Below are 60948 nucleotides of genomic sequence, written 5' to 3' on the forward strand. Positions count from 1 at the left end.
CAGACAAAGGGCACAAATGTATACACAGATACATAGATATTTAGATCATAGATACATAGATGCATACATTGACACATATATGGATACAGTGTATGTATATGTATATATTATATATGTATACATGTATGTATATATATATATATATATATATATATATATATATATATATATATATATATATATATATATATATATATATATATATATATATATATATATATATATATAGGTGTCGTTTCAGCTGGCTAAAACGTTGCGCTGTAAAAATATGGAATTGCTTCAAATACAAAGTGTTTTTTTCCCCGTACAACTTGTTGTATGCATAATAACGATCTTCTTGTCTCGCGTGCATGTTCTTTCAACCTTCTCCAAACATCAAATATATCAAATCATGGAAAATGAATAAAAAGAATGCCTGACGCCATTTTGACAATGCTATGCACACGAAGTTTAACGTTAACAGTATCACTTTCATCTTGAAAGAATCCCTGATAAAAAAGACGAGTATAGCAATGGAATATCCTCTGCAAACGTCATCAAACTGTGCGATGGCCAATTTTTCACTTTGTAACTCAATTGCGTCATGAAACGGAACAAGGACCTTATTCTTATTTTTATTCGTGACTTATTTTGGCAATAGCATCATTAACTTTTTCTCTGGCCTCTGTCACGTGTAAATATTACGAAAGATGAAGAGTATATGTATAGTCACATTACTTTGCAGTGACTGCGAGTCAACTGTTTCAGTGTGTTTAGATGGGTTTTGAAATGCGGCTACAAAAGATATACTAGTAATTAGACTGGCTTTATGAAATAGTCTAGCTAGTGTGATTTGACATTGTGCATAAAACGCGGAAATGTGTGATATTGCTGGCAGAGAATTCCAGAATTGCGACACCTGACACGTCGTTACCGCAACCTTTGGCGCGACGAGAGTACACTAAGACAATATCTGACTGCTAATACGGACGACGTTACCAAACAAATATATCTTGAGATATGTTAATATCATTGTGAAGACACTGTCTTTGAAGACCCCCGTCTTTACATATATTATTCAAAATGGGCACTGAAAGCTACGAGGTATGGTTGCTGCATGCGTAATGAGTGTTGCTCAAATGGCAACTAGTATTGAGGTCAGACTTTGTGTACCCTGGATGTTGACTTTGAACTTCAACGTTTATTCGCGTCACTATTTTCTTTTCTCAGAGTTCTTTTAACTGATCAAATAACACGAATATCCTCATTTTACGATCAGAACGCTGTCCGCAAAATATGTAGTGTCATCTTCATTCAATCTTCTCACACCGACATATTTTATTTCGATTTCATTACTATTTTTGCTAGTTTTATCGCAGCTGGTCGTCAATGTAACATAAATAAATAAAATACACTATTGTTCTAAACGTATATGATAAAGCGTGCATATCTTTCAAAACGTAACTCAAGTTTCTTCGGAAAAAATTAAATGTCATTCAAAATAAGATGTATAAAAAGGACGATGAAAAGATAAGAATGCTAAATACAAAACCTCTTCTTATTTTAAATATTACTCCTTGATTTGATCCGCGCAAAATTTGGTCTGAGGTTTACAAACTTTTGCACAATACAGTTTCTATCTTTGAATGGAAAATGTTATGTGCTTTTCGGTAGCCCGACGTACAGGTCGAATTAGTCGACTTGAATCTTTCGTTCTTTACTATAAGGAAATCTAATGCGTTCAAAAGAAGTAAAAGAACAACTGCAATTCATGCAAAGTTCTCTCAGATTTCTGAAAACAGTAAAATTATGAAACCAACTTTTCTTTCTAAGCTTACCCTCCTCCCTAAAAGCGTTTTTACATCATTTGCAACTTTTAAGGCCAGGACACAAGTACGCAAACAGACCACAAACAGAAATCAGGCGCGCTGTCACAAGGCTCTACGCGAACTGTACATTGTATACTGTATGCAAGACATCATATTTTGTGGCATACACTGGCCGATTCCATGTCCCAAGTGTTTGTTCATTTTTGTTTGGAATAATTTTGCTCAGACAATAACCGCGATCAGCCTTGCTGGCATTTTATGCATACGTCCCTAGACTTGTGCTTGGTAAAAGAACAGCGTGTTTGAAAAAGGTCCGGAAAAAAATTGAAGGGGCCTATGTCTGACTCGACAAATCATGTAATTGATTTATTGGCAAATTCTTTGTTTGTCAGTCATCAAGATATCATCAGTGATGACTTGGAAAACAACAAATATTATAGGGCAAAAGCTTAATATACATATTGATGTTTCTTGTCAAATAGAGGATTTTGGAGGTAGAATAAGAAACCGCATTGTGCAAAACGGAACAGAAATTTTGGAAAATACACTTAAAAGTTACAGCTAATGGAGTTTTAAGCTATCTTCCAGCGACTGTTTAGTGTCAGATCACCCACACAAGTTGAACTTTGAGTATTAAGTAGAAAGAAACCCAATTATCTAGCTTGTTATTCCGAAAAGGCTGAAATCACATGCACTGGTTTAATTAAAAAATAGCGGAGTGCTTGATAATTAAGTCGGCACTCAGCGATGATGAGTAGTCGGTGCTCAGAAATAAAATAAAAATCAAAGTTGAACTTGAAGACGATAGTTTTGCCAATTTGAATATTAGGCTAGATGATACAATTTCATTAGCTGCAAAAGATGGCACGTGTGAGTCATTTCCGTTGACTGCCTTTGCCGTTTCAAGAACACCTTGTAGCTAAAGGTTGGAATATTTGTTTATATATACATCGCAGTCGATAAACATGCTTTGCGCGGTGTCGAATGTCGCCGTCTTCCGATCGCTGAATGGCTGCCCAATTGCGGTGAACGTAATCGGCCCACATCGGCTTTAAAGCGAGTCTGCCACTTTTACTCACCCGTCGTCTAGTCTTTTAGAAAACCTTCATCACTAATGTGGAACGTTTAGAAGGGTTAAAGAGTGGTGCGGCTTTTTGAATTTTCAAGAGCCGGTAGGAATCACAGGGCTAACCACCTGTCTCGTTCCCGTAACTATCACATGCGCACAGCGAGACCTCAAATTTTCCTTTCAAACTCTACCCTTTAAGTTCTGAAATGCGCCTCACTTCATCTTTGCTTCTGAGATGACGACAAAATATCAAACCAAATTTATTTTGCGCCTTGTCTTTACATACATGACACTTAAACACGCGGTCGGGGCGACTGGATACTGTTCCCGCCAGCGGCTTAGCACGTCGCGCTGAATTTTCAAAGTCGAGGCAAGCCCGTCTCTTTGTAATCCAACAGTGTGTTAAGCACGAGGCTGAAAAGAACTGGCCATCCGTTCATAATATGAACACCAAGCCGCCAGTCATTCTTAAAATATGCACCTCACCACCCAGCTATCGATACGTGTGTTAAACGTTTCGCTAACAAAAAAATCAAACCCACTTCCACGTTGCTATTTTAAGAATGGTCATAATTTAATTACTATAAATAACAATAAATAGTTTTTACATCTGTTTAAACCACTTTGACTAGAAAAAAATCCGGTAATTCTGCCGGTCGGTTATAGATTGTTCAGCCAGGTTCATGAACTCCAATCACATCGTCGCGAGCAAGTGGTATCGCCCATATCCACGTACACTCTACCAAACTTTTGGAAAAAGTTAATAAATCGAAATACAACAGAGTATGGAAACGGTTTTCACTATACAAAGTCTTTTCTTTCAGTTAAAAACAAAAATTACAGAAGCTGAGTGCAAGTTTCGCCGTTTCGTGCACTCTTTGTGGTATATTGTTCGCAGTCTGGTTGAGGTTGCCGGCCTTCGCTGTCACGGCGCAGTCTGATTTAACAATGAAGGCGAATACAGTAATAGCTTCTAATGAAACAAAAGCGGCGAGGCTCGTCGTCTTTGTCCCATAAACACACACATAAACGAATGTCATCACACAATCGGGTAAGGGTGTCCAACGCCATGGGCCATTGTTGTGGGTATTGTCGTCGTTGGTTTATAATAACAGGCACCGCAGAACGCCCCCGGGTAGGGGGATCCGAGGGGATAGGCGCTGCCCGGGGGTGCTAGCCCCATACACCTTCAGGGTAAAACAGAGAAAGAAAAACAGATTTAGATCGCGCATTATCGACGAGCGAGCTGAAATTTGTGAAGACAATGGACTTGTGTGCGCTTAACTCATTGACTGAAAAAAAAGTGAAGTGTCGGAAAATTCTGCACAATGGGATTAGCGGTGAAAGCTGTATTTAACTGAGAGATGAAAAAAAAGACAGATCGTACGGATGTTGTCAATCAGATCGAGGATGCAGGTATTAAACATGTTTAGCAGCATAAATTTTACTCAGGAGAGGTTATAACAACTTTTATTCTGCATTATAAACGACATACCAATGCGTTAACACTTGCGGCAAATGTCCATCACTTAATGCCGTATTTATCAAATTTGTTACAATTAACATAATGATCACCGTAAACATTGGAATTAGGCGTCACGATCGAGGGTCACATGACCACATGTAATATTTGCCGATGCGACGTCCCTGTTGATTGATGAACGGCATTTCGTAGAACACAGAACTCAATTCAGAAGGAATTCACCTTCGATTGAAACCGTCAATTTGGACCCGTTGATCGAATAATCTAAACTTGAATAAGTTCTAGTGTGTGTATTGTTCTTTGTTTTTACGGGAAAGTCCAAACGCTTCTACGAAAGAATCCGACCCAATTAACACTAATATCGGCTACAAACTATCGCTTGTCTTTTGTCTGGTGTTCAGGACAAAAAATCTCAACAGAAAATTGCCAGGCGCAAAAAAGAATAAGATATTTATCACACAGCACTTATTCACTGGGGCCTCTTAACGGAAAGAGTTCAGCTGCAGAACAAGATGGCTGACAATAGCTAGTTAACTTGAAACTCCAAGAGTGAGCGTGGGCGCTACAGAGCGACTTGTAATACAGGACGGTTAAAAGCTACAATTTTTTATTTTACGCAAAACTTACTTATTTAAAGGCGTCACGAAGCGATTGTCACATGGGACTTAGAAACTACCATTCAATTCTACGATAAATTCTTTTCCTCCATGAAATCAAAAGCAAAATAGAGTGTCAAAAAGACCGCAGACGATAACTGGTTTTGGCGGGAAATAAGCACCAGCAGACGGCATTTTGTATTTCAAAAAAAAAGTACGTAGAGGCAACAGAAGGATGAGGAGAGAGCACTTGAGAAAGAGTAATCATGTCTGACAAAGTTGACCTTTTTTCCAAAGGGTGGACGTTAAAGAACAACTACTTGGTTAAATTCTAGGTGATCAGTGTAGTACTTAACCTCTATTAACGATTTAGATTTTGTATCAAGGCTGAGTGGGGCAAGTAATGGAAGGTGGGGTCCACAGAAACTAAAGTTTGGGTGCTCAGACGCCAAAAGGTTCATCAGAGCAAATGAACTAATTTGATGATAGTGCGTGCTTCTGTGTCAAATTTTCAAGTGGTAATTATTCTCTCCGAACGCTGCGCCGTCGGCTGTTGCGCCATTCATCTGACAAAACAAGAGGGGTTTTTCTAAAGAGAAGGTCACCGTATCATGTACTTTTCACTGCGGGCAAATTCGTTCTCATGTCAGGGTAAATTTGGTGCGTACTCGGCTGAAATTATCCGGACAGGCAATCCACTTTGCGGAAGAGAGCGGCTAAGTTAAAATGGATATAGATTAGATTTCATTTGGGCAAATGTAAATATACAAACTTGTAAAGTATTGTGTGAACTGACCGGGCACGCCAGCTGAACTCTCTCCTTAGTAAAAAACAAAATTAATTCGGAATATTGAAGCGAAACGATCAATATTGATAACTGCAGATTACACCGTGGAATTAATGACCTTCACGACACCGTTCACAATCAATTAATGATTACGACTCGACATTACGGCGTTTCGGCTGATTTAAGTTAAACAATTTAAGTCAAACAATAAACTCATATACCTATAGTGCTGGTCCATTTGTGCCTTCTCAATTCTTTTGTCTTTCGCCCTCCTGTTTTGAAACCAGATTTTTATTTGGTTTTCCGTCAAGTCCAACATTTCTGCCAGTTCGAACCTTCGTGGCCTGGTGATGTATTCCGTGCGGTGGTATTCCATTTCCAACTTAAGGGTTTGTTCGCTGGTGAATGTTGTCCGTTGCCGGCGTGGTCGGTTTTCCTTCCTCCGTCTTCGTGCAACTGCAAAAAAAGTTCCAATTATCAAAAAAAGGAGACTTAATCACCATAATTATTATTTTTATCATGAGATCGAAGTGTGACCGAATCAGAAAATGTAAACAAACACACGTCGCGGGACTCACGACGATGCAGCTAGCGAGACGCTAAAAACGTCCAACCATAAATCTTTCTCGATTTTCATGCCAGGAGCTAACTAATATCATAAATTCTTGAACGCTGGGGTGATTTTCTTTCTCCATCCAGCTTGGCGTTTCTGCGAGCGGCCATCTATAGTTTTAGTAGGGCACTTGCCTGCTTTCAAGTTTGAATACACTATCACTTTCCAGGTTTTTAATGCAATTTCTCATGAATTTAGGGCCCCTCATAATGAGTTAGATCTTATCTCTCAGTCGATGCTTATCCAACCGTGTTTCCATATTGTTCAGACATGCCTCGGATTCAATTTTCATCAAGACGCGTTGTGTTTCTACAAAAACTGAAGTCGCACACGCATTTGATGTCACTTTTTTGCCCGCGCATTTTGGAATCGGCTGCAAAATTTTTGAAAGTTTACTTGTTTCAACGGGGAGTAGATATTTTGGTTACGTTTTCATGCGCGGTCAGGCGAATTGAGCACACTGACAATGGAGGGCTAATTGCCCCGTAAATCTTTCAAATTGAGTCGAAAATGCAGCCAACATAGCTGGGAGAAAACTCACATATTGTCGCCGCAGGGCCGAACGGTAGCCCCGAGGTTTGGTTTAGAGTTGGTATATTTCGTTGCATCTCAGTATACGGGAAAGGAGTTGAAGTTGCCGTTTTAAGCATGGTTTGGTACGCTTGGAAACTGCTCGCCTGCTCGTGAAGGGACCGCGTGACTGTAGTGAACGAACTGACTGTCGACGAGGCTGCTGACGAGGCGGTGAGATCTTTGCTTGTTCTGTTGCTGGCGTTTGTGATACTTGTAAATGCTGACAGACGCGGTTCATCGCTGGTCGGAGATTTGATTTTCGACAATGTCAGCGACGAAACCGGAGTGCTACATCTCGATTCGCTGGATGTTGTTCCGCTGTCCAACGTCGTCGACTTCGAAGTTTTGACGTCCAGGGCCATCTTTCCCTCAGTCGAATCTCGCTGGGTCACCGAAAAACTTCAACTACCACAAATTAATTTGCTTCCTATTTTATATTGCGGATTTTCTTCAATGCTTGAAATAGGGTTATGCCGTATCCCCTCCCCCGACAGTTATTAACTCGCTGATACAATTTGGGTTGGCCTAACAGAGCAAATCAGCCATTTTCCCTGCCGACTCCGGACTGACTGTTGACATGTTGCATTTGCATACGTGCTTTGATTGGCCTGGAGTGGATATGTGTAAATTATGCGCGTGAGCAGAACAATAGCGGACGACGGTGTCGCGTGGCCGCCGCCTGTCAGTCATTTAGCCATTCTTCGTCGAACTTTAACAGTATCATTAGCAAAATGTATATATGTTTCCATTGAGGGACGAGAATAGAGCCAGTCGGCTGTGGCCTAGACTAAGTGGTTTCAGTTAGACATGGAGCGTCGCCAGCCCTGGTCATTCTGGCCCTACCGAAAACTGGGGAAGTGCCGACTTGGCGGCGATGACGTGCCGTGGTGGAAAGCCCCGCATTCTGGCCAGCCTACAGGCAGTGCTTGTTAAAATATTTTTAACAAGTGCAATGCCTCGCTTTCGAGGCCACGGAAAGAGATTGATAGATAATGAAATTCACATGAGGAATTTCCACCAAACATTCACTACATATGCAGATTGAAGAACTAATGAAACTTTTGCGAAGATAATAAAACAATAAATATTCGCAAATTATCTTTCATTTATCCGTCTCTATTGGTTTTGAGAAATATCTCCAGACAAATCGTGCTCAATCTGCCTAGATTTGGTCTGGAAGAACTATTTGGCACTCAATATAAATTTTAACCATATATTTCTCGATGAGGTGAAATGTCAAAACAAAACTATAAGACTAAAATATTCGTCGTTCAGTAAAATGAAAACGTTTTTGAAAGTGTAAATGTGCTATCTAAAGGTGAAATATCTCAAAATACATTGGGACGATCAGTTTCGGTCTTTCAACGAGTAAAGTTTCATATCATGTCGGCCTACAAACTGTTCCTCTGTGTGATGCTCTACAGTCCCAAGTGTATTTCCTTTTTCACACAATTCACGAGTTTGAGAATCCTATAAGTTCTAATTCAATTGAACAGGACAATAAAGATCAAGGGAGTCATTAACGTTTGAGATAAAGTGTGGAACGAATCGATGAAATCCCAGAGTCATTAACAAAACGGTTTTCAATAAAGTTTGGAGCATAACGTAAACCCTCCGCTCTGCGCATGCGTGTGCGTCACCAGAATCGAGACAGATGTTCACTGCCAAATAACAAGTTCTGGATCAACGTTCACAAGAATATAGACATTTCTCGAAATTGTTCAGAATGACGGCTAGCCAACAATGAGTAAGCAGATGTTTACGACCGAAATTAAATTTGTCATTTGGCTAATTTTAAGTCAACAACAATTAGAAAAAACCTCATGGAAAAATCGATGACAAAACTGGCTCTAATTGTTAGTTTACGTTACGACCAATAAAATCAGAACACTATTAATAAAGAAAGATAATGCAAAAGTTATTTTCAATCGTGCTTTTATCACCGTCGTGATACTAATGATATAGCCGAACAGACTAAACCGTTATCGACCACGTTACTTTCATGCACTTTTGTGCCACACAGAATATAACACGGACCGCCTGACAACCACCTGAAGTTTCCCGCGCTTTTCAATTAGTGAATACCCTCGGAAAATACACATAATTGTCAGACGACAGAGGCCAAAAATTGATCAGTTGCAGAGCTCACCATTTCGAATGGGTTCCCATTGTTTGAACCTTGAAAGCGGTACTTGCGTCATGCCAACAACCTTAGTCTGAGAAAAGAGGGTTTTTATGTATTTTAATTGATTCCTGGGACTCCGTAACTAACAGCGCGACATGAAAAATTTCAATGAAATATTCTAGTTGTTTACAGGTACTGCCCAAGCTTCGAATTCACCGTCAGTGTCATCTGAGAGATTCACATGGTGACGTCATGAGCATCTCATCACCAAAGGTTACCAACTTACGGTAAGTTTCGTAACCACGAATCGCAAACTTATCTTTCCATGTTTGCTTTTTATGCACGACATATACATTTAAATCGTGTATCGTTATTGTATGTAAATAGACGCGACAGTGTTCTCTGGTTGCACATGGACAAATGGTTTCTCTCATTGCAACCTGCTACTGTGTGGTACGTCTCGCACTTCTACAAATTTGTTTGTTTGTTTGGTGTTTTCATGGACTATGTTTTGCATAATTTCATATATCCATAATAGTTCGGCGTGAATAAACTGTCGGCATCGTAGGGCGAAAAAGGTACACATTGCAGTGTGACACGTGATAGGAATCCCGTTGTCGAGAGTGCAGGTCACCGCTTGGTTGAATTGAATTGTTTGTGGTTTTTTTGTAAATCGAAATGGTGACATCATTGTTTGTTACAAAAAGTTTATTGGTGAAAACATTGATAATTCTAAACCGCTACTCACATGCACAAATACATTCACCCAGAAAAGCCGTTTAAAAAGAGCACGGATCGTAATTTAGGCGAACCACAAATGTCGGATGTTACGTGTTCAGACGGGCCTGTGATCGCTGACAAACATGCTATGATGTTTTGGACTATTTAGTATTTATAAGGTAACGAAATGTACTAGTTTATGTTCATTATAAAGACAGGCTATTTCAAAGATATCACAGAAAGCAAACTCGGAATAAACTTACCCATGAGATGTCATTCGATTTAAATTACAGTAAGTTCAAATCAGACGGACTGTGAGGCAGCGTGATAAAATACTTAGTTTTTAAGCCAGGTCAAGAAAGTCAAGGACAACTGTAAATTGTGCCGAGGTGCCTGAAATAAGACAGAAATTTATAATCCTGCGATGGCATTTCATCTTGCATTCAAAGCTAATCTGTCTTTCTGCTGGCAGATCAACAACATATGGAAACACGTTAAATGATTGACAAGCGGTGACCAATCGATGAGATTACTCGATAAAAACAACAGAAACGTTTTACAACTTCAATGAATTTAATTGCAGAGCAAGTATTTGAATAGCATACGGAACTCAGATTGTCTTCCTGAAATCAATACATCTATAGAACGCCTCATTAACCGGCAGAGCGACTGACTTTTACGCGTGCCATTGTCTATTCGCACGTGTGAAAATTGTATGTGCTTTTCCCGTTAATTGGAGTAATTCTTTTAAGGTTTCACACACAGAAACATCTTCACTTTTATGCGGCTGTGTTTCCATTGTTTTGTTGTTGTTTTTTTGAAATACAGAGTGGTGCCCTACGGTGTCATCAGTGAAAACCCTCATGTCTTGTTTTCACGTCGACGTCAATGGTGTGTTGAAAATTTTGACAGATTTCTGCTATCCTACTGTTTCTATTGCCAGAGCGATTTCATAATTACTTGATAGGTAAAGGATATATTGTTCGCCGTACTTTTTATGCTCCTGATAGTTAGTAATGAAATGATGATGATGATGATGATGATGATGATGATGATGATGATGATGATGATGATGACGACGAGACGACGACGGACGACGACGACGATGCTGATGCTGATGATGATGAAGATGATAGATTTTGCTTCAATGAGCATTCACTTTCACGAAAACTGACCATTAAAAAGGAATGACGTTCGTTTATTTATTTATTGATCTGTATATTTATTCATTTATTTATTGTAAATATTACATTTGAAATTTATAAGGGGACTTTACTGTTCTTTGTTGTTTTCACAAGTTTGTCATATCTTGTTTGTCGATACTGTCAATTGTCATTTGCCATAACGCCCACCTGTTTGATTTTAATTGGATGCCTTGAAAGGTAATTCTATTTTCGGATGATGTTCCACTGACGTCCTGTATGTTTGTATTATTTTGTGAAACACAGCGATATGTGGGTCATTTATCCCGAAACAGTATTTGAGTTGTCATATACACACTAGTTCAGGCCAAAGGAAAACAATTAATTTATTTCACATTACTTTCAACTCTTCGATATGTGTATTATATGGGTGTATATAGAAGACTGACACCGAAAATGGAAAAACAACAACAACAACAACAACAACAAACAACAACAACCAAGTGAATTGTCAAAGGCGAGAGCTGTGCTTTCAGAACAGTATCTTACACCGTTTTCCGTGCAGAGACGGTTTCAAAATTACAGGTATGTGGTCTTTAGCGAATGCTTGGCTGGAAAAACGTAATCGTCCCGCGGTGACAAAGAACGCGATTTTATATGGGGAATTGTTTGTGCTTCCATGGTATGGCGCTAATGTAATTGACACAGCAACATGAACAGATCACCACTGCGCAGTGTGAGGGAAACTGCCGATATTGCATGCTGTAAGGCAGTAAGGGAAAACAATGTGTGTAGAGATAATTCACTTCCATAAAAGTTAGAAATTTAACGTAATTTTTACACGGATAACACGGGGTTATACACGAGGAGGTGCCATATTCAAGATTTTGACTTGGTATTCTGTTGTTTGTTTGAAAATTCAAAAAAAAAACCCCGACCCCAGAATATCCTGCGTTCCAAGCTAATGTAATTTACTGAATGGGTCCGTGACTGTCACCCGGCCATTTCAGCAAAGAAGGTTAAATATATTGAAGAAATGAATGTGTAAGTCCAGTTTTGCTTTTAATTAGAAATTCGGCATTTTTTTGGTGATTCCTAATAATCAACATAACATCTATTACTATCTGTAAATAATAGGAACAAAAGTAGTCGATGGAACGTCGTTCCACTTTTAAACAAGTTTGCTATAAGTTAACGGCATTGGCTCGGCTCCCAATTTTCTTTGAGTATGCGCATGCGACAGCAAGGGTCAAAAAGTGACGTCAGAGAGTACAATTTAATAACCTTTTAAGCATAATGAAATCGTTGCGGTAGAGAATCAGCGGCAGTGATTTCCGCCAAGGTGTCGTGGACTGCCATTCATCGCTTCCTGAGTGTAAACTCAATCTTGACAAATGGTACAGCTCGGCAGGTGTTCGCCTGTTGAATGTTTTTTTTTTATTCCGGAAGTCTTGAAAAATCCAAAAAGTTCAAAAAGTAAGCTTATGTCTTTCTTATCCAAGATTCGTTGAAATTTCAGCGTTAAGTAGGAGACAAGATACACATTGCAGGCACGTTTGTTTACTTTTTTGTTGACGGTAAATTTTATAAATGGTCGTGCTATGCGTTTTTGTTGTATAGACTTCGAACAGTAGCATTTTTAAAGTTTGACATATAGTGCCCTGCTCCAACATTTGTCGTGCATTTCACTTGCTGCTTCGACTTTCTTAAAGGCCGTGTCCATTTCCCCTGTTCCCTTCGTTACCTTGGCGACATATCAAGTTCTCAGAAGTTAGTATTCATCTAAATGCGACTGAAAGCTCTCTTTGTTCCTTCGTTTAGCCACAACTATTCGTTTGTGTTCGTCGTCCAATTATTTCCAGATTGCCTTTTGTAGGATGCCATGTTCGTTTCATGGTGGTACATGGTAAAGAGCTCCTTAAAACATGTCAATTGCAGATCTAGACCACTCTTACGTTTAAAGGAAATGTCCACGGCACGCGACAAGAGAAGAAAGTGGCCCTAATTTGAGATAAATAGGCCACATTACAAAAGGACACACTGTTAGACGAAAGTACCTAAACAACCGCAATTAGATCGCGTGTCAAGAAATGCCTCAAGGAAAGAAATCACCTCTTGAAAACCGTGGGAGAGAATTAACCTACTCCCCAAAAAGGTAAACAACGCAAAAGAGATTTCTTCGAGTTGCAAGTTAATGAGTTTTCAGTTGTTCTTTCTCTTATTATCTTACTTTAATGTCAAAAGTGTTTCGAATTTGCGAAAGCACTACGCTGAGATTGGATGCTTGCCGAAAACATTACATCGCCTGTTGGTGTTACTGGTTTTGTGCGCGGCTCAGAGGAACAGATTGAACCAGCGGGCTGTGATAGAGGTATTGTGTCGATCTTAAGAAACCAACGTCGGAGTTAAGCTGAAAGTTGTCTAGGGAAGAGCCACCTTGCAATGTTTGTCGAGCTCGCATTTCCAGATGTCGGTTTGCGGACCAGTCTACGGAAGTGGGTCCCAAAGTCAATTGAAGTTTTCCAAAAAGTTTCCCATGATTACCAGCTCTTGAATAATTAATTAGTTGAGAGCCGTTGCCACATGAGCGACTCTCGTCTCCAGGTGCACATTTCAAGCAACCGCCTGGCCTAAGAAATTTCCTTTTAAATCACAAGTAATTTGTCATCTTAGAAATTAAGATTACCAATAAAATTCACTAATGGCACCAAGCTAAGATCTCCAATTCCGCCCAACCATGCCTTAGAGGCACCAGCTATTAAACAAAGGCAAGAAAAACATTCTTGTCGATCGAAAATGGTTTCACTTGTTGTGACTTTCTCGCTCTTGATAAATCTTGGAAGTAAACTTATATGAGGTTGGCCGGTTCTGAGAATTTTTTTCCGATGGTCTAAAGCTTGCATTTTCCATTGCCAATTTAAAGAGTGTTGCATTCCCGTTTTTTTGTCACAATTGCCGTTTCCACGATCTTTCCACGTCTTCGACTCCTGAATCATTAGTCTTGATTTTCTGGAAAGAAATCCAGCACTCTTATTACACATCCAATTTTTCCATGGCCTTTTCACACAACTCCAAGCGGGCAAATGATTTCACAACTTGAAAAGTAGGTGACTTGTTCTTACGTGTACACATAATGTCCCCTCGTAAAGACAAGGCCTGATATTGTCCTAGGTACGCGACACATGCGTCTGTGAAAGAATAGTATACAGGAAAGCAGCATAACGAATGAAGAGAATTCGAACATTTCGCAACTTGAAAGTAAGTGGCTTCTTCGTAATGTACATAATATCCCTTCTTTTCTATTCTCTCTTCAAACTTTCGTATCACGGTCAAGTTCTGAATTGTTGTACAGCATGGGGGACTTACAGAGAGGTATTTTCACAAAGTCAGCCCATACAAGATTGTTCTGTGTATTTGTATGACTATCGACTTTTATCTGTCGTTTTGCTTCATCGACAAGACAACTAGAACATGACGACTGTACAGTTTAGATGTATGACTGACAGTGTCTATATTTCTGTGTGTTTGTACCCTATACAAGAGGCAACTTTGCAAGGTCAGGTTAAAGCGAAGGACAACAAAACTTTTGACTTCTTGACACTAAGGTATGATGGTCATTGCCAAATGAATTATGATGGCTGTTAACTACACAAATTACCACTTAAAGTTTAACATGGCAGACTTCATTACTGGGGGTACAATTTAGCTGTGCAATTATTTCTGTTCTTACATTTTTTCTCACTTTGCGTTATGCACATGTATCAAAGTCTGATATAATCGACCACTCTCTCAATCGACGAGAAGAAAGTGAAGCATGTAAACATGCGAAAGCTCTTCTCAGATAGTTTTAATGTTCACAACTTCAAAGGCTTCGAAACTATTTCATGGGAATCGTGTCATTGAAGTTGATTTAAGCGGGTTTCATACTTGTGCTGTCATTCGTTTTTTATTGCGATATTTGATTGGTATACGGTACTCTACTGTGCTGTGCTGTACTACACTGCGCTGTGCTAAGCTATTCTGCACTTTGCTGTGCTTCGCTGTACTGTACTGTATAATGCAATACCGTATTATGCTATGCTAGTCTGTACTGTGCTGTGCTACGCTGCTCTGTACTGTATGTTCTGTACTGTACTGTACTGTACTGTACTGTACTGTACTGTACTGTACTGTACTGTGCTGTGCTATGCTGTGTCGTGCTGTACTGTACTGTACTGCACTGCACTGTACTGCACTGCACTGTACTGTACTGTACTGTACTGTACTGTACTGTACTGTACTGTACTGTACTGTACTGTACTATACTGTACTGTACTGTACTGTACTGTACTGTACTGTACTGTACTGTACTGTACTGTACTGTACTGACCGTACTGCACTGTGCTGCACTGTGCTGTGCTGTACTGTACTGTACTGTACTGTTCTGTACTGTACTGCACTGTACTGTACTGTACTGTACTGTAAGTAATGTAATGTAATGTAATGTAATGTGATGTAATGTAATATAATATAGTGTAATGTACTCTTCTGTTCTGCACTGCACTCTACTCTACTCTACTGTTGTAGTTTTGTCCGTCTACCGGTTCTCTTCCTTTCCTGTCCTTCCTCTAGATTACTCACCGTGACTTATAATGCTAACCCTTACAAAAACTATCCAAATAAGGGAATATTTGGCCATTGCCTTGCACAAGGACTCAATGGAAAATGGTCTCCCTCCTCGAGGGTAAATAGTCTTTTGTTTGGACTATAATGCCTTTATTACATACCTCTCTTACAAATTTTCACTCCAGGTCTTTTATTTATTTTGCAATTGTCAATCATATGCTTTACCTCAATGATAGATGAAAATCCTTTTAAAATAAATAAAACAATTTCCACATCAATCGGCGGTCTGATATATTTAAATAATGCTTATGCGGTTTGTGGATATTAACGTATAAATTTTCTAAAAACCGGATTCTTTATGTCAAAAATGTAATTTGTTCATTTTAAACCCAATTTTCAAATTTAAAATAGTTCCACAGTCAAATGATGAATGATCATTGCAAGCGTCACCTACATGTTGGTGCAAATTTAGTTCTAACATCTGACAATGGCCTGCGTAGATCGATAGAGAAGTGTGACAGGAAGATTTCTTTTGGATGATTTTGATATTTTGTTTTAGATACAGTGGTGCTTCAAATGCGGTGTCCGTGCAAAGCTATTTTGAGGATTCGACCGGAATCTTTATGGGCATGTCAGTATTGAGAGATCATAACACTTGAATTTATCTATCTATCTATCTGTCTATCTATCTATCTATCTATCTATCTATCTATCTATCTATCTATCTATCTATCTCTATCTATCTATCTATCTATCTATCTATCTATCTATCTATCTATCTATCTATCTATCAGTCCGTCCGCCCTACCGTCCATCCTTAAAACACTGAACAGTCTATAAATTTTCGTCTCAATCTATGTCTTTGTGCCCATCTACCTGTCTGGCAGCCAGTGTGCAGTTTGAGTGAGTTGACACCGTTGTGAATGTAAAGATAATATTCAGTTAAACTTGTGATGTAACTTTGGCATTTTAATTATATATTCGATGAGTTGATTGAAATCTCATAAAGAAAAAGCTTCTGTGAGCATATTGAGATAGGTTATCCTTTAAACACCACAAGTGTGTCCACGATGTCAACTAAAAAACACACCATCGTCATTGTAGTCGTCATCGGAGACACCCAGCAGCACCTACGTCCAACCATAATAATATGAATAAATAGTTTCCAATCCACACTGTCATATCAACTTCAATGTCGTTCAACAAACTTCTTGACATCCCCTCTAGAATTAATCATACGTCAATTAGAGCTTTTCTAGTACACTTGATACAAATTTTATTCGTTCTGTCCTCTAAAGTGACAAAAGTTGTCATATTCTCCCCGAGTGATGAGCAAAATTATCTTCGGCGGTCGATCATCGATACAAGTTGACTTTGTCAAGTTGTTCCACTTTACAGTTCACCCGCGAATTATTCAAATTTCATACCAGCGTATACCATCCATCCATCCATGTATTTTAAGTGAATTTATAACAAGAGTTGGAACACGGGGAGTTCTGACTACAATACGAAAGTATTCTGCGGAGACAGATATTAGGACCCTCAAACTTTTACAGTGTCGTTTTGGCCTACCAATTGTGGAGCTCATTTTGAAGTCTATGGAGTAAATAAAGGTATCACTGGCTTAGTTTTGTGAAAATCGAAAAATTGATTTTTCTCCATAGAGTTGCACAGGAATAGCGGCCATTAAGTGTTGATAAATATTTGGTAATACCAAACTTGGCGCTGTGAGCCCGGATTTGTATTCTTGATTTCGAAAGGAAATGGTTTAAAGTTTCTTTACGGAAAGTTTTGGCAAAAGTTTACGTCTGTCAATTTCGAGGTGCATACCGATTTAGATAATAAAAGTAAAGGATTTCGTGGAAAAAGAAAAAGCCACCCAGATGAGTGTTCCGCTGTAGACATCACACTTGGTCAATTTCCAAATTGACGTACATCCGGGCAAGTTTCACAAGAGCATGTTGTCAAAAAGTCTCCAATTAAACTGAATTTTTAAAGGCTTATACCCTTTTTAAATTATAAAATTGTAATGGTTTTTGTGATTGGAATAAATGTGTGCCAGCCGAACGATTACTCATTAACGGCAATTCTGTCTGTTTATATATACAAAAACGTGAGGGGCGAGATCGTCGGACGTTCAATAGTCTCGCCCTCCAAGATACCTCGTTGCGGCCGACTTTTCGGTATATATGCGCCACGCTTTCCTATACTTTTAAGGTAGAACGCGCCTCGCAGACAGATATTCGGACTCTCAAACTTTTACAATTTTTTTCTGATCTACCACTTGTGGGAGTTCATTTTAAAGCTCTTGGTGAAAGAAAACTTTTTCACTAGCGTAGTCTTTCGAAAATTCGAAAATTTCCATTGAGTTAACACAGGAATGACGGCCATTTTGAATTTCAAATATTAATTGTTTATTTCTCCAGGACCAAAATTTGCACTGTGACCCCGTTTTTATTCTTGATTTTGAAAGAGAATGGTTGAAAGATTCCCTGAGGAAAGTTTGAGCAAAATTTTAAGTCTCTCACTTTCGAGTCGCATACTACCTTAATGTTACTTGAAAGACACGTCACGACCAGGACTGTTCAGGCTTTTGGGCGATCGGACAATTCTTGCTAGTTTTAATATCAACTGTGCAGGTACCCGTGACCACTGATTCGAAGAAAAGTCTCAATCGATCCTATTCATCATTGTAATCAGAAAGTTCTGGTAATTGTCTTCTGTTTCTGTGGATAATATCCGATTTGTTCTCAGACTGTTTGCCAAACTAGACTACTTTTGATGGAATGAATGAAGTGCTCCGATACATGACATGAGAACTGGGATTAAATAAAGGAGTGCTCTGATAGTCGACTTAAGCTTACATTCTGCAAAGTTTGTTAGGAGAAAAAACAGAAACTCTTGCTCTCTGAAAAGAACCACGCAATAGTCTCTTTCAGCTACCAAGAAATCAGAGAGAGAGAGAGAGAGAGAGAGAGAGAGAGAGAGAGAGAGAGAGAGAGAGAGAGAGAGGGAGAGAGAGGAGAGAGAGAGAGAGAGAGAGAGAGAGAGAGAGAGAGAGAGAGAGAGAGAGAGAGAGAGAGAGAATATTTTCTTCAGTGAGAATGGCTTCTAGTACGATGTCGCTTAGGACCCAAGCCAATCAAGTTTTCACATCGTTTCCCTCTGACGAAATTCCCTAAATGGCCGACTTTTGCAAAACTCGATCTTTAAAACTGCTCGCCTCCCTTATCAGATATTTTGTCGTCTATGGGCGTACCTCAGCACTGTTATATTTCAGTGATTTGTGATCTAAATACACCTTGCTAGTCTGGCGTTGGTACATGAATCGCGGTGTCATTGCAAACACGGAAATTCTACATTTCTTTTTGTTCATTATCTTTACAGCCACAATCGCACACATATCTCAGAAACGACAATGGCAAGAATGAAGATTTTATTGATATGACTGATATATCACTAAAAGCGAGTGTTTAGCATAGTATGACTCCTTTTTTCCATTCAATTTATCGACAAACCATCATTGCTGGTATTCACTGCGCGCGATCGTCATTGTTATGCACGCTCAACAAAGGCAAAAACAACACAAAGTTAGCGGAAACATAAGTCGAAAATTCACATAGCGATCGAATCTGGATATACGCATCGAACACCTCTTTCCATTTCGCGCGATTTCGGGACAAAACCTCCCGTGGAAGTCTAGCGGTGGTCTCGCGGAACAAAACATGGCGGCTCTCAATTATTCATAATGTAACAGGTGATTGCCATGGACACCGCAGTGTGTCGTCTGATCAGAAATGGCGCTTTTTGTCCAGAGCCTTTGAAAGATTAAAAAACAAAACCACAAGGGAAAATAAAATTGATTTTCTTAAGGCAAAAGGTGTTATATACTCCTAGGGTACTTTAAAAGTACCGGTTGGAACTCTGCTATTATTATGTTTTTTTCAAACATGAAATGCAACACGGCGAAATGGGAAGATAGCGATTCGAGATAAGACTCACAACGCACTGCTATATGATTGAAATAAATTACGGCCAATTTAATTAACGTCGATGAATAAAATTAAGCTGAAAATGAGTCTGTCATGTTTTATCTTTTTAAACTTGCCAGTCTAGTTAATTACTTTACATTCATTGGCTAGATTTTCAAAGTAACACCGTATCAGATTATAGTGCTTGTTGTGTCGCGACGTCGGCTATAATATGGCCCAGAGTGTTAAACCCTCGATTACGCGTGCATTATTTGGGCAGAACTTCATTATAAGTTTAAAGCGTCGATTGCTCGTTTTCCTTTTTCTATATACGAAATATTTTGAAAAAGCATCCTATAGCTTTGATTCGTGTTGCGCAACGGGGGAATTTTCAAGCTATTACCTTGATTTGTCGGTTGCTTAACCTGAACCTGAACATCATTTCGGGTCCAGTTTAAAGAGCTAGCCTGCAGGTTTATGCTTCTATTAGGGAAAAAGAGTCACAGGCAAGTGCTAAAATCAAAGTAGATTGCGTAGATGATGTAGGCGATGCTACCAAGCAGTTGATCAGTATTTTAACACAGGTTTAAAAACAGCAACAAAACCAAGACCTTCGCAAAATGACTTTCGCTATCTCGGTCTTCAAAAGATGTGCGTTTCTGTCTTTTGTTTGTTTCCTTTTGTTTTGTTTTGTTTGCTTTTTTGCAAAAGACTTGAAGTTAACGTTGGTGCTATATACCAGAGCAGAGTCCCGGCACCAGCGAAGGGTTACCGACACGACGGCATTGCTGAGGAAGAGAGCCGTGCGTAATTGAGTGACTGAAATAGATTACTTGCAGGTGGTTGAGTTTCAACTCCTCATTTGCATATGAATAGCCGCGATAAGAGAGAGCTATAATGTATGGGAGCGCTATGTGAAACCAGTATAAACAGCAAATATTAATAAAGCGTCGTATTAGGGTTTAAATTAATCTCATTCTTTAAACCCCGTTCGCTTATCTAGGAGGGATTTCACCGTGGCCATTACTTGTTATGCGTGCCTGCTACGTTGATGATGTTGCACAAGCAATTTGATCTTGATACGGTTGTTTGCGAAACTGATACTGCGATGAAAATATCGAAGCCTAGGCAAAAAGAACGTCGAGCGTTTAACCCGTCTTCTCCAGCGACAAAAAAAACTGCGGATGCGACAATTTTGCAGGTTTTTAAAAATTCATCGTATTTTTTCTATACATTGATCTGCGTAAAAGGGGAAAAGAACACAAAAGTGGATGTACGTTGAATTCGATCAAGTTTGTTCTTTGTCCAATTTCAAAGCAAGGGAAATTATTTCATTAATTAGGACAATAAAAATGTAACAATGTCAATAAAGAATCTGATCAAGGCAATTACAACATAATGGCTCCTTCCAAGATGCAGAAATTTAGTTCTTTGTCGATCGCGGAAATGCCCTATTTCATATTTAGCTTGTTCGATTTCGTCGTTTCGTTTCCCCGTGATTATTTTCTTTGGCGGCACATCGTCACATTCCGCCGGCAAGGAAACGCGCGTTAATTGAAACTGGCGCTGTCGGCTTCAGACGCCACCGTAGCAGGAGATGGAGTTGAAACACGACGTGAAAGAGTGCTCGGCAATATTCCAGATTGTATGAATTTCTCGTTCTGTGCCCCATGTTTCTTATCTGTATGAATCGCACCCAGTTAACTGTAAGCAACAAATGTGTCATTTTGAACCAAATCGTCTGTATAATCACATTGTCAAACAGCATTTTAAATTCATGATCTTGTCTACGGTGACCGGGATGATGAATTTTCTCTGCAACAAGCCATGTCAAACATTTGGGCAATTGCTATGTCTGCTTCTCCTAAGCCGTCACGTTTAAGGATGGTAGCGTATGATGAAATGCCATTCTTCCTACAAAGTTGATATTGTTATAGGTATTTCATAGCCCTTCAGTCTCAAGTGGGCTGGTGTTGCCTTAACTTTTTTACTGGGTCACTCGAAAAGGTCAGGATGAGGATCGTAATGTGTGTGAATCGTTTCTCGTGGCGGAGGGACGGTGTCTCGACAAATGAAATTTTCAAATAAGGGTTCTTGGAACTGAATCTGTGTCATCAAAGACGGACGACCCACCGCCACAGGGCAGTTCGAGAGGAACTATGGGCGAACTTACATTTGATTAGGCCGCTCCGCAAAAAAGAAAAGTGTTTCCTGACCCACTTTGGGCTCTGTTTACATTGTAGCTAATACAACTACTTGTGGTAGTTGACAGAGATGATAGGTATTGTGTGAGGGCTCCATATTTTATGTTGACGTGCTTCGATCGGCTATTGTCTCCGGCGCACCACGTACAGTCGTGTATTCAATCTCGCCTATACCCTAACCGCTGGACCGTCCCACTGACAACACAGGTTTGAGCGCGGCGATTTGGCCATTGTCCCATCTCGCAGATAATTAGCAGACGAGAGCGCGCTAATAGCTCATAAAAGTGACTGAGTTTCACACGATGAACCAGGCTGTTCATAAAAAACTCCACAGCGCACGCGTATTGAGGCTCCCTCTACGCCGCTGTGAAGCCCCGATTTTCTCATCTGGCTACTTTGAAAGAAATTTGATTATTTTCTCCAAGTTTTTGTCAGTTTTTATGACCCATTTTACAGCTGATTCTCAATGCTTTCGTGTTTCATGTTTCTTTTATACGCTAAATAGTAGTATGTGAACAAGATGTGATGTTGTGGTACGGAACAAAACTGTTACTCACGGGGAAAACATCGAGAAAAGCCGAAAAGTTTTAGCAAGAACTGTCATAATAATTGCAACGGCCTTGCCTGATAACAAACCACGCAAACCGACACCAAAACAATTGCGCTTCGTTCTGAGCATAATGTATACCCATGGACGCAAACGTAACCTGGTCTTTGTTGTGGGCCCTTCTTGAAATGTTGCTTACCGGTTACCATGGTGATTGTTTTGTCTTTTCTGAATCCACGCGTTCCTATGGTGATGCTGAAATTCTTAGGTTATAATGAGTCCACGGAAAGAGAGTAAGCCTAAGCGACTCATTTGACAGCCCCTACAGAAAAAAGCCTGAAGTCTCTGATGTCAGTGAAGCAAAGGAATCCAAGACTTGATTTGTAGATATTGAAGGTGAATTACCAGGATGTTCACAGTTTGCTCGCTTCTTTCTCAACGTCTTGCTAAATACATAAAAAAAATCAGATAAACGAATTGATCGCTTTAGTTATTGAGTATTCATACCGAGCCTATTCCCTAGAGGTCTATGAATGGAGATATTTCTTCACCCATCTAATCAACTCTTCATCGTCTCTGAGTTGTCAGAATAACTTTGGCCTTCACGTTGTCCGAAATGTACAGCCGTACGGTTGGCCTAACCATGACTGCTTAGAGTAATTAGATGCATTGGGTATTCGTAGTTGAAAATTGCTTTCCTTTTCTTTCATTTTTTTTTATTCTGCGCGTTTGCAAATGAAGTAGCATGAACGACAGTGGGTTGGAATGAAACCAAGACGAGACAACTTACTGGCTAGCCACTTTGTGGTAAAGTGTATATACATCTTAATTCTGTTGGTTTGAGCCATCTCTCGCTCAAAGGCCTATGGTTTGTAGTCTGAGGTGTGGGCAAGAGCACCCATAAACCGCCGCTTCTGAACAAACAGCACGTTTGAACAGAAGAAACCCACTTGTTGCCACTGTTCCTTTAATTGATGATGAATGCACATAATATAAAGAGTTCAGAACAATACGCCAATTTCTTTAACAATAATTCGTTATTTTTATCGATTCTCACTGGTGAGGGAACACCGCTGTATCTTATCCAGGAACATTTTCTTGATTTCTGTAATCGGTTATTTAAGTCAATGCACTATTGAAATCGTTTCTTTATTAAATATTTTACATCAGTGACTAAAGGTGACAGTGTGCGCGAATGTGGTTCAGTTGTGTATGACCTCCCTTAGGAGTTAGTTTTCGTAGAAAAGGGTTTTCCTTTGGTCGTAATTTCGGCTTACATTAAACTAAAGCCTAGCTTTCCTGCAGCTAGATTTGTAATGTGACATCGAAATGTCGAGTTAATACTATGAAAATACGGACGGACACTTCCGGGAGTTCCCACGACAGTAACGCCGAAGTCGGCGTATGCGTGAAATTGAAATGCGCGGCGTCACACTGTCTCGGTGATGGATGAACAGGGGTCAAACGGCGATAGGTGATTGGTCAGTGGAGTGATTACGTATGCCACGAACCACAGAGACCAACTTAATAACGGGCGAAAACCAAGTTAAGTGAAATAGCCCAATTAACGGCATTAACTACCCGGCTGATCGATTATTTTGGCACGTACAAATCGTGAGAAATTTCTCTGGAAAGTTGGCAGACTGTTGGAGGCTGGGCTTCATGGGACGGCACGTGTAACTGTGGGTTCACCAGCCAGTTTTCTGAAAAAGCCGCCATAATGGTACACTTCCAGCAAACTAGGCACAAGTTTGAAGCGCGCATTTTGATTGAAACTTTGCTTTCGAAGAAAGACGCAAAGCTTATGTTGTGTTCATTAGCAATCATTTTCTTCTATTTATCAACTCTTGCGAGTTCGCAGACATTGTGGCAGAAAGCGGGCCCTTTCGTAACAGAGTTCAACCATGGATTTTTGTGCATTCATCGTTCAACTTTGCGTCTGTTCTTGCTTTGTTTACGTCCTATTGGGGAGTGCGCTTCTTTTGTGTGTACACCATTGCTTGCGGTTTTGGTGTCATTCTTCTTGTGGACTGTTTGACCGCAAAATGTCGATCCGCGACAATTCTGCATAAAGGACGATTGAAATAAATAATACGATATTGAAAAATATCGAAAGCGAACTGTAGATAAACAATGACGACATATTTGCATCCAATTCATATAATACACTTTGAACGACTTACATATTATACGTTTGTTTTTACTTTATCGCAGGTCTGAAAAACACTATCATATCTTTCACACGTAAGTTTCGTTAGGTTTCAGAAAAACTTCAAAATGGAACAGTTCATTTCATTTTGCGGACTCTTTTCACACTGCTTTAGATTTACGCCGATAATTTGATGGAACGTTTAATTGTCATCTGACTTGGCAAATAGCACAAAAACTGCTCATAACTATGTCATCGGTTTTTAAAACCGATAGTCTCTTCTCCATGTAGCCCGATTCGCCACTTCCTCGTAAACTTCATCACACATAGCCATTTATTCTTTCACAGATTAATATTAACAAGGTCAAGATATTCTTATTCTGTAATATTTGAAAATAGTATTTAAAAGCACATAAAAGTCTCCCTCAAGACCCTTTGACCGAATACAGGATGTGTTTCAGTTGAATCAGGATACGACGCCCCAAAGGTAATACTGATGGTGATATTATATTATGTGTGTGTCGCTATGAAACATTGGTCCTTCAATATGTTGTTTACTGTGAAAGATCAATGTCCTTTGTTTTTTTACCCAGCCAGGCAACCAAACGCGTACGCGGAAAGACGATTGGAATGGTGACAGTTGGCTGTACTACAGCCTAGTGCTGTATCTAAAGTCAAGCCCGCGGTATCATTTTAAAAAAAAATATGTTTTTTCCAAGGGTTGACGGTTAACAGAGATATATTTAGTACTTGGATCTAAAGTCACAAATTTATGTAACCCACTTCTTTGTTTGTGTCCATTTCTGGCGAATGAGCTTTCGAGGACATAACGTCGATTTACTTGAGTAAGATCATCAAAAAATACTTTAAATAGTCTTTTTATCCAGTTGATATTAAATTAATTATGTATTTTCAAGTGATAAATGCTATTTATTTCTCATGAAGCATAGAGTAAGAGACATTCCATAAGATGGTGTAATGATTGAAAAGATTGCATTAATTACGCATGTGTTTTTTTAATGTCACCGGTTTCAAGTTTAACTTTGCCACCATCTTGGTGCTTTCTTTAAAGGAAAAAATGATGATTTGTACAACTTCAAGATGCTTGAACAAATCTTGAACTTGAATCTTAAAAACATTGGTTCCTTGAAAGGCCTTTCAAGGTTAAAGAGTGTAAATGCTATGCACCTTAAGTTCAGACTATATAATGACCATGTTATGGAGTGGTTGCATTACTTAAATCCTGTTTTCTGGGATCTATTCTTTTGTTTAACTACGCTTCATCATTCAAATAACATTCTTCACAGAGCTGGTAAACATTTTTCTCTGCAACCATTCTTTCAGAAAGTGGGGGGAGTTTTGTTCTTTATCATAGACGCCAAAATATTCAAGTTCACTTTTAGCGAAAACGGATACACAATATCGCTCGCGATAGGCTGCAATAGACTCCCAATCGTCGCGTCAAGTCTACTTACCAGCACATTTTTGCATTGTTCCAAAGCACACAACTTTTCAAAATCCTTTGCAAATTTTGTTAAATTATCCCCATCTTTATTTGCGCATTAGTTTGTCTTCAAAATTTCGAACGCGTGCGATTGTGTACACAGCACAGAGGGGACCGTTTGTCGCTAGTCTGTGTTGCCGCCATTATTGTGTCATTTACAGTTCCCATCGAACACACACACTCTCGCCTTACACGCACGCTGGCGCGCACGCACGCGCGCACGCACTCTCCTTCTCTCATATCAATGCGATTACCCATCCATGGACTTCGCGCTGATGCTGGCGGACAAGGGAAACGAAATTGAAATAGCCAAATAACTCATGTGGCTTTATGTCGGCTTTAAAATTGGCTGCATTCAGAAAACAATTGCAGTGTCTTTCCCTTTCTCGGCGGAATCACCTATCGTAACGGCACAGCGTATTAAAACCACCTGTTAGCTTGAAAGAAAATCTTCACTTCCTCACAGAGCCGGAAAATACAGAAACGTAGTCATTTCCACGAATGCGAACTCTTTTACAACTCAAAGGAGTTAAAGGATATTTAATCGCAATTTTTCATATTGATTAATGTACTATGATTGTTCGTTTCGTCAACAAGGAAAGCGGCGTCCATCCGGGTCACGATGTTATCACCCGTTGAAGGTCAATAGAAAAACTGGCCGGCGGCAATGTTTCAAGTAGATATTTCCAGAAGTCAAGGTGAAGGACGAGTTCTATTGTAATAGTGATACACCATGGCGCCTTCAACCCCCTTGTGATTATAAGCAGAAGAAGTCATGACTTTAAACGTCCAAAACCCTTCACCAATCCAAATTAATGGAGAAGATCTTCCCAGAACGAATGTGTTTACATATATAGGCAGTGCTGTTAGTCAAGATGGAGGTGCGGAAATAGACATAAAGATTTGTCTCAGCAAAGCAAGAAATGCATTTTACACATTGAATAATATATGGAAGTCATGACTGTATTCTATGAAAACTAAACTCAATTTGTACCAAAACTGTGCTCTTTCCACCTTGTTATACGGTTCTGAATGTAGGAGAATGACCAAGGGAGATGTTAGTAACCTATCAACCTTCCATACCAAGAATCTCAGGCGCATAGCACGCATCTTCTGACCAAATACCATTTCAAATATGGAACTCTTTGATAAGTGCCAGTCGGTATGCATGGAAACCATCCTCATGAGAAGGAGAGATGTAGAAACGCTAGTTTCTCGGTTACTTTGGTCAATGTAAAGGTCGCAGATCGGATATTTAAAAAAAGTTTGTCAAGAATTTTTGTCGGTTTTAAGCACGCTAGAAGGTGAATGTGATAAAATTGGTGTATTCTCTTTTCACATTGTCCCCATTTCATATTTTCGGGATGAAAGTAAGCCATTACAATGTAAAGCATGTACTCCAGAAAACCACTCTTTTATTTTCAGCAAAGCGCCCTCTGTGGTTGACGTGGTGCTCCTGATGGCTGATTGCCAGGCAGCTCCTTGAGCTCAGTGGTGAGAGCGCCCCACAGTGGGCATAGTGTTCGGTTGGCATGAAGTTGGAAATGGCGGCAACACACCTTTCTGAGGATATAATCCATGCGAAAACTTATGATTATTGAAAAATCCCTGTCAGTTAAAAATAAAAGTACTTCATGTCAACTGATATATAAATTTTTTCTTCTCGCCGATTTATTAACAATGTGTAAATTTTGTCATCCGCCGAAATGATTATTGCGCCTAATTTGATTGGTTTTCCTTATCGATAAAACTGAAAAACGACCGGCTCCTTTCAAAAATCGGAGTATTTTGTGGTCATGAAATGCAGTTCCTTGGATTTGATCATCGTAAGAATATGTAGACATTAAGACGTCTGCGAAAATTGCCCTGCTTGTCCTGGTAATCGCGATAAAGTGGGGAGATGATATATCCTGGTATTATATAAGCTATAATGTTAACCTAGCTACGCCATTCTTACAAGACTGAAATGCTAGGGTAAGACAGATTTTGTATTCGAAGATTACAAAAACCTACTGCGCTTCTATTTTGCTGTGTGAGGGCGTCCCTCTCTGGAGTCACGAAATGTCAAGATCCGTCACAGAGCGGAGCGTGCAGGGTCTTTCCGCCGGGAGAAGTGTAAAGTCTGCCGCTCCTTCTCGAGGCTCTATACTACTGCGTCGTGTTTAAGAAAGTCAAAATATGTGGAGCTCCGGCCATTTGCCTACATTTTGCGTCACTTGAAGTCGCCATTTGCTCAAGTGATTTGTACTACAAACTTTCTAAACGAGTCTTCCGGTCTCTCTTTTCCCAACCTACTCATCGCAACCTTCTTCGTTTAATTCGCTTTGTTTAATTTCTAATGAAGTTTTAAAGTCTGTGTTCGTGGTCCGATATGTTGATTCTATCAAATTTTCTGTCTCATATTAAAATGATAATGTTGATTTGAAACCATGACAACGGTAACTTACTCATAAAACAATTGTCTCTGTATAAAAACTTGTTGTCCTTATATCTAAAATCAATTCGAAGCAGTGAACTTCTCACTTGAAATGGAGTAGTAAAGGGAAGCATGGACCATGAACTTAGTTGAAGGTATAAACCAATTGCAAGACTAACTGAACTTGAAGTTCAACATGATGACCTTGTTTTGTCCAGGTCGGTAACTACCGCAGAAACATTTTTTCAGTGTTTGTCAATTTTAGTTTGCCAACCTCGGGGGGCCTGGCTACTCTGTGGCCAGCTTCCTAAAATGTGTTCGTGAACGCAAGCGGCCTGTGGAGGGAAACGCGTCACCATTAACTCGTTCTCAATCTTGGCTTTGCTTGTCTGCAAATTCTGTTGCTTATCACAAGGAAAACTTGGCTTGAAAGGGTGAGAAATTAGTGAGACAGTGCAGCTTAAACTGGCGATACAGAGGGTCTATTAATGATCATGTTATTGTGTGTTTGCCGGTAACTCATTGAATTCGGGCTGTTTTTCTTTCTTGTGCCCTTTGACCATCAGAATTGACCATCAGTCGTGTTTGGCCTGTCTTCGGCTAAGGTTTAAGTACTTTGTCTGGTGAATTTTTCAATTAAGAAATAAACATGTCAACGATATATCTTTACAGCCCTCCTCCGGCAAAGACCGATAATTCATACTGATAAAAACACAATTTTAGTAAAACCTCTGAGCGTTTTATATAACCCATTACAGTAAGTTGGTCGCTACGTTGTGTGTTGGCTTTGGAACTTAATACCCGACCGTGGAGGAGAATAAGTATGCCGCCCTGTTCATCCAAGCACGTTGTCAACAATTCTAACATTAACTTGTCGGTGAATATCAAGCACCGGTTGCCCTGGAAACACGTCTACTAGTCATCCGAAATAGAGCTAATTTATTAGCATAATGACAAATTTTTCCACACAGGTGTTTCGAGGGCGCGAGCGGGGTCGTTTTCTGAGTAATAAGTATGCGCGTCGCCCTGACCACGTAACTATTTAGCGTATAAATAATAGCAGTTAGTCGGTGTTGGTAAATCCCGCGCAAACGCTGTTATCAATAGGACTGCAAATTACCCGTTTTGAAGATATTTTGTGTCAAATAAGAATTACGCCCTTCTTCTAATTCGTGTTACTCTTGTACTATCGTTCGCATTCAAAACCCCATTATAGTGTATCTCGACTACCAGTTCTTAGCATGGCCGAATGAAAGCAAAAAGTCTGGTGGAATGCACGTTTCACAAATTTTAAACTTTGCAAGGTTTCTAACGTTATTATGTTGAAAAAAACCCAAACCATATTCGATAAATTGGACTTTGCCAGTCCAGCCTAGCCATCAATCATGATTATCAATCTCTCAGACGGTGCACACTTTAAATTTTAGCGAGTAAAATTAAAATCTGTGCCACCCAGCGTTGCTCTCCGGGCACTCGCCGGAACGGCGCATGCGCACGGCATCACTCGGGACAACGGTTGCGAGGTTCGATCATTTGCAGTGTATTCAGTATCAAACATAATATGTCGTAATAATGCCCCCGAGGAAATTAGCCCTTGTTGAAAAAACCTCTCCTTGTAAAACCAGGTTACGACGGTGTCAGGACAAAATACAGGATGCATTACCCCGACATTAATGACACGTTCACGGAGTTTCGACACCCTCGGCGAATCGAATCAGCGCCGTAAAAAACGACAACTTGAGAAATTAGCCAGTTCCTCTCAAAGTGTCCAGCCCTTATTCGGGGACCCTCACCTTTGAAGAGCGGCCACAACAAAACCCCGTCTGTTCCATGAAAATGTTTATCAAAACTAGTAAAAGGGGGATTAAACTTATCTGGCGAGTAAACCTTTGAAAATCGATCAAAAGAACATTACGATCTGTTTCTGGCTTTGGTCGCTAAATTTCTCTGAGAACCGAAACCCGTTGACTCATCCGTTGCTGCGCATGGCCCGTAAAATTTATTGTAACGGGAAATGAGAGAGCTCACTGCCTACGTAAGCGATGGCCTTTTAGTTCGAGTGGTGTCGTTCTAACAGTCGGGAATATTTATTGTAGCGTTGAGATTATCCGCGCTAATGAGGTAATTAACACCTTTTTCGTGTCTGGTAATTCTTTATTTGTGAAGTATGGTCCTTACACGGGCACCAGGCGGTGATCGCGGTTCAAGCTTTGTACACACAATTCATATGAGAACGTGTTTGATAAGTTCGTGTATGTAAGAGGGGACAGCCATTGTTACAAATTGAATTTCGCTTTTTATTAACGTTGGCCACTTGTCCCACTTTGAGGTGGTAAATTTAGTATCGTTCTGTTGATACAAGGCGACTAGTGTGAACACCCACATTTTGTTGCCTAGTCGGAGATGTGATTTGTTGCGTTCTTCTTGTTGTCCTAGTTAATTTCTCGCCGAGATTTTTTTTTTCCGGCAGAAAACGGCGATGTCACTTTCAGTCAAAATACTAGTTTAAAAGGTATGTAACATTCCGGGAGGAAAATGAAATCGACTCTGTACAAAGGACCACTTGTTCCATGTTGCCATGGGAACTGCGGGCTACAATAAATTTTCTCCGGATTCCCAGACAAGGGGCCGTGTAAGCACGGGCTTACATCTGAATTAGACGAGCAGTCTGAAGCCCGACTCGTGTCTTCCACTTGAACTTTCCGGTCCGCTAAGCCAGCCTCCATCTAAGATCAAGTAATTGGTCGTTGACTTCGACAGTCTTAACATTGCAACCCAGGTATTCAATGATAATCTCATAACCGATCATTTGCCAAAGCCTCTGCATTCCCTACAAAGCTTGGCAGTAAGGCGAAGTCTACATAAAACACGTCAGCTTTTTCACCCTTTGAAAATTTAAGAGACTTGTACAAAAATATTGAAGCTCGCGAACAAAAACACAGTGTACTTGCATGTGTGACAAGCCTAGTAATATACACATAGTGTTGACAGAGATATTTTGGCACAAAAATTGTGACAAGATTGCTTTATCGGTACTTTTAGTTTCTAGGTTTTTTTATTTCGAATTAAATTGTCCTAATCAACAACCTGTTTTCCACCAAGATCCTACCATGAAGTCCGCCAAGAATGATTTGTTTTCAGTGTGCGACACTGTTATTGATACAAAGGTCCCGTGTGTTTTCCTACACGCCTAGAAACGGGCCCAAAGTCAAGGATTGTAAAGTAGAATTTGGCTGCCTATGCTTGGTCCTTTGAACGGAGCACGGCCAAACAACACTCGAACGATACGAACTCCAAACAGGGTTTACAGTTTTGAATGAGTAAAAACTTCAGGTGTGAAATAAAAAAAACTCGCAATCATTACTGTCATGGATCATTAATAACAGATAAACAACCCTACATAGACATCTATAATGTAATTATCAAGATTTATTTCAGCATGTAACGTGGTACTTTAATACCTGTCTCAGTCGTTCCTGTATCCCATCATGCCTTCCTGTTCTGGTGGCAGCATTTTAAAATTGTCACACTCTCTCGCTAACTTCCCACTATTTCTGGTTCCAATTCTAATATTGTCCACGAACGTCGTAAATTCTCCCTCTAAGCAATAAATGGACGCAAAACGGTAGGGGCCGTCATCATCGACTTTATAAATAAATGATCTGCCGTAAAAGAGTGAAATTATTTGCGCCATTCACAGTATTTAACTTTAATTATAGTTGTATATCTCTTGTGCGCTAAGTTCATTTTCCCCGCACTAGGTCACATAAAGAGCATTAATAAAAATGGGGGTAAAATGAAATGATATAAATGTAGTAGTGTTAAATAGCACTCGGCAAAATGCCGATTTTCTAGGACGATTATTTACCTGTAAGAAGGTAGTATTATACTGGTATAATAGTAAAATATACGCCAGGGATGGTGTTTAAGTGAGGCCAAAACTACATAAGTATGCTTCCGTCGATGCCTACACAGAGAAGGTATGGTCGGTCAGTTGGTATATTAATAACTTGCGATTCGCTTGTAGAAAGAGTCAAATCCTAAAATGCACAAAAATTTACAAAACTTCAAATACCTGTATTTTGCTTTGTAGCTAGAGTTTGCGCATCAATGCAGAAAAAATTTCAGGTAGACGCAGACGTGTTCATACCAGGGTCGCTCATACCGGCCGGGAAACAAATTTTTCCTTTCTTTTCGAAAAAGGTGAAACATTTTTCCGGAGAAGTTGACGATACCAATCAAGGTGATACTCACCTTGAAACATAGAGTTTCAAACTTTTGCTCAAACTTTCCTAAATCAAACTTTGAAATGTTCTTCATAATGACAAGGAAGAGATATCAGTGTCACTGCGCAGTTCCGTAATATAGATAAACAAATTACCTGTCAGCTACCGCCATTTGAAATTCAAAATGGCCGCTATCTGGTGTGATCACTCTACGGGGAAAATTAAATTAGCTATTTTCACATAGTACGATAGTGAAAAATTCCGCCATTGCGCAGGCTTCATAATCTGAGTACAGACAAACGGTACACCAGAAATGTATTGTCAACTTTGAGTGTTCGAAAAACTATCATCTGTCCCCATGGCGCGTTCTACCTTTACCTCGCACGACTCCCCCGAGTTAAGTTGTCGTCCCATTTTGTACAGAACAGCAAAGATAATGTGACCTCTATTTCTCGCGAAAGTCTCGCTCAGTTGAAATCATGAATACTTCTTCAGAATTCATTACTTTTTTTCCCTTTGAGAAAAATGCTCAGGTTTGAGTTGAACTGCCTGCATCAAGCAGTACAAAGTCGACGTCAGTTCTTTTTTACAATCATGTTAAGTGTGCCACATGTCGAATTTAATACAGATTTGTAAACACTTGGCGGGCTCCGACTTATTACCTGTAATTAAACGGTAACAATTTCACACGTTCCTGCCGTTTGCCTTTGAGAATGAGCACGCTTAATCCTTTAAACTGTCCCTCAAATTCACGCATATTCTGTCGTTAATTTTTGTTGAAGAGGCATACAGGTGTTGTTGAGTGCTTTCCGATCCGATTTGTCAGTCTGGGGCGTGAACGTGACAGCGTGTTCGGTGCATGACGAATTACAGGCAGCCAAACTTGTCCGCATCGCTGAACGTTTTACCGCTTTTCAACTTCCAAATCTTGACTTAGGATATGCCTATATCGAACTTTGCACCTCGAAATTCGCCTCTGAACCATGGCATCGTACATCTGTGCCCTGGACGAGATAATTATGCACGTGTACAGTCTGCAAACCCTCTCAACTTTCTGCTTTCGTGTGTACAAACATCGCTTTGTAACTGCGAAAGTTTGCCGCTTAGCCATCAGGTATCCCACAATTCCACATTTGAGTTGTGCAATGATAATAGAATATGGCATGGTCGGCCTCCTGACTCACGGACTCAATGTCAATGCACTCAGCAAAATGTTTGGTCTGCTTTGTAGGAAAAAAGACTGCAAGCGAAGTCGTAGAAACAAAAATGTGCCCAATGACTGGGTCACAATTCTTTACGCACTCAGCTTACGGTGACTGACAATAAAAACCAAAGGATGGAGGTTCCAACGGAGGAGATGTTTTAATGAGGACGTTAACCTAAATCCTCTTCTTCAGTCACCCCGACTTTTAAACTTGATTTTCGAAAAAGAATGTTTGAAAGTTTTTTTCCCCACAGAAAGTTTGAGCAACTATCTCAAGTCTTTCGGCAAATATTTTGAGTCTAACTCTTTCAGTTATTCTGTTTTGTTCTGTGCCTTCACACTATTCTTCACTGAATGCGCAATTGTTCTGTGTTGTACCGTGTCCTGTATTTCCCTATAAAATGCGCCAACAGCGTTGTTTATTAGACCACGATCATGAACTGCAAGATATGTCCTCCCTCACATCGCATCGCTGCCACAGTTTCACCGCTACATTATTTCACAGCCTCGCCCCACCATCACACTCTGCACGCCGAGTACCAGAAATATGTATTGGCCACTTTAGCAGATCTGCGGAGACTCCGTGCATAAATAAAGCGTCAATTTTTGTTCATCTATCATCCAGACATCATCAATATATAATTTACAACAGCACTTATGTGACCTGGCACCTCTCCAAGCTACATCACACAAAAAAGCTCGGTGACGTAATAAAGTACCGAGTTGATGACAGGAAAGAATTTTGAAAATAACATAAAAAATCTTTCACACATTCATTAACCGATTATTTTATGTCAGTAAATCACCGGTTTATTTGCTTTCAGGCTCCTGTCGTCAGCTCTACCGCCTATTTTATTCTCTTTATCTTTTTAAAATGTGTTTAAATACTTCATTTTTCAACCTCCCTCGGAAAAATTTTATTTGTCTTTCTTCTCGATTTTTGTCGTTCGTCGGCAACAGTTGCTGAGCAAGAAGAGTCCAACGTTCCACGCGCTCGCTGACTTCAGAAACAAAGTTATGTCGGGAACCACATGTGTTTGGTTACACACACAGTCTGAGGTGAATGCTTCATTGTAGTACACCGTGTGTGAACAGGCTTTTTACGGGAGCACGTTCCATTTGGTGTCATATTTTAAGTAAAAAAAAATCTCATAATTACAAGCCTTCAATTCTCGTAATTACGAGTTTTCAATTCTCATTATTATGACTTTCAAATTTTCGTAGTACCGAGTCTTTAATCGTCATCATTACAAATTTTGTTCCTCTTAATCATAAGATCTAATCTTTCATAGTCACGAGTTCAAGTTTCCTTCGTTCAGGATCTTTATGAGTGGATATCACTTTCTCATGCATATTATTGATTATTACTGCATGAATAAGCGAGTGACTGTCCAGGTAAATCTTTGATTTCAATAACATGTATTTCAGTGTGTTCTTGCATGACTGAATGGCCGGATGAATGAATGAATGAATGAATGAATGAATAATGAATGAATGAATGAATGAATGACTGAATGGCCGGATGAATGAATGAATGAATGAATGAATGAATAATGAATGGGTGCTTGAGTGGTCCTCTATAAACTGTTACAAGCAGCGCTAAAATCATAAGTAATTAAGTACCGTGCAGAATTAAAATCTCGCATTTACGATATTTTAAATCTCGTAATTGCGGGATGTTTTGCTATTTTCTTTACTAAAAAATGGCACCAATACGCTCCGTGCGGTTCATATCCTAACTTCACTGGCAACTTTAAATCCAACACGTGATTATTCATCGAAATGCGGACAAATTTATATAAAAAACAGACCTTTGAATGAGAAAATAATAGAATTAAAACTACAACGTCATGGACTTTCAAGTTGTGTTATTAAGCATGATAATATAGCGCAATTTAAACAATTTAAAGACTCACGTAGAAGATGGGTGAACATGATCACATTGCTGATATTGCTGAAGTTGATGGTTACTCTGACAGTTTACGCTTGATTATCCAATGCAACATTCGCTTCGTGTTTTCATTTACTTGCATGCTTGTTGTTTGTCTGTTCCTTTCATTTGTTTTCCTTCAAGTTTCCAAATTTAAAGCTTTGTAATGATCTACGGCACAAACATATCACCTTTGTACCCTCAGAATGAACCTGGAGAACAGAAAGAAATTAAAGTCCTGTAAATATAACTCTTTTTCGCGATCGATATGCAGCACTTTGGAGTTCTCCTTTTAAATATGAAGGAAATAATATGTCTCTCGGATATATCAAAAATAAACTTTTCTTAATCGAAATTAAACAATAGAAGCCACTTTTTATTTCAAATTTTAGTAAATACGAAGTATTTTGACTTTCTAAAGCAGACTTTCAAGATGGACGGCGACTCTCGAATCCTATTCTTGATGCACCATAGAATATTTTAAAGCTTGTTCAAGCTAATTATGGGTAAGGTTTACTTTGATATTGGAGGAAGTATTTGTTTTTGTTAAGTGACCTATGATAATTATGTTCTTGCTCTGTGAAAGTTTCTCTTTGCCTGGCCATGTGAAATTATTGATTACAATAAACGAATATTGTGGAAGGATGCTGACTTTTCGTTTTTGTTATTTTATCATCTCAAGATATGTATCTTTTCATTTCGAATAAACACTTCCGTTTTGTCGTGATATCTGGAAAGTCAGCCAAGTCTGTGAATCTTAATCTATTGATAGTTACAGTGAAACTTATCGTCTATTCAACTAGATGTCAACCAGATAATTGATGGTTTTTTTTGAATTCGCCGGTCGGTACTGTGTCTGCCGATCAGAACAACGACATAATTCGCTAAAGTCAGCAGCATTTGGCTAGAAAATAATCTGAAATTCTAGTGAACCCAGCAGTACCTAAAACCGAGAAGATAGCCCGTTGGAAATTCACCTTAAATCGACTCTTCAATCCATAATGTTTACGTGAAAACGCATTTCGCCAAAAGTACACCGTCAACCGACGTTACTTAAAATCTAACTGAGCAAAATTTCTGCCAGAAACCAAATGGATACTGCGACGGATTTTGACCTGATTTCACGCCACTGGCACCGAAATAAGGGGACAAATCGTCGGCAGATGTAACGTCAGTTCAGTGTCATTTGCAAACAAGGTTTCTGGACGTAGCCTCAGGTAACGGTCCAGGTTGCTTTGATAGCCAACTCTCAATTCAGATTCAGATTCGAACACAAAGCTACGCAAGTCACGTGTCTCCCTCGCTTTTGTCCCGCAACCAAGGTGCCATTATATCTGACCTTGTATAGATATGACTGCGGTTCAAAATTAATATTGATAATTTGTTGGCAATATTTTCATCATTGCTCGTCGCGGGGATTATTCATCGATTAGTGAAAAGGATGAAACATTAGACTAATCCTTTTGTTTCACTTTATCAGATTACGGCTCATTTGCATATCGATTCCCAATATTCGCCTCGTTAGAATTTTCTCTGTGATTGAAATCGGAAAAAGGCACTTTAATGTTGTCCCGATGGCCAACTGTCTAGTCTGTAATGCATTTTTTCAACTGCGTCATAAGTTCTTTAGCGAGTGTTTTAATTATCCTAATTATACTTTGATGGAGCCGTATCGATCAGCAAGACGCGGCTTCATTCATTATATCTACGTTTCGACCTTCTCTTCGCGGTCTGTGCCATGCAAGGGATGGTAACTCGGTAGAATGATACAAATAGCTTATTTATCGTCCCAAATGTCCTTAATTTAGCTTACTTTTACAAAAAAGTATATTGATTTTACTCATTTTGGAACTTATTTTGTGCGGCCTCAACACCTTTGCGACCCCCCCCCCTCCAAGCCGGTCAGAATTTCCATATTCCTCTCTCTCTCTCTCTCTCTCTCTCTCTCTCTCTCTCTCTCTCTCTTTCTCTCTCTCTCTCTCTCTCTCTCTCTCTCTCTCTCTCTCTCTCTCTCTCTCTCTCTCTCTCTCTCTCTCTGATTTCGTGTTCTCCTCAGCAACTGTAAGGTTTTTTACTCACCTACATGTGTTCTGCTCTAGTTTAAAGTTCATTACCAAGCAGTTGCTCAACGTCTCTAACCCGTACTCGATCGCTTTTAAGTCAAGTTTTAACCATTTTTAGCACATTATTAGCCTGTAATTTTACATTTCTTTCTTGAATTTGATTTTGTTTTTCTTCGCGATTGCATGCAAGTGCCTGGACAAAATGTTTGGATTTTTATTGATATTACGAAGGGCGCTTCACATATGACCGAGTCAATTTCTGCTTCGCGAGCCTTTTCCGAGACTCAAACCGGGCAAGTTTTCAGGAGTACACGCATGCGTCAGGCGAGAAAAATAATCACACTAAGAGGCTCTGTGTGGTTGGATGAACTTTCGTCTCATTACCCCGCCAACTAGATTGAGACGCAAACTCCGATTAAATGCCATTGTACGTGTACCGCTGAAATAATTGTGATAGGATGGCGCTAACGCAAAATGAATAGATTATTAATAATATCGGGTATCCATGTGGCTGCTGATTGAACTCGCGCGCGCCTGGTGCCGCACAGAGAAATGTACAAAGACACAACCTGCTGGTGACGAGATTAATAGCGGGGCATCCTGAAATATGTACAAAGCAATGTATGGTACGAATACACGTTTCATCTGCTCGAAACCCGCTAATTATACTATTAAATGGTAATATACAACTTTTTTGGAGTATTTTATGTTATTTCTTGTTTGGTTAAGGATTTCGGTTTGTGTTACTAACAATTCATCCCAGTCGGTCATGCCAAGTTGTTTGTCTTCAAGTTTACCGAGAAGGCACAATGTTTCCGACAACTGGACCTATCCCTTTTAAAACCCTCCAACTCTTTTTCTTTTTCAAAACTTCAGGCATAATTTTATCAAATTTTACTGTATTTAATAAGTTGCACTCGGTCCCATTTTAAATAAACAGGCATACGTAATTGTTTTTGCCCAACTGTAATTTTGAGTTATATTTCGTAATGCTTGTTTATTAAGCACGGCTTCTCAAAATATGTTACCATATAAAGTACTAACCTTCCTAACAAAACACATTGTGTACGGCAGGTAATGATAAAGTTGACACATGAATGCAAATTCTGACAAAAATTCAGTGATCAACAATAAAATTTGACATTACATGCATAGAAGCTGTGTTGCCGAGTTGGACATTTTGGGAGCAAAGCAAGAGACTGTATGAATACTTTGAGAATAAATGAAAAGTTACAAAGTCATGCGACCATGCATTGACGGTTGGATTCTAAAATCTCAATCGTGTCTCGTCTTCCAATCTCAGCGTTTATACGGCAGCAAGTCACGTCCATGTATCTCGATATTTTTTATCACAGTTCCTGAGTATGCGTTGTCTACTATGTTATGGTCACATATGCCCCTCCCACCTCCCCCTTCTCATTGTCCTCTTGTTCGTTCACGGTCATTTAGGGGAATATCCTCTTTGTCCCTTCCCTTTATAAACGCCTAACATTTCCAAACGCGATCGAAATTAAGACCATATAAATATCAGCCCTCCATTCAGATGAGTCCAAAAACGAATTTGCAAATCGATCGCACATTTTCAAAATGGTGAAGGCGTCAAAGATTAATTATATTAATTATCTGGCTTTTAGTGGAGAAAGTAACATTAATGTCGTTAGGAAAAGCAAACATACCAAAAACCTCTTTAACCACTTTACAAACTGTGTTTGAAATGTACATGTGCAAGAAGCACTGCACTTCATATTTTAAAAGCTTCATTAGCGGTAAACTTTTCATGTTAGTTTTCGTTTTTTTCCCCCTTTCTGTTGACCACAGTTTCTTGCTCTGTTCACGAAACCGTCTCGAAAGTGCTCGATGTTCAACTTTCCACGCTGTCCAATGTGCTGGTACCGGCCTATTTGATTGTTGACGACTGAATTTTGGTCCGGACTGGAAATCACGTTTCAAAATCACAACGTGACCGTATGTGTAAACAATGCGTTGTCTTTCGCAAGTCTATAGACTACCTCTTTGTTTTCAGCATACCCTGCTGTGTTGGGAGGATAACAAGATGATTTTCTTTTCTTGATCAAAAATGATACAAATATTATCAGCAGTAAAGTTACAGCTATTGTCTATTTTAGAGACATATATTGTACATTTTACTCCGTCTCTTACTTTTCTATAATACTGGTCCAATTTTCGGTGTATTCAAAATGAAAAGAAGAAAAGCCAGTCATGCAACTTGAAGTAAAGAAACTCCGAAATAGAAGCTCCTTAAAGGCGCAGTAAATCTGGAATTTGAGAAAAATTGCTTCATTTATGAATTTAATTGAGGATTGTATATTATGCTCATCTAGGATACACACTTTGCGTAAACTGCTCGGTGTTTATAACGTAGAAGAAGTGCTTCCGTTAGCGATAACTTGCTTACAGTCAACTGTTAAATGCACTTGCAGTCTTCACATCCCGTAACATATATTGTGGACGAACTGCTGAAGCTTAACGGCCTCGATGGAGAAGAGCAAAACCCAACTCACACACCCACTTCGAGGGTCTTCACCAGCATCGTGTAACAGGGTTACGAGAAAAGCATCGCTCATAAAATATGAAACATTATGACATTTTGAAAAGTGCAAAACTTTACAAGATTAATTGGTTGGGTCCACATTCGTGGTAATTGCTCGTGAGAAATAAACGCACTTCCTTCGTATGGTGTCGGTAAGAGGCAATTTTCGCCTCGTAAAGCCATCTAGCTTTTCTACTCTCTGCCGCTGCGTGGAGACTTTCCACAACGGTGGAACGGTCGTATTGATTTATTGTGTAGAAGTGTCTGTATAGTTTTCCGTTTGTTTGCAAACAGGGCTAAGAACAATAATGCTCTCCATTTTCCCTAATAATCCAACCACCTCTTTTATGGCTTCGGTCATGATGATCGTTAAAATGTGGCACAATCTGTCGCTATTATGTGTTTTGCAATAAACGCTGGGCGCGGAATGAAAATATTTGAAGCGATGTATCATGGGAGTTTGGCAGGTCCTCCCTGCCTGAGTTCAGCGGGGGCCCGAGGCTATGGACATTGTGCGATCGACTTCCAAGGGATGCGCGTGTGTCAAAGCTGGTCTCGCATGCGCCGTAAATATTCAATTTTCTCAATAAAGATTTTACTATCCCCGAACATAAAGACAAAAAAAGCCCGGCAAGTTTAGCGAATGCATTTATGCATTGAAGACCCGGTTGGTTGTAGAAAAGGCCAAATAAATTACAGGTCACTTCATTCAGCAGTATTGTGGAGCTAGCGGGGGGATTGGATTAATTTTCAAATGAATAACACTGTGTGGGTTGTCCAGACTGGTATTCAGAGGCGGGGAACATATCCTTCGATTGACTCGTGTGATATATACCACAGGCTTCCAATATTCTATATTGGTTTGGGGAGCCAATCTGTTCGTACTTCGCCCGCTAAAATACTCCCCGTACTGTTTCAACGCTGTTGTAATAGTTACTTTGCTTAAACCCTCGTTGGTAGGTCAAATCATTTTTATGTTATTATATGGCAAGAAGGTATGCAGATTGACATAATTTTTATTGAGATGAATCCGCTTATTAGCTGTAAAACCCTCCCAAAGCAAAGAGTACAAAACACACGTTTGCTCGCAAACATCGTCACTTTTTGCAATCTTCTTTTACACCTTGCCTCTCAAAGAGTTCTTGACGGCACAAAACCGGGCACTGCGGGCGATCACGTGGACCACAAACAGGATGCCTCACATACAACAGGCATATTGTTGAAAGAAAGTTACAAACTGTCCCTCCAAATTATGCTGTTCGAGTTTTTCACGGCAGTCAGCGTGTTATCAAAGAAAATCTTTGATTAACCAAGGACTGATGGGCTGCAAAATCTTTGAGTAAAATGACTTGTTAAGCTTCTGATTATCAAATCACCTTGTTGAAAGATTACTTTTTTACTTCATAAACGTGCTTATCTTATATATGCCATGTTGGAACTGCGCCTCCTGAATGTGTATGCAACCGGCTCAGCAAAAGTTGCTGAAGTTCACAATGCGTGCATCAGCTTTCGTCGCAGTCGGCTGAAGGGATATACTGATATCTGAAAAAAAAGTCGGGTAAACATCGCCTCCGCTTGAACGCTGTGCATTTCACGGTTGTCATAAAAAGAGCGCGATCCGATGACAGTTATACTGCGCTGCGACCAATCAGGTAGCCGCTATCATAGCGGGGTTATCCACAGGGTGTTAGAAGTAGCTACTCGGTAAGTGGTGGCGCACAAAAGAAACGTGTGAATTCCATGAACTTTGTGCCCCTGCGTCAACATAATCAACTTGTTTGACAACTTAACTCTGCAGTCGCGGAACACGGCCTAAATTTAATTTCGGCACGTTTTGTACACCGCACCCCTCATCATTCGGTCGTGCATCTGTTTCCAAAGAGAAAAAAACTATTGAAAAAGGGTGTCATCGCATTGAATGGCAGTAATGTTGAAATACCTTAAACATCTTCGTTCCGACTACTTAACTCTCAAGTGTGCAGGGAGGTACCCCCGAAAAAATCCTGCACTGTGCAGTGCAGCGACCCTTGATTAAAATGTTTGTAATATGCAGTATACCGGTCTATTGCATGTATCTAAGACGTCAATCGACTGTCAACACGTAATTAAAGCGCTTTAATTGTTGGCCGCCCATCATGGTTAGATTATAGCCATATTTAGATAGATAAATGAGATTCGACCAGCGACAGCCAATCAGAAGCCGCCTTACTAATATAGTGTGAGTTAAACAATTACACATTAAACATGCGACACAGCGTTTGTTATATAGATATACTATTTCCACACACTTGCTTGGTATTTTTAGAGCTTCACGCTGTTCCCGTCGCAAGCCCATCCTTGACACTGTCGTGTAACGTGAAAGTTTTGCGACAACCACGTAGAAGGGTGATAGTTTTGAACATGGAGGGCTCCAGAGCGTTCACCATAGATGCACTGTTGGCTCGGGAACCAGTGAAGGCCAAATCCGTCAGCCCGACCGCTTCCAGTCCGCCCTGCTCCAGCCCTTTGCGAGTCGTGCCCGGAGAAAAACTCCGGGCCAGCCCGACGATGTCGACGCCGTCCCCTCCCCGTTCGAGCGCGATGATGATGACCAGTAGCATAGTCCCGAAGCCCGGTCTGCTGAACTACCACCCGCCGGCGATAACCCAGACTCCGATGGTGCACCATAACATCTACGGTCATCCGATCTATACTCAACACCCACTTCACGCCGCCGCTGCCGCGGCCTACAGTGCGTTTCACCCTACGCCCGATCACACTTCGTTAAAATCTCAGGGTCTTCACAATCTTCCACTGGAGTGGGTACACAGAGGCGTTATGATACCAAGACTAGCTGAATTTACAGGTACGCGCATTCTGTCTATCACAGTAAATTTGCATTCATTCCTTCTTCTCTTAACAGGTTGTTTTGTCTCCCTGCCGAGAATAGCCATATTACTTATAGGAATTGGTCCTGGTCGGTTGCATGTGTGCTGTGTGTTACTTAAATAATTTTGAAAAAAAGCGAGACAGATCCTTCGTTAAATCATCGAAACGAACTTTAAAATATGCACTGCACTCCACAACGTATGTAGGGTTATTTTCAGAAATAACATACATATTATTTTACTCTCAATGCGGGCTGTAAATTCGATCAACCAGAATAATTTGCCTTTCAACGAATTTGTGAAGTGATATTTTGTCTAAATGTAAAAAATACCCTCGAAAAATAACTTATCAATCGCTGGAGTGGCACATTTTGGCTTGAAATTGTTCGAACAGTTGACTTCCACTACTGTGATTTGAATATTTTCCTGAGAACTGAATCCTCAAACAACTTAGATGCGCGTGTGACACGGTAACATGATTGCCACCTGCCACATGATTCTGCCGCCGGGATAACTTCACCAACTACGGGCCATCGTATCCCGGGACGTCACCTTCTCTTGCTGACCAAAATCGAAGGAAGGGAACGCACTGCTTTTGTTACATTCGCAACCTATATTTCAGCAACCCATATTTCGGTGTAACAAAGACAAACACGAGTCCCATATATCTTAAAATCTATGGCCCGTCCAAGTGTGAATGCGGTGCTATATATTCCGAGACCGGTGGCACTAAACATTGGCTTCGACAACCAAAAACCTCGCAATACGAAATTAACAGTGTGTTGACAAACGAGACTCACTTTGTTTGACATATGGAAGAAAGGGGCTGTCAAATTATAGATTTGTAAACACAACACAGCTTTACAACTTGCAGAAATATTTAAGACTGTTTACTAGCAGTGCGTTCAAATTGTGAACTGTTGACTCGATGAACTGTTTTACGTCATTGGGAGCAAATTCGGCACTCATAACTGGACATAAAGTGTATTGAATCTTCATCAGCGGGTCATAATTACAGATTTTGTTGACTGACATCCCGATAATGACGGCAGCGATATCTTGTGGCTGTCTTTCAACGCAACACGCTTCAGCGGAAACAGCCCCCATCTGCAGAAGATACGGCCAGCTTCTCTTAAATTTGAAGTATATTTGAAATTATATATCACACCGGTAAAAAAACTTAGTCAAAAGAGCTTACTTTACTGAAATGATCATGTTTCGAAATTTTAACGCCACGGTCCCTTTCATCACAGTCCCCCGTGTGTGGAGGGACTGTGCTCTTTCTGTATACATCTGTGTGTCTTTGTGTTGGCCGTAACCATCGGCTTTTAAGCCAGTATGTGCCTATTTCTCTATGCCAAGCATATGTACAGCGAACAAAAGAGCAAACCATTAGACTTATTGTAAACAATAGCGGCCAACAATAGTTACATATGAACTTATTTATGAAATTACCGTTCATTCAATCGATGAAGGAAGGCGAATCTGTAAAATCTGTATAAGTTGTAACAGATAGGATTATGTTACAATCAATAACACTCCGAGCGGTATATACAAAGTCTTAAGTTTAGTCGGTAATAGTATATCATTTACAAGCGCAACACAAGAAAAAAAGACGTGTAAAATGTATTTTATTTGGATATACGGCTTCTGGTAAATCTCTCAGGAGGGACATAAGAAACCCAACGGTCGCTCCCGGACAAATTTTGTACACACACTGATATTAGGCCGATAAAATGTTGAATATTTGACGGCGGGAGAAAAAAAAAGCGTAGAGTTCCTGTATGTTTGGAGTATGGCTTTGATGTACCTGTCACGTGAGTTTACCTTGGTGCAGCTCCGTGGCCATAAAATTTCCTGTAGGTGTGATATATCTCATAAATCAAACCAGCAGCGGTTTAAAATCAGACTTTTAGCGAGGCCATGGCGATATTTTCTTCAGTGTGCCCAATTCTCGTGGTACATACCCGTCTCATGGCTCTAGAAATCGGAAAGTTTTTTTTTGAGATTAACTCCTCGATGGAAGATTCACAATGCCATTTGCGCTTGTTTTTGTTTCTGAAGGTCAATTACAGAATATTTCTCCCTGAAAAAAAGTCCTTGCTTTTTTCCCTATTCTGACAAAGTGATTACTCCCTTAAACGAAAGTGGGCGATGAATCAGTCCTAACTGGCAATCAATATTTGTCATAATAACGAAATTGGTAATAATTACAATGTATATGTAAAGTGCAGTTTGAAGTAGAAAGTCAACGAGGCGAATATTATCGTCTGCCCATTTTCCCGCGCTAAAGGAAGCCTAAAATTTCGGTAAATTTTGCAATTTTCCGGATAGTGTATGGCGTTAGGTGTACTTTGAAGGGTGAAAGGTAGATTCTTTGTGGTATTTTGTTATTTCCGGTCGGAAACGAAGAGGTTTGATTGGAAAGAGCTCACTGAAACAACCCTGACCGTCGTAACCAAACAGAATAATTGCATTGAAGAGTTTGAGCGGATACGGTAGCGCACGTGTCGTTAGCACTGGAGGCAAATCACGTCTATTTTGCTCCAAGAATATCTGAGTATTGATCATTCATCGTCGGATGGCTTTACTTGGAAAACACAAACGGTCAGAAAACGGTGTACCCGGTGGGACTGGTGGTCAGGAGTTTTGGGAATAAACAAGATTTTGGCAGACTAGTGCTCGACTTTGTATCTGGCCTCTGTTGTTCATAAGGTCAGAGGTACCAAGAAATACCCCGCCCGAGCTAGCCCCACAGTTTGTTTTGAACTGACTGAGAACTCGGCGTCAAAGACACACACGACGTTTATGATTTTGTGAACTATGGTGGAAGAACTTGTCTCAGAACATGTTTTGAACCGTAGATATGAAAAGAAACGGCTTCAAAGTACGCTACAGCGGGTATGAGTCTTAGCGAGTGCAGGTGATGTATTCGGAGAAACATGGGGATTGTGCGAAAAGCGCTTTCCACACAGGACTGGCCTCCCGACGCTTACCGACGCTGTTAGTTCGAGACAATTCACATTACACCGATTTGTGAAAAGCCGCGCAAACAGGCAGCGCTAGAGATAGTAAAGTCAGCTTTTCACTGTTTACCCCCGAATGAAAATAACCTTTCTGCTCAACCGCTCGATCTCTAAAGTATTGCAAATATATAAACACTGCCCATTGTACGGGGGTTTAGCACAAAGATTACACCAGCAGCATCGGTTTCGCTGGGCTCGCCAGCATAATGAACCGTATGTGCCTCCGCTTGCTTTCGTCGCTCAGCGGAAGTGTTTTATCTAATAATCGAAGGCTTCGCAGAAAAGAAAGGCAATTATTGGACGCGGTATGGTTGTCCACAGACGTATCAAAATTTTCAAGAGAAATTTAATTTCCCGGCGATTCATAATTCAATTTAAAGTCACTTTAGTAGAAGTTGCAAATTATTTAGTCTAAGATTTTAATTCTCTATTGTATTGAGTTTGGAGAATCGAATCATTGACTGTGAAAAGCGCATCTAACGTGTCCATTCGTCGAGTACTCATTATACAATAGTCCGATTTGGCTTTTGCAATCCAACCGTGTTTTCATAACGTACTGGGCGAGTTTAAGCTCGTTAGTCAGAAGGGCACTGATTAAAATTGAATCCATTGAGAATAACTCACCAGACGATATTTTACCAACACGACAATTATTGTGGACAGCTGACTCGAACGCGCGCATAAAATCAGTCACTTTTTTGTTGTCGATTAAAAATTGTCGTCTGCGGATTAAGTTTCTAGGCATACAGCTTAAAGTGAGCTATCGTAATAATGCTAAGAGTTCAAAAGTTTGATTGAATATATCAGAGACAGGCGATTTTACTACTCTGAGTGTTGTCGTTCACTGAAGAAAAATCTGTAATATAAAAAATATCACATGACCAAAATTGAAGGAATCTTAACGTGTTGTAGGATGTAGTGATATAATGATGTATATTCAGAGTGGTTGTTACAGTTTTAGAGTTAAAACCTGTGAAAAACAAAATTCGACCATAATTTGAAATTTTGTAATTATTTTAAATACAAAAAATACGGACTACTAGTAACGATTAACGGCTGAAATTATATTTCTATCGTTTAGAGAAAATGACATTGTGTGACCTTTCGATCACTGTTTTGTTGGGACCAAACAGTCAAGTCTCCAAGGAAAACGCGCATATGATGTTACTGGAAAGCAATCATCTATGGCAGACTTTGATTTTGGGAAATCCATGTTTAGAAAAAAGTAGGCCAGATTTGATCGGATACTTCCGCGGTTTGAATAAAGAAGGCTACATAATTATGAGGAGATTTTCTCGTCTGCTGCTACGAGAGTTTGTTTGAACCTGCGGAGAATCGAGTAAGGCTTCCGACCAGATGCTCCAATATTGTGTGTTACAATGGACTTTTGTTGGATATGAAACTATGGCTGAATTGATTCTTTGCGCTAAGCCCCCTTTTCCTGGCCAAAGTCTCCCCAGTGCAGAACCACCGATCACCTACCAACGTCGTCCAAGTTACCACGTCCAGGTGTACAACATCCTTTGTGCGTCGAGTCCCCCATAATGCGACATGGGGATTTTGCTACCTTCTTACCGCTCTACAGCCCGCAATACTTGGACAAACATCCAGTATATCCCTAATATTCCCTTTATTAACTGAACTTATCCACCTCTCGAATGCTATTCCTGATAAAGAGGGCACGCTTTTTTTTTTCAAAAGTGATCAGTTCGAGCCGTTTATCTAGTATCCAGAGATATGCGATGGTGCTTTGGGTGGGGTTGGTGTTGGGGCGTTGTAACCATGGAGGGGAGATAGTTGTCTGTCGCGGCTTGGTGTCGGGTTCAGTGCCCACAATATCCGCTTGAGTCGCATGGGTTCAAAACGTCACTGGTCTGAATTGTAAGGCTAGCCAGTCCCGTGAAAATAAAAAAAAAACCCGATTTCAGTTGTTTTAGCAAACTGAGGAGAAATCGCGTTACGAGACGTAGCTTTTGCTGGGAGATACTCGACGGCCTGAATAGGTGTACAAAACAGATTCACGTCGATTTAAAACAACCAAAATAAAATTGATATACTTGCCTCTGCTTCAGTAAACAATGTATATTTCAGCAATGACCCAAACACGTGAGTAAGCTACCGTAACTTCCCGTTTGAAGCGATTTGTTTTTATTTTACCAACTTAAAATAACAGCTTCTTGTAGCAGTATTTCTCGACAAAATTTATTTTAATGTGAAGATTATTACAGGATAATTCTTTAATCACAAGAACATGGCCGAAAAGGCTGCCAATGCAAGAAAATCCGTTTGCAACCCGATAATCAGTGAAATTTAGCATTTAAAACAGCGAGGCTTTGCACAATCTGCAACGAAAGACCGTGTAGTAAATGAAAATTATGTTTTGGTTTGAGTCTCCCACGTTGTAATTCGACGGACCTTCCGCCGTTGATAACACCGATTGATCATGTTTTGGGTACGGGTACGACCGTCGTCACAAACCTCCTGAATTATGCCGCTCATCGTCGAACCCGTTAAAATATGCCGTATACACATACATATCACGACAACCTAGAAACTCACCAATTTTTGAATTTATGTGACGACAAGAGAGAAATTCAAGGAAAAATAGTGTAATGATCTCATTATAGACGTCAAAATTTATTATTTCGTTTGTAATTTTACACCTTGACATTTCAGGGCATTGCGGTCACCGTCTGAATTTCACACCTGTGGTTGGTCGCGACAAATGTCGTTCAGAACGCGAAGTAGACAAAGTTTTATTCCAAACTTCCAAAACTTGGCCTCTGATCTGAAAACGTCACACAATTATCAGATAAGAAACAGAACAAACGCCTTTGATGGGGATCCCAAAAAAACTACCCTTCTCACACGATTTGCTCGCCGCGACCTTTGAACCCAACCTCCAGACGAGAACTGTACAACATTGCAGTTGCTAAATCATATATATGTAAGGTCTATCACTGAAGCACTATTGTCACAACTATGTGTACGTCTGATATTTAAGTGTTTTTAACTATCGATTGGCAGATAAGGTATCAGCCGCTATCAGAGAACTGTCCAGGTGTGTGGAGCCAATCAGAGGGCTGAAATTTTGTTTGTCCACTTTGAGAATTTCAAACACTGTGGCTGTAGTGTAGGTGATATCGAGGAGGGGTAGCGAGACACACACACGTACACGCGGTTTTTTATCGGTGCTCGAAATACCGACAGAAGCCGAGGAAAAGTACTCGGTTTTTAATTAATAACAAACAATATTCACAACATTTAACACATAATGAGTTTATTCAACTTGACTCGTAGGCTTCAGACCGAACGACATGACCAATGTTAGCCGCCATTTTTGGCTTGGGATCGGCAGCTCAAGTAGCTGTAAAGCCCGCACGAAGTGTGAACACGCACGCCTGGAATTCGAAATCAATAAAATGTGACCACTTGTGCAATTTTGGCAAGTTAACATTGACACATACTTAGGGTTTATTGATCGACATGGTTATCGGCCACAGGATATTCGAAATTATCAGAATTAATACTGCTCACCAAGCGCATTTTCAGAATGCAATTGTACACTGCGCAATAATGCATAGCTATGGTGTGGCGGACACGGGATCCGGACGGACTATCCTTGCCGTAATTCATGGCACCTGACATAATTAGCTGATAGTTTAATACGAGACGAATACCTTAAAACGTGGCAGCGATCTTTTTCCAAAGAAACGATTTACCTTTACCAAAAAATTTCGATGAATTTGCCGCTAGCGACCATTAATAAACAATGTAGGTTTTCAAAATCACTCGCCCTTGTATACCGTCGCTGCGCGGCGTAATATACCATGGATCGCATTGCACGTGAAATGAGGCCGCAATCGTTTACAAAATCTGGTATTTCTTTTTAGTTTTAGAAGAACGAAAATAAGCACAAATTGTTAAATTTGTTGACAAAATGATCTCTACCTGTCACCGTGTTCATTTCAACGTGCGGATGAGAGCCAACGCATCGGAGCTTATCAAACACCATTGTGTACACATCTGCCCATTGGATCGAGTGGATGTCGGCGATTATTCTATTATTGGGATATTAAAGTGAAATTTAAGCCTATGAATCGGACCAAGGAGTTGATCTAATTAAGAGACACGCGACAAGATTGCTCATCAAGCTTAAAACCTTCGACCATGTGTTGAAAAATACAACCTCCAGAAGAAATTAAAAAATAGAGAGTCCCTAATGAGATTGCAGTATCAGTAATTGGGAAGTTTTAATATCGTCTGAAATGGCCAAACCTGAAAATTCAGTCACTTCTGTAAATTTGACGTAACTTTGCCATCAATTCAAGTGAGAGCGTTTTGTTTCTTTTTGGCCCACCTTAACATGTGTCGCAAGAGTCCGATCACATCGGGCGAAGTCAGCACAAGAACTGGCAGGGGAAAGCCCGGTCTTTCGTTTAATATGTGTTGATCAAGAGGGGGAAAAATATGATGGAAAAAGGATTTGTATTTGAAACATATTTTCGAATGAATTTATTCATGTATGCATTACCGTTCCACGTCCGGTGTGTCCTTAATTCCCAGCTTTATTTTGTTACTGAGACCGTACTGAGTAATTGGTCATCGTTGTTGATTACAACCTCGGTGCTGATGTAATCGCCGCAGAAACTGACACCGCGATGCTCCTCCGATTTGCAAGCAATCTGCAGGCATTTTTTATATGAATATGAATGCCAGCCCAGGATGACTGGGAAAAGTAGTCTGGGATTGGCTATCGATGTCACCGAGACGGCTAAGTGAAGTGGCCTTAATCATGTTAAACGCACCCGTCTGATGAAAATTTGTTACATTAGGAAGATTAGTCGCCAATTTCAACTCTCTCTATCGATGCAGTAAAACGCCATTGAACACAGACAAGCCGAGTGGCTGATACGAAAGCCAAATACAACATCCCATAGAAATTTATCGAAGCGAAAAATCCCCCGTAATGATAACGCTTTCACGGTTCTCGACCCAATCGAATAAACCGTTCCGATGAAGGGGAAAAAATCTCGTATATGAAATATTAGAAATTCGGACTTTACGAGCTGGTGTAAGTAATTGCGTACCGTTGCTTCGCCGGTGGCGATAACGATTTGGAAAAACCGCTGGCGCCGACTTCGGATGGCGGCATAAAGGGAAAATATCGAAGGCGGACACTTTCAACTGTCATTGCGTTACCTAATGTTTCTATTGGACGATATCGATTCAGATTGGCCGGTTTATTTATTTCATTAGCAGCTTTTTATCATTGTTAATTTCATAATTTAATTTAATCGCCCTATCGCTTAGGTCTTCATTTCGTCTGCGGCAAAGAGGACTGATTTTAGAGCTTCGAGTATCAATTACTTTGAAAAATCTCAGAGGCTATGCCGGGTTGGTAGGTTGTTTGATGGACGAAAGAAAGAAAGGAAGGAGAAATAGACATATCTGTCCAGGGATTTATGCTTGGGGGAACTGTGCGAATTCATTTAGCACAGGTGTGCACATGTAAGTTTGAGGTGTAATTGAATTGACTTATACGCATATACAGAGGGTCAGGTGCATACATACATACACACATACATACATACATACATACATACATACATACATACATACATACATACATACATACATACATACACACACACACATACATACATACATACATACATACATACAGACAGACAGACAGACAGACAGACAGACAGACATACATACATACATACATACATACATACATGCAAACGAAAGCAGAAATTTACACTACTATCCCAAAATTAAATTTTTCTGAACAAACATTATGCACTTCCAAAGGCAATTATAACCATTCATCTAACGGTAAACTCGCTTTTTATTAAAAGACGACTCTATTATTGCAAGTCACCAAGGGAGGAGGTAGTGGTTTCCGTTTCCTGCGTCCCTATTTTACTTTTCAAGTCAAACTTCACACAACCCGCGTCCGTAATTCAACACGTCAGGATAATGATAGCTTAAGCACATTGCACGTTATCGCATTAGAAATCCCACACTCTGAATTTAAGTAATTATTGGTCGGTTTAAATTGAGTGCGTCTTTCTTGAAAAGAGGTTTTCCGTTACTGTGTTTTCGTGATTGTGTGCGATCCCTTGCATAGTCACTGAATGGGGACTGGTGTATTAATTGGTGCAGTGCACCACGGCGTCAATTCACGCACGGGGCCGAAGTATCGCACGCGTGTGCTCGCGTACAAATTACAAATCACGCTAAGTGGGGAAACTCTAACGCTCTCTTATTGTGAAGCTCGTCTGCGTGATGACTTTCATCGGTCAGTTTCCTCTGAGTGCGAGCCACCCCTGGGGTTGACCTGTGCGCGGCAGCCTGCCGCACGCAAGTTTCGTGTTATTTTTTTTTCCTTCCGGGATCAGTCTTTTCTGTCACCACCGTTGTTTGACGTTGAACAGTCGTGAAAAGGGTTTTAATTTCAGTGCCGATACATTGCTTACTTGAGAGATTGAGCCGTGCGCTAATTCCCCGTAATCGATGGGTCTGTTGCGTCCAATGGAGATAATTCGAAATGTCGGGACCAATTCAAAAGTACGATTGAGGCTATCTTAATTAAGTTAAGGCTTCGATTGAAATGCGCATTGGGTTGTGAAACATACACGCCAGCACTGATTAATACCATACACTGTGGAGAAAACTCATCCCCCGGGAGTATGCTATACAAGGCGTAGCAGGCAAAACCCAAAATGATCAACCGTGTTTAAAAAGACTTTCATGTTGACTGATTAGGGCATTAAATGATTGGATTGGTCGGTAAAAGTGTCCAGAAAATAGCAGTCGGTCGAAAATTAGATTATAGGGGAAAGAAAAACAACATGCGATTCATATTGAACCGAGTTCGCCTTTCGGCTTGGAGAAAAATTTGTTTGCCTATTAAGACCATTATGAGATTGGATGGAGCTTTAAACAACATCGGAGGAAATTATATGGATGGGAAATTTCATTAAATGTACATTTTATTTCGGAGTAGACGTAATTGGAAATGAACAGCCCTGTTGTAGATTTCGATCGATGTTTGTAGTGGACATTATTACTCATAGCTTGGCTGATTGTTCCGTGTGTGTTTGAAGTTTTTTTTATTCGTGCCAAATGAACAAGACAGTGAATTCATAGCCGTGATTTGCACCCGTATTTTATTACCATAGCCGTTAATTTTGTAATATAGAATCTGAGTGGGTATGTTTGTTCGGAAACCATGAAAGATATGACGCGGTACACGGTTAACTTCTATCAGTTTAGACGGATTCGTGAAGCACGCTGTGAGATCCAATCTGGAATTTAATTTCATAATCGCACATCTTTTCTGCCACGGTTTCCCCGCGATAGTAAATAAGCGTATCAAATTGGCGAAGGTCTCCCTTGAAATTAAAATCCGGGACGTATCGTGTCTTTGAAATATTCAGTAGGAAAGATAGTCTTCATAATTTTAAGTATTGCATATAACATCGCTTGTAAGTTTTCATGAGCTAGTCTAACTCATCCGGTGAGTGTTGTCATTAGGCGGTTGCAACTGAGAAGTGGTGATTTTTTCATTCTTTCGCTGATATGAAGGGAGCTTGCACTTTCCTTGATCCGGAAAAAAAATAAAAGCAAGAAGCGAGACACTTGAGCGTTTCTTCTATTCGCCGCATGGCACACTCCATTTTGCGTGTTGCTCTTTTCAATTACAGCGATTAAACGGAGCCCCTCCCATCAATGCACTTCAAATGCCGTTTTAATCATGTATAAAGGGGCCTTTCACTTACGGCTCCCCAGTCTGCCCAATCCCAGTCGCTGGCTGGCAACTTCTAGATGGGTTTCGCCCCGGGCCAAGAGTGAATTGCTTTCGTTATCTGCCTGATCATGATCAATGTTCGGGTCAACAGCTAACTTTCTAGCTCGCATATGTCAGGATGTAAAAATCTTAATTTTTCCTGTTCCGCCCGCCTTTATAGAGATCAGATTTGTACATGTGTCTCACTTTACCATTCCGAGACAGATACACACGAGATGATAGTACCAATAAACATGCTTCATCGCTACCCTACGTTAGCCGTCACTATACATCTTGGAGACGATCTCCCAAATCCTCCGCCCCCTTGAAAACTATTTAGATTATTTGACAGTTCCCACAGAGGGAGAGGGGAATTCCCCCACCAGTAAGGGCCTCGACCCCCCCCCCCATCATTTGTGGTGTTCCTTACGTAGAATTTTGAGCAGTCAGACTTGTCAACGGCTCGACGTGACGCTGCAAAGAGCCACGCTGTAATTTTGCCTTAAATCATATACGCACTTAAAATTATGGCGATTCGCGGATCTGCGATGTTTAAGCTCGCATTAGCTCACGTCGAGCAGTGTCGCCGAAAAATGTTGATATATCTCACCGAACACGTTCCATTCGCTTTGATTGCCAGAGTTTATGTATCGAGTTTCTCAACCATGAAACCATAAGCAGAAATGCAATTTTTTTTTGCGAAAATGCAAATAACCGCATTCATAACTAAAAAGCAGAAGCTTGTTTAAGCTTTGTTGATTTTTTTCAGCCAGAGTGGAGAGGACTTCAAGGCAAAATAACTGTTTCATTTTGAAAACATGGATGTTATTTCTAGCTGAAATCCAATTCTATAGAGTCTAGATCGGGTCAATCCCCCTGGTGGCTGTTTTTTCTCTGCAGGACCACTTGACTGGAGATGTTTTACCCTCTCGCTTTAATTAATAACATTGATTTCTTCATTAAAATAATAGCACCAACACGCCTCGGGCCGCTCTGGGAAAGGCAAATCACGCGAATTAAGTCGGGATAAATGGACCGTTTAAATAGCGTGGGCATTCACTGCACCAGGCGGTAAACATTGTAAAACGTCCGGGTACTGATTCGTTTTGAACGAACAATATCGTTTTCTGTGTACCCGGGGTGAAATTGTTGTGAGGCCCGTCAATTAGAGAGCAGCTGCTGCTCCTGGTACGTTTGTGGAAATAAAAACAAAAGAGCTCTAACCCGGATATCGATGGTAATTCTGTTTTAACACTCACCCTAATTGTGATAATATTTCGAGCAATTGGCTGTATAGGAAACTCATCTCGCCTATTAGATCCATTTGCTAGACGAACGTACCACGCCACGATCGATACGAGGCTGTTTCGACTCTTTACAGACAAGTGAAATCACGGGTTATTCCCGCTTCAATTGAAATCTGCTCAATTACAATTTCTTGTCAAGAATCATAGTTTTCATAGAAGTTTTTCGTTACGCTAGATTCTTTACTGTCCCGTATTTCACGTTTTACGAAAAACTAAAATCCAAGCATTGTACCACATATTACATATGCCATTGCAGAAATGTTCCTATCCGAGATAGACAATATTTTAAAGCAATACTCAGTTGTTATTGTATTTTTCGGTGTGTATGGCTTTAGCTGTCACTGTGGACATGTTGACAACAGGCTTTGAACTGTTGGCAAGGAAAACATGATGATGATGTTTGTGTCAAATTATTTTAGAATTTTTTATAAGTGAGCATATCTACGTCGTTCGTTTCGAAGATCTGAGGGTTTCGTGACGCGATTTATGAATGTATTTTGTATAAATTACAAATCTGTCATGAAGAGGTGACACCTCGGCTGGCTGATACATCATTTTTGAAAAAATGATAGACTTGTCAAATTAACTGTTAATTCGACATTTTTACGACGCTGTACGGTTTACCTTTATTTTCGCCATTGGATGACAAATGTTTGTTTCAAACTGACTGACCCGCCCATCAACAAACACTCCTTCGATATCGTGAAGTCACTACGACAGTGAATTTCCATACTTTCTCATACTGTTTGTTTGTTTGTTTGTTTGTTTGTTTGTTCTTTGTTTGTTTGTTTGTTATTTTTAGACTCAGTAGAAGATCACTTACGTCGATGTACCACGTGGTCTTGTACGGTGTCACAACCGACAGATGGCGCGGAAGACTTTAAACACGTTGTCATATCAAATTTCGCGGTGTCTCTAATATTTCAACCACTCTTTTAATGCATTATCTGATTTTTTCTCATTCCAGGGCAGCACCAGCCGAATCTGCTAGGAAAGACTCGAAGGCCCCGCACGGCGTTCACAAGCCAGCAGTTGCTCGAATTGGAAAACCAGTTCCGCAAGAACAAGTACCTCTCCCGACCGAAACGATTTGAAGTAGCGACGTCCCTGATGCTCACAGAAACGCAGGTATGACGTAAAAACTTACGTCATCGAAATTAATCACATCACATTTTAGGAGGGGAGGCAGTAGAACATTTTTTTTTGAACGAAGGAAGAGTGTGGAAGAGTGATAAAAACGAGTTCAAGGAAATAAGCCGGGTTAAGTGTAAGCTTCGGGTTGGGGCGATTGCAGGAGTGATGTCAGTGATCTGATCAAATGATCAAAATCAGAAATTTATGACCCGTGACGTAATTTACATCTGAGCTGTTATCAAACTTTGATTAAAAATTTCAATTATGGCAAAATGTAACGATTATATCTTCAACCCTGGAAATTTATAAAATTACCTTTTCGTTCATGTGTGACTCTGCGATTAAAGGTTGGGCGCCGTTTTACGGGCCTCGTGTCAGCCATCCGAATGGGCATTTATGGGGGCATATGATATGACTTTCAGAGCGTGTCGCAATAGACGGGAACACATTAATACTGGTTTTGGCTAATAAGAATGGATTAGAAATCATGCTGTTTTGGGCTAATCAAACACAAGAGAAATTATCAAAAGTGCAGAATAATCGTTTGTCTCGCGTGTTAAATTTCCTGGGTAAACATAACTCGTCTCTATTAATGTAAACTGAATACACTGCCAATCACGCCCCTCTCTTAATCATACATCACGCTCTCACTTTCTCTCCCTCTTTCTTTCTCCCTTCCCCTCTTTCTTATTGCTTTGTGTCAATCTCCCTCCCCTCTGTGTATCTCTCTCTCTCTCTCTCTCTCTCTCTCTCTCTCTCTCTCTCTCTCTCTCTCTCCTCTCTCTCTCTCTCTCTCTCTCTCTCTCTCTCTCTCTCTCTCTCCCTCTCTCTCTCTCTCTCTCTCTCTCTCTCTCTCTCTCTCTCTCTCTCTCTCTCTCTCTCTCTCTCTCTCTCTCTCTCTGACGGAAACAACACCTCTTCAGCCGTTTTTCTTCCCCCTGTCTAATAAACCCTCTGTATTTTTTTTTTTCAATCACAGGTGAAAATCTGGTTTCAGAACAGGCGAATGAAATGGAAGAGAAGTAAGAAAGCCGTCGAGGCGAAGGAAAACCAGAAAAATTTACACAACAATCACGAAAGAGACTCGACAGAGTGCAGAGAAAGTGAAATCGATGTTGAAACGACAGACGACATCGACGACCAGCCGGACTCCGATGAAATGGACGACAGTCAAGACATGGACAATTCTTTCGAGGATGATGTCCCTTTCCCCGATGAGTACTGTCACGTGAATTCGGACCATGACTTCCTCTCGGCTGAGACGCAAAAAAATACAGAAATGGACAAACTTGAACGAAGCACGTGATGAGAACGACACAGACTTTATGAAAGAGACACGTAGGGATTTGACCGCGGCCGTGCCCAGGCCTTCAATGTGTGTGCATAGGTACTGTAACCCCATGTCTGTCGTAAAAATCCGTGTCCGTATAGAAGTACCGCGTCGTCTGTGGCGATCAACCGGCACTTCCTTAGTACTTTTACTGCCTGTACAGGTCCACTGCATTTCCTCCCCGCATTGATGTTTTATTAATATGTCCTGATGCTGGGTACTTTCTGTATCTGAGTTTGAACAGTCTCATTCGACTGATCTATTAATGTTCACACACCGTGTACATCTCCGCGGAGCTGGAGCCGAGTACATATGTACTTCACTCTTTCTGGGAGAGTTTGCTCATGCTTCCACGGTCTGCGTCGGAGGGGATTCCAGTCATGAAACGCGCCCCTCCGCTAGAAAGGTTCCTTTTGCTACTGGAATCTTTATTATGTCTTTACGATCAGAAAGAGGGACAATTTATTAGGAAATAAATTTTAATATATATAAAAATATATAACGGTAAAACGTTAATATTTTAATTTTTGTCTTTGTGAAATGAAACGGGCTAAATTTTTTATAAGATAACTTCAAAAGGGGTGTTGTTCAACTAACAGAATCGCTGGTGCGCAGTTGGCATAGAATACTTCAGAGACTGCATGTTGATTTCCGTCGAAAGCTCAGCGGACGAATGGAGAAATGTATGAGAAAGTTACATTACTAATGTCAATTGCTCCATTAACGTGTTTATTTCCATTCATTAGAACTCGTTTTCTGCTGTTTGCATTCTAGATGGTCGCTAAATACACTCAGAATAAACAATGACTTAATTACTGTGATTGTAGTACGTGAGCCTGCATCTATTATCTGTCCAAGCGCAATTACTGATGATTCCGGACGGACCGGGCAAGCCCCGGTTTATTTAACATTGTGACATTTCTCAAGTTGATGTATTGGAAGAAATCGATGTATTTTTAATAAGCATGTAACGACCGTTTTCCGATTTGGACAAATATCATTTCATCTTCGGTCACGTTGTTAGGGGTTCGTCTTCTGCGAACTTCTCGGTTTCCACGGATACGGCTAACGGACTTTGTACATTTCTTTTGATATGGGTCAATGATGTGCATGAATTATCATGACTGTCCTAGCGATTACAGTCAAGTTTGATGGTACAATTCTCGAGTGAATGAGTAAAGCCATCAACTCGTAGATAAACTGAAATGGCGACTTCCAATGATGGGGCCGCAGAGCGCCGCGTCGAAATCCAGCTACGAATACGTTGTCACTTGATTTTGATGCCGTTCTTTTGAAATAAAAATCCTTTTTGTCAACATTGAATCATCTGTAATTTACGAGCTACGTTTTGGAAGAGAACCCTGGGAGAATCATGTGTGATCAATTGTTAAAGTGTTCTTCATTTGAAAACAAAACCCGAATAATTTATACCGATCTCTCTCTTAAATGTAAACCAGTCGTAACTAACGAACATTGTATTGCTCAATGAAAACAGACAAGTGAGTTCTACACTCGAATCCCGCCAAAAAGTCACGCTGGCCGACAGTAGTGTGCAAATTAAGTCGCTTTATTTCTTCCAAATTTTATTCTGCACAACTTCAGACCGCCTTTCGTTATTGTTTGGAGTACTTTTTATCTTTCACTGGTAAGGGGTCATCATATGTGACTGTATACGGCAAATTAGCTACAAGATCAATCAATCTAGACTTGTTTAAGTTTTCTGTTTGTTGTTTATTTTTTTGTTTTGTTTCTTTTCCTCCTTTACCACTCACCTCAGGTAGTAGACTGCTGACAGTGCCACCACCAATCGATTCATTTATCACAGGGTGTCTAGACAAAATTTTCTTCATTTACACAACAGTGTTGTCTCTGAAAAACAGAATCACCCGATCAAAATTTAGCATGATTTTTCTCTTCATGGGATTCGTCCATCGACCAAGGCAGCCCTTTTAGAAGCTGCCTTACCGTTTTACGAACTGGCCCCACTTGAAATGATAACCAATCTGCTTTGCGCAAATTAAACCTAAGAACGACATTATGAAAGTGGTCCAATACAGGAATTTTTCCTTGATTGTCTTACTTCTTTTAATTGAAGAGAAATGTGCTTCCGTGATTTAATACTTGAGATGATGGATCAAATTTCTTTAAGACGAGGTCCCTTTGTTATAAACCAAAGAAGCCAGATACAATGTACTTAAATGTCACTTTAATCTTATCGACACATGAAATTTTCTCGCGTAATTTCACTTCGTTTGGCTATTTAACGATGGTTGTTGCTTTTTTAACACGTGTGGCAACACTGCTGAGAAAAAAGCTCCAGTCACAATTCGATTTAAAGACCAGTAGGTGACTTTGGCTGCCCATCTACGATCAAGTTCAAGTTAGGTCATGTAGATATCATGGTTTGTGGCTCCTCGCTTTAATTGCAGAGTACAAGAGGACAAGCTATTGATACCAACGTCCTCGCAGTGTGTAAATTTTCAAAGGTTTCAAAGGGTTTCAAAGGGGGATTATATTTCATGTTGTTAGTTTCTTCAACGCTGTCGCCACTGACTGAGACGAGTGTTGCTTTCATCAACAAAATTTGTTTTCTTCAACGACATGTTCAAGTTGCAATGTTAACTTCAAATACACCCCGACCACTTGGCTTGTATATTTCTGCACTTACCAAAAACGTGTTGTAAAGGCTATTTGACCTGCGTGTCATATCGGCACCAGTCCAGTCCATTTCCCGGTTTTTTTTCTCAAATGTCATTTCTTCCCGTTGAAGCATTCCTTGTCACGAAGACAGACTATTTTTGTCGTGAACAAATAAATAAATATTTACGAAATGCAATATTTCAGTTGTGAGGTGTGTGTTTTTAATAATATTGTCGACGCTTAACTGTTTCTCATATGGAAGGTTTACGTCTCAATATAAATGCCTCGATTACATTTACTTTGGCATTACTGGTGCTGTCAATAATCAAAGTGTGTTTTAGACTTGGCAATGAAAATATGTCGGAAATTTAGAATTGGTCATGCTAATTTCTAACACGTCAATTTCGGTCCGCATAAGCGAATTTCATGATTTGAAACCGACAATGACGCCGTTAAAACATTCAAAAAGCGTCTTTGATGAACGAATACCATACCCAGAACAATCGTGGTCAGGACTCCCTAGTTCGTGCACTTTTCACGCTTCACAATTTCAAAGA

At 40.1% G+C, this 60948-nt stretch overlaps 2 protein-coding genes across 2 annotated transcripts; one reads left to right on the forward strand and one right to left on the reverse strand.

Moving 5' to 3' along the window:
* Positions 1–3426: 3426 nt before the first annotated feature.
* Positions 3427–7433, reverse strand: LOC139116850 (homeobox protein rough-like). Its single transcript, XM_070679560.1, has 3 exons — positions 6898–7433; positions 5965–6199; positions 3427–4064 (listed from the first exon to the last, which is right to left on the reverse strand). Exons 1-3 carry the CDS (start codon positions 7289–7291, stop codon positions 3917–3919), a joined length of 777 nt encoding a protein of 258 aa, XP_070535661.1. The 5' UTR covers positions 7292–7433; the 3' UTR covers positions 3427–3916.
* A 35099-nt stretch (positions 7434–42532) lies between these two features.
* LOC139116852 (motor neuron and pancreas homeobox 1-like) lies at positions 42533–60587 on the forward strand. Its single transcript, XM_070679561.1, has 3 exons — positions 42533–43131; positions 56255–56415; positions 57401–60587. The coding sequence occupies exons 1-3, from the start codon at positions 42687–42689 to the stop codon at positions 57725–57727; spliced, it is 933 nt and encodes a 310-aa protein (XP_070535662.1). The 5' UTR covers positions 42533–42686; the 3' UTR covers positions 57728–60587.
* Positions 60588–60948: the final 361 nt, after the last annotated feature.

Source organism: Ptychodera flava, chromosome 18 (genome assembly GCF_041260155.1).
Source record: "Ptychodera flava strain L36383 chromosome 18, AS_Pfla_20210202, whole genome shotgun sequence".
Classification (NCBI taxonomy): Eukaryota; Metazoa; Hemichordata; class Enteropneusta; family Ptychoderidae; genus Ptychodera; species Ptychodera flava.

Coding starts and splice junctions, on each gene's coding strand:
- LOC139116850 (XM_070679560.1), bottom strand. CDS start 7,291: ATGGCCCTGGACGTCAAAACTTCGAAGTCGACGACGTTGGACAGCGGA. Junction 6,200..6,897: donor CGGCCCTGCGGCGACAATAT/GTGAGTTTTCTC, acceptor CTTTTTTTGCAG/TTGCACGAAGACGGAGGAAG. Junction 4,065..5,964: donor CAAATGGACCAGCACTATAG/GTATATGAGTTT, acceptor TTTACCCTGAAG/GTGTATGGGGCTAGCACCCC.
- LOC139116852 (XM_070679561.1), top strand. CDS start 42,687: ATGGAGGGCTCCAGAGCGTTCACCATAGATGCACTGTTGGCTCGGGAA. Junction 43,132..56,254: donor AAGACTAGCTGAATTTACAG/GTACGCGCATTC, acceptor TTCTCATTCCAG/GGCAGCACCAGCCGAATCTG. Junction 56,416..57,400: donor TGATGCTCACAGAAACGCAG/GTATGACGTAAA, acceptor TTTCAATCACAG/GTGAAAATCTGGTTTCAGAA.